This window comes from Candoia aspera, chromosome 2 (genome assembly GCF_035149785.1).
Source record: "Candoia aspera isolate rCanAsp1 chromosome 2, rCanAsp1.hap2, whole genome shotgun sequence".
NCBI classification, from domain to species: Eukaryota; Metazoa; Chordata; class Lepidosauria; order Squamata; family Boidae; genus Candoia; species Candoia aspera.
The window spans coordinates 58,850,028-58,906,079 of NC_086154.1; the positions used below are offsets into that span (position 1 = coordinate 58,850,028).

Genomic DNA, 56,052 nt, shown 5'->3' on the forward strand with positions numbered 1-56,052 from the left:
CAGGAACAGAGTGTTCACAGGACATACTCTGCTAATGGTGCTGGTACTTTCTCTGATATAAGACTGCAATGGCCCTGAGGGTGCAAGAACTGTTTTACCATCTTCCTGAATGTATTCTGCAAAGGCAGAAAGTATATTAAAATGAAACGGCCCTTGTCCTCCTCCCTCCAAATGCAAAATGAATTATTGAAAGTGGCTGGCTGCTTGAAAGGTATATAGTACTTACATACAGCAGCCTCTCCCCAACTTAGTGCCCCCCCGTTTTGGATTTGAATCACCATAATTCCCCACCAACATGTCTGGGACTTCATAAATCCAACCACACTGTGTGTGTGTGTGTGTGGGGGGTAGTAGTTTAGCAGTGTGGAGGAAATCAGGTTGAACTATGCATAGAGCCAAGAGATATATTGGCGGAGGGTTCTTGATCTGGATGGTTGAAAAATGCATAAATGCTAAAGGCAACATCATAAATCCATAACTCACACATTTAAAGGATTGAGTCCATCTTGCTTTAAAATAATCCGACTCACTTTTCTTGCTGGTAGAATTGCACGATGTGCACAACTCACCACAAAGACGCGGTAACCGCACAGCGATCCTACACCGGGGAACTAGCTTCAACTACCCACCACCACCACCATTGCAGAATACAAGCAAGCCGTCGTTTTGTTTTGACAGGCGGCAAGCAACCAAATCCACCTGCGTTTCGTGTAAACAAATCTAGGGAAAAGCAGCGAAAGAGGGAAGATCAATATTGCAAGCGCAAGGAGGGCCAGCCTTCCGCTACCTCCCGCCCTCGCTGGCTGGAAAGCAGGCTAGCGGTGCCCGCTCGCTCACCAGTTTCCAGGAAAAGAATGCAAACTACAACAGAGGAAGGGCGATCTGCATTGCAAGCGGGAGGGGGGAGGAAGGGGGGTGTAATGTCTCTGTCCTTGGCAGATGGTCTTACCCAGTGTGCATTGTTCCTTTAGTGTCTCCTTTATCCACTGTAATTGGATCCTGGAGGGAGCCAGCGAGCAAGGGAGGGACAGAGGGAGGCTGGGCGAGCCCGCTGGGGGCGGAGGGGAGGCAAAATAGTCCCGAGGCTTTGGCCTGCGCCTCCCTCGCCTGTGAAGCGCTTGATTTCATTGTTCCAGGCTGATGTCACTCCCAGTTGTTACAGACGCTTCTCCGGGTAACAATGTGGGACTAGGAGGCACAAAGGACCTTTCTGGAGATACCCCAAAGGTAAGAGGGAGAGAGAAGTCTCTGCGTCGGATCCATCCACCAACTTCGGGGGAGTTGGGGATGCTACGAGACCAGGGTGCCGAGGGGGAGCGAGCCCGGGGCAGCATGGGCACCCCGCCACCATCCCCTCCAAAGCAACTTTTGCAGCTGCAGGAGTCGCCGCATGTAAGGCGCCGCGGCTGGTGGGAAGGCGCGCGGCTCGGCCGGCGGGAATTCTAGGGAAGGGGAGAAAAAAAGTTTGGCCTCCCATTTGCCGGAGCCATGTGTTTCCGCGCCAGTTTGGAAAGGAGTTGGAAGCTTTTCTTCAGGGAGCAGTCAGGAGGGGGTACGGTGCTGCGGCAGCAGACCGCGCAGGGAGCAACGACACTGGGAGTGGGTGGACTAGTTGTTGATGCCCAGTTTCCCCACGCGCACGCACACCGCGACGCGCCATCCCACGCCGCGCTCTTAGCCCTTCTGTCCTTGCAGTGTTCAGATCCAGCGCGTCCCAAAATCTGGTGCCTGGGAAGATCGCTTTCCCCCGAACCCACTGATTAGTAAATCCAGCGGCATGATCTGGCGCAGCGTCTTTGCAGAACTTTGGCGCGTGTGACCGGTCGCGCGGACTTCCCACGTTCTCGGAGGCAAGAAAAAGTGTTGAGTTGTTTGGGCGGGTTGGAGTCCAAGTAAGAAAGGGGCTATGATCTCGCGCCGAAATTCCGCAACCCCTCCTTGATTTTCCTTAATTCCCAGCTCTGGACTGTGTAGACCTCGCTACCGCTCTGGGATCCTTCATCCTTCTCATGCCCCTCTGTTCTCAGCTGACGATCAGCACCTGCTCTTTCCATTTGTTTTCCTCCTGGATGAACCCCTCAAATGCAGGCTTTTCTAGTTTAGAACTTTCAGCCAGCGGGTTCTTCTGATTTTATTAGCTTCCTCTCCTGCTTTATCTGCGTGGTCCTCCTTTCTTTCACTGACCAACTTCTTAAATTGCCTCCTGGCAGAGATGTTAACACCTTTCAACTAACTTCACGGCTGTGCGGTTCTCCATAGCCTGTGGTTGCTTACACCTGCCACCCCCCCTTCCTATATTTGTACCCTGTTCATCTTCCTTCCTGTCCTGAGCTTGGAACTGGCATGGCCTATTTCTGTGCTCAGATTGCTATTGCGGTGAGGCCCTTGGGGACAGCTTGGGTGATGAATCTCTACCCAGCTCATTCCATTTGTCACACAGCCTCTGTTTCCAGCACCTGCCCCCCCCCCCCCACTTTGGCAGCAGACTGCATTTGTTCTGTACACATCCTTTTGTTCCACTCCACTACTGGATGCCAGCCCTCTCCCGGTCATTTCTCATCCTCTTTATTAAGAGAGATGGGGGGGCACCAAGTATGATAACCAAAAAGAAGGATGAAGATGGTACTGGCATGGTCAAGGCAGGGGAATGTTGTTTTAGCCAGCCTTGTGTTAGGATGATGTCAAGAAGTACTTCATTTTCTGGCTGTATAGAACTCTTTTCACTAGTATGTGACCTTTCTACCCAGTGCCCTCCAGGTACATTGAGAGTGCAACTTCCACAATTCTCCGCCACGTGGGAGAGGGCCACTGATGGCCCAACGTGCCACGTGGACCACAATACAAAATGACCCACTGTCTCACATGACCACTCTAGGGCATTCTGTGGAGATAAATTAGATTTGTTTCCCCAAAGCGGTCTGACCATTACAGTGGGGGAGGCTCTGGTATCAGGTCCTAAACACATTTACTTAAAAATAAGTTCCAGATAGTCTTAATTCCAAGCGAATGTGTCAGCTCTGCCCAAGGTGTAACCTCCAGATTTGTTAGAACTACCAACAGCCTGAATGTCTAGCCAGAGCAACAGATCTGGAGGGCAGAATCTTGGGAAAGGCTGGAAAAGCCAATTTCTTAAAGAAACCCAGAGTTAAAGTGAGCTTTTGCTTACTGTAATGTCATTTCCTCTTAAAAGGCAGAAGCACAAGAAGGGGCGGGAGGAATTCTTACATGTTTTGTTTCATGTTGGAAAAGCGAAAGCATACAGTTGTGATCCTGCCAGCTCCAAGTACAAAGGCCTGACCTTATTCCCATCCAGAATTTTTCTCCCCAGTCAGGGATGTGCAACTTCTGTCAGCTGAAGGGCCGCACCAGGCTTTTATGCAGCTTGTCAAGAGCCATACTCCAAAAAAGGCTGGGCCGGAGCCCATTTTGAGTGCAGGATCAGGAGTTTTAACACATGAAATGGGGTCCTTGAATATCCGCAAAGCTTAAGACACCCCTTAACCCTTCCCTTCGCCCTAAATACAAAAAAGGGTCACAGATCTTTGGCTCTGTCTGCTTGGGGGCGGGGGGGGGGGGGACGCTGATGGTTACAAAAAGATGCTGGAGGGCCACACACAGCTCCGGGCTGTACCTTTTACAGAATTGTCCAGCCGTTTTTTGTCTTTTTTTAAAACAATCATTGACCTCATTAAATAAGTAAATAAGAACCTTGTGTCCTAGGGATGCGTCCTCCTCCTCCCTCCACCCTTCTGATAGTAATCTGTTTCATGTGACCAACTAAATCATCCATAAAGGCTTCTGTTTGGGAATTCTGCAGGGCATCCTCTACAGTAAAAGCCCTGTTCTGGTGGATTTTTCATCCTCCTCTAGTGCTTTTCAAGCCTTGATTGAATTATCCCAATTCCCCTTTCTCCTCAAACATTTGCCTCTTTGTCCTGTTAAGATCCACACATCCTCCACCCTTCCCTGTCCATGCAGTTTGGGAACTGCACATCAATATTCAAAGCAGCAATGAGGTCATTTTTCCAAGGGCTTCTCCTCTCCTCCTCTTCACTATTCAGGAAACACACCAGGAATTGTTCTTGTGCTCCAGTCAGAGATCCCTCTCATGTGAAAGCTGGGGGTGAGTAGGGGAAGATTAATGAGAAAGCTGCACACATAAGCAAGCTTCCATTGGCAGCTTATTAAAACTATGTTATTCTTTGTGCTCTCCAGCTGCATTGGTAGGAAATGGAAAAAGAATTCTTTGAGTGGCTTTGTAAAAAGCTAAGATACAATCAGTGACATGGGCATTTCAAGGAAGTATTGGTGTTAAGGCATTAGGAAAATAAAGTGAAATCACCGAGTGATTAGGATTTATCATTTTTCATTGCTTTAGGGTGTGATTAGAATCAGGCCCAAAGATCCTTTCTCACCATTGCAACATATCCCAATATTGTCATCAGGTGATAAAAATAAGTTCTGCTAATAGCAATTTCAATCTGGTGAGGTACTGCTTTTCAAGAGTCCTCTTCTGAATTTTTTCCAGTGGATGTATTCATATTTGGTTCGTTCTACTGCATAGAAAGAATCAAAGGCACCCACTCTTTAAAATAAGAAACCAGTTGGGAATGATTGGATAGGGAAAATTATTAGTCTAGCTTCATCGTAACAAAATCAACATTAACTTTTAGCAAAGTTAATATTGGTTTTGTTACGATGAAGCTAGACTAACAATTTCATGGCCGTGTTTCAGTTCTATCCATTCCAAAGAAGGTTCTTACAATTAGTAAATTAAGGACGCTCTAAAGAAGTAGCAGGATAAGCTAAAGAAGGACAACATTGATGATGTCATGCAACTGGGAAGAATTGAGTTTTCTCCCGGGAACAGAATGAGACAATAAATCAAATTGCAGATAATCAAGGTCAGGAATAAGAAATGATGCAGAGCCCTCTTTACCACAAAGCAAAGTGAAACACTTGTCTCAGATATCAGATTGTTAAAGAAGCACCATTTTCTTTTTCCAGCATCCATTCCCATATATCAGGGAACTTTAGAGACTGTAGGCATTGTTTTGATTGGTACTTTTAGCTTTAAAAATGTCTAAAGCAAACATTCATAATTTGTCAATATACACTTTCAGAGGGAGCTTTTCAAAAAACAGCAATTTTATTTGAAAGCTTTTCTTACATGGTTGGTTATGGGTAATATTATATTTGACTACAGTATTTCAGACCAGATTGTATTAGGCCTTTGGAATAATGCTTGTGGGACTTACTAGGCCTGGGCCCAAGTTCCTTCAGTCCTGAATCCATTTTGTGGAGCCGGAATGTCCACTGGTGCCAGGAGAAGGGTTATAAATGCACCATGAGGGTGATTTTTCTAAGAAGCTGTTAAGGGAAATTTCCAAGTGGTACAGACATGGTGAGACTTCTTTGCACTTCTTTTTTTGCACATACTGAAAGAGATGATGCCTGAGGTCTAATTTTTTTGAGAACAAAAGGTGGCAGATCTATTCACCATGAAATTCTGTATGTGCAAATTATACACCCAGCACAAAAAGTAGAAACCAATCTTGTCACTCTTGGAAAAGGATGGGAATAGTGCCAGGAGCCTGCTACCGAATGCTACAAAAGCTTGTATGAACTTAAAAATGGCCCAGAAGTCCTGTGGGAATATAAGGATTAAATAATATATTTATTGTCTTATAAGCTGTCTTTAAGCTTTCACTTTCAAAAGGTGATAACCAAGTCAGGTGGCTTAATGATGTGTGCTAGATGGGGTTGGTATCAGGTTGCATGTACTTTTCCATCCCGGGGCTGTGATGCCATTCAGAATGGGATTTGGGGGTAGAACTGCAAGGTGCTACATGCAGCCAAAGGGCCCCCAAACATAGAAGTGTTAGATTATCCCAGTTTGAGGTAGGTAGGAGATAGATAGAGATAGAGATAGATAGAGACTGCGGTCTAAAGCCCAATGCCAAAATTACTCAGCTGCACCATTGTCTCCCTGTCACCCTGCAGCAGCCAGGAGCACTTCTTGGATTGGCAAAGTACATTACAAGCCAGTTGCTGGAAAATGGGCTAAGCTATAGAACATTTTCTTTGTAAAGTCATAAACTAGTAAGTTTAACTTAAAGCTATGTAGGTGGCAGCTCTATGGCTCTAGGAGAAGAGACTAGTATAAGATTTGTTGGCTCCTTGTTCCTTTTCTCTGAGGGAGACAATTTGGCATTGGACTCTCCCTCCTATCTGTCAAAGGTTGGCTTTTTCTAAGATCAGGAATCCCATCTTCAGCCACAGAAGAGAACATGGGGGGACAGGTAGGCTAAGGATCAGCTAAATCCAAAGTTTCTCTGTCATCTCATCCCAAAGACCCCCAAAATAAAAAGAAGTTCAAGATTTAATGAAAGGAAAAAACTTTTTTTCAGTGAATTCTCAGTTCCATCCTGTTGATTTGCAGTTGGAATGTTTTAACTCTCAGATATTCTAACAAGAGCTTAAGATTGATTTGCGTATGGGTGAAATAATTTCATTAAACAATGTTTTATTACTGAAGAAGTATGTATAATGAAAAAAAAAGTGTATTCACAAATTAGAATGTAGCCAGGGAAATATTGTAATCCTGGCTAATAGAACAAAAAACTTTTGTTTTTTAAAAGAAAGGGAGGTACAAAAAGTTGTCCTATTTTTGCAATAAATAAATGCAAGAGAACAAAATTAAGACAACTTTCTAACTTTCATTGTCAGTTTTTCCAGGCCTCCTGCATCCATTGACTAGGATATCACAAAACATGGTTTCTATGATTCTTATACATAGGTGTGGATTCTGATTAATCCATGGGCTAAGGTTAGTTTTATTCAGGATAAGTGGGTTAATAATAAGATATGTTGTCTGGATTATGAGAAAGATAAAACCCCAAATTTGTCTCCCCATAAATTAATTTGCCCAGACAAAATCCAAAGAATAAAACCTCCAAATTAAAAAAAAATCCCTTTGTCAAGTTGTATAACTGTTAGATTGTGATTCACTTTCTAGGACTTGAGCTCCTATTCATATTTTTCAGTGATCCATATTGATATTCATTTATAATTAATGATCCTGCACCGGTATTAAGTTTTCAGTAAATCTCCACTATATCTTGACCGTTGGGTAATGTTTGATTTTGATTCTTCATGTTGGGTTGCTCTGGATCTTTTTGTTGAGTTGACCTTATCCTACATAACTCCATGTTGCTAATCTCAGCAAGTCTCTAGGGTGCAATAGAAGAATAGTGATCTGAACCCTTGCATTTCTACAAAAGCCTAACATAAACATAATTAACCTGATGTGACAGGCAAGGCCTATCTTGAAAAAGTTAATATCCCATCTCTAAACTTGTCCAGTGACAGCCCCTGGCTGATTTTGTCTGAGTTCAAAAGCTAGGAAGGATTTGGCCTGATTAGAACTTGGTTGAGAGGCCCCCAGAAAATTCCAGAGCTGTAGGCCACCCTACATGTGGATGCAAACATTGGAACAGTCAGGCATATGGCACAAGACCAAATAGCATTTCATTTTGTTATACATAGGGTTGCCATGAGTCATAAATGACTCAAAGGCAACTAACAACAACAGGCCGCCCTGGGAAATTGAAAAATCACCCCGAAAGAAGGCAATACAGCCAAACACTTCTGGATTATTACCAGGAGAACTACATGGCTATCTCCATGAAGTCACCAGGAGTTGAGTTGAACTTGAAGGAACTGTACTTTAAGCTTGCCTAATATTAGATGTTTGTTTGTTAATGACCCACCCAGATATATATTAATGTGTTTTCTACATACTGTAGGTCACTAATGCACTGGTATCTGTCTTGCAAATTAAGACAATTTACTTGATTAGGCCTCCTAGAGAAACAAGAAAAGCCCATCATTTGAGACTTCTGGCCCAGTAATTCAGCAGGTTCCATAGCACTTTGGCAACCTACTGCATGAACTGTTCGTGGCTACAGCTGGATAAAATTCAGTTTTCTCCTCATGCTCCTTACCCTCTGATGGTGCTCTGAATGTTTTGAGAGCTGTGCTAAGACCTGGGAGCCAAAGTGCTGTCAATGGATCAGGCACTAATAAGATGCAAGGGCTGATGATCCCTTCCACTGGCAAATATTGCCACTATTACCATCTGCTGTCTTTTCAAGCTGCCGGTTGCTTATACGGTCTGTGGCATCTTTGTTTTCCCTGTCATCTGTGAAATCAACAATAGCCACAGTAGGAGATTTCCTATCAGATGGGCTTACTTTGCCCCAATTTCTAGAGGTGGGGGGTTGGCATTTCTTCCTACAACAAAATCCATCCAAAGTATGAGAATATGAAAATGTGCATTAAGGTCAATCGTTTTTGATATTTTCTAAGCATGTATGTTCAAAAACAAGTTCCACTGATTTAATGCTAAGTCAGTAGAACTATGTTTGGGACTAAAACCTTAAGGATACAGTAGTACTTTTGACAAAGTGATAAGATCATGGGTGCATTCAATTCAACATTTGACATTTCTGATACTTCTCTGGTTTCGAGTTGTTATGTATCCCTTTTACTTTCTTGTTTTTAGATGTCTTCTTGTTCGTTATCATTCCGCATAACTGACTAGCTGTTTACTTCTCACTTGTCCTTTATTTTTGACATTTTATTTGGCCAGCAACAGAGGTAAAGCAGCGTTTCTTAGTTTCCACTTTCTGTGATCAAGTCGCATATTTGCTCCTCAGAATTTCATTTGTGTAACTTTATGCCAGAAATGTAACAGTGACAGTAAAATGCCTATGTAATCCACTGAGCAGTCGTTTTTTTAATCACAAGATCCTTTGTCATGGTAAAAATAACTACTTGGATTGTGCGAACAACCGTCTAGGATCTAAATTGACCCTTATAGCATTGACGTTACTGCTGAAACTTCTAAACTAAGCCAGTCTCCATGGTCACCAACAAAGAATCAGGATATGAATGAGATTAAATGCTTAATGAGGTTGTGTTTCAATCACATGTATGGAGTTATATTGATTACCTGCTCAGGAAAAATGCTTAGAGTATTTTGCTATGTTGAACCATGCAAATGGCATGTCGGTGTGTGATCAGCCAATCTAAATGGTAGCTTCCCATGATTAAGAAATATGAAGCAAGTTGAAGTGTAACATTATGCTTTCGTAACGTATGGCAGTATGTTTATGAGAAAGCTCTATGTTCTTTAGTCAAAATAAACTCTGCTTATAAAGTTAAGCCCCTTCTATTATTTCTACTCTTACTTTCTTGTCAATGTATTTATGCCCTAATGTATAAACCTCTAGCTGCACATTAATAATAGTAAATGCTTGGTATGGGTCAAGAGCAGAAATCTATCTGCAGAGATAATGTTAAGTATTATCTTGGCAGCAGTTACATTTTTTATTGGATGACTTTGGAAAAATATGTGCCCACTGCCAACTGGCTTGTGAGTAAATAAAGCATAGAAGGCAACTTCTTTTACAATGAACATATAGTAGGTACAGAAATATAGAAGAACATCCTTAATGGAAAACTAACTATTATGAAGCATACAGACTAAGGGGAAATTACATTGATAAGTAACCTTAATAGCGGTATAAATTTGTTTCAACAGATTTCATTGAATTGTCTTCCATAGCATCTTTTTTAACTTACTGACTTAGAGAATAAATAATACCTTCATCTATATATACCTAAAGTTTATAATAAAATCTTGGGTTATTCCCAAGGTAGGGGAATGAGGTAGCAGTGTATCTCATTCTTAGTCATATGCTTTGATGAAGCTGTCAGTTCCCTGGATTCTTTTGATCCTCTTGAGAACTCAGGTGGAATCAGTGCTACTCTGGTCTTACTGTGCCATGGAGTAGGCCAAGAAAGGCTCAACCTAGTAAATCCACTTAAAATTACATTCCAGAGGTCCCCAAACTGCTGGAGTTGGTGGGTATGTTTGGAATTTGAGAATATGTTATGGGCACCAAATGGCTGCCGTTGAAGAATCTAATCATTTACAAAGCACTGATTTACAACAATGCTACCTGAAGCTAGTCCCCCTCCTGCATGATGCTCTCTACCACCCCTGCTTACCTTTGTCTTTTTTCTAGGCAGCTGTGCACACTTCTAAACAAAGTACTGTACTTCAGCCACTGATCATGCTTATGGTGAGGCCCAGAAGCATCTTGAAAATAAAGGTGATGTTAGATGTGTGTTTGGGGGTGGGGAGGGAGTACTTTGCAGCAAGCTGGCATTCTGTGTTATGTAAAAGAATGGGTGGGATAGGAAGACTGGTGGGTGGCAAGAAAAGTGTCTACAGGCACATTGGTGCTTCTAGATGTGACACTGGGGTCCTCTATTTTGTCCTAAGCAGTTAGGAGGCTTTTGCCAGCCTTACAGCTTTAGAGCCACTTGAATTTCATGTCATGTTAAAAGTCCACTCTGCTTTTTTCATAGCATATCAGTATTTGGAGTTTGTGAAATTAACATAAATAATCACAGAAGCAACTTTAGGAAACGATGTCCCATCCAACTAATCTATCGGTCTGAATAGATGTAGATATTTAGGAGAAATTAGTACAAAAGATTGACACCAGTGACACCAATGTAATTATAACTCTCTGCTACTCAATATTAAAACAGAATTCAAGTCATGGTAGAGTATCTGCATTTAAAATCACTATTCTTAAAATTCTATGTTTGTTTCAAACACTGAACCCACAGTTCTTTTGCCTTCTACCTGGTTTTGTATATGGTAAGCATGTAGAAACAAAAGCATATCAAATTAGGCATACCAAATTTGAAATATGTTGATATTTATCAATTAAACCAATTAAATTGTATCATTAGAAATACAAATAGCGTTCAGCTGGTAAAAATTGACTTAGCCTTTGGCTACCTACAGTACCATTTCTCTATGACATTAAGAAATTAACATCTACCATCTCGAAACCATTCTTAAAATTACGATAAATTTTTGGAACAGATAGAAACAATATTTAACTCCAGGTCTTCCTCTTTTTTCCCATCCCTAAATCATCCTCTTTTTAAGCATGAGGATAAATTTGTTCTATTCAAGGAATGGGATAGAAGATTTTATAGAATTAACGATTAAATTATTGATGGAAACTCTGGTACTGGTGAATATATTCTGCAAAAGATTTGTCACAAGTTCCAATGAGTCAAGTTCAATCCTTCTCTCATGAATTATTTATGTTTCATCAGTTCAGACTATTATCAGCAGTTGGAGGATGGTATACATCCACTTCATTGAAAAGCAAGGGATTTTTTTCAGTCTTGTACATAACTCTTATATTAATCATAAGTCTTTAAGAACTTTAGGAGGGCAATCTAGGATCACTACTTGATGAATCTGATTGGAACTTTTGGATAGAGAATTCAATGCAAGTTCTCAAGCACTGACCGTGAAGATAATTCACAGGTGGCATTCCACTCTGTTAAAATTACAATTATGTAAGCTTTTTAATTTTGTTGGTAGGGTTGCCATCTTTGTGACTATGGGCAATTAGCCAGTTGTTTCAAATGAATGTTGTTGATGAACTGTTGTTGAAATTAGGTGACCATTCAACTGTCGTTCACAGTTAATCCTGTTGTTGGTTTATTGTTCTTTTTTTTTCTAGCAGATAAGAATTCATGCAGCATGAGGAATTGATTCATTTCCTATTGCCAGTACTAGGCTTCTTAACGCGTAACAGTAGAAAACTACATTATGTCTGATGAGTGACATTTAAAAGTGTTGGAAACTGCTTTGGCTGAAAAATTCCAACACTTCAGTAACTATTAACAATAGTTTTCCTAGGGAGATCACTAGGAAATTCCAGGGGTGTAGGGGGAAAAAAACCATTGCAGTATGCTGCAAAGAATGTGCATCAAAGTGTATGAATGTGTCCATATAATCACTAGGAGATCAGCATCTCTCATCCAGCCAAGTGATGGCATAAAGTCATCTTTCAAGACAACGCTGGACCACAGTGATTTCACAGACACATCTATGTAGCTTTATTGTAAATAGTAGAGAAGTTATTTTCTTTCAACTTCCTGGTCTAGACTGTAGCCCTAGGATTTCCTGGCATCTCTCATCCGAAGTTACTGCCTTTAGCCATGCTTAATTTTTCAAGATTAATTGACTAGGTACTGCCACCTTGCTGGGCAATGGCATAATCTTCCACTGTTCCTACCATTTTTTGCAAAACTAGAGTCTTGATTTGGTAAGCAGGCATGCTTCTCTTTGATCCAGTCCAGGAGAGTTTTATCCCATAAGGCTGCAATCCGCATTTTTAGCAGCTGTCTCACTTGAATCAGTGTAAAATGTTTTTGAATAGAATTGCATAGTAGTGGATTGTAATCAAATTTAATCATGATATATATTATTACCATCATCTTTAGAAATCCAGATATCTGAAGATAAGAAAGGAAGCATATGTGCAAACATGCATAGCAGCACAATAACAATACATGTAAAAAATGCATAGTATTTTGATTATGATATTTGAAATAATAGTTCAAGGCAGTTTGGTTTGGCTCAAAACACGTCCATCTGATATAGAGGATTTCTCATCCTGTGTTAAAAAAACAAAATATGATAGGCTTTTCTTTGAAATGCAATCATCATGAAATTTAACAAAGATTTGATTTCTCCTGGGAAACAGAGAGTAGAGAAAAGGATCTTTTCTCTGCTTTCTTTTTTTCTACTTAACAGCCAGTTAAGTAGAAGAATACCTGAAAAAATTCATAAATACAAGGCTAGTTGTCAGTAATTCCTCTGACTGAGAGCTTAACCTCTAGCTATGTAAGAATTGACATTAAAAGAAAAGCGATTCTGTGTTGGTCAAAAGGCTTATCAGTAGGAGTATACTCAACTAACTATTGTCCTTGTTTTCTCAAAATTTCACAAATACTTATTTTACTGCAATTAAGGTGACAACTTATATATTATTTTATATATATTATTATTATGAGAGCCATTTGGTCTAGTGGTTAAGGCACCAGGCTAGAAACCAGGAGACTGAGAGTTCTAGTCCCGCCTTAGGCACGAAAGCCGGCTGGGTGACCTTGGGCCAGTCCCTCTCTCTCAGCCCAACCCACCTCACAGGGTTGTTGTGGGGAAAAGAGGAGGAGGAAGGAGTATTAGGTATGCCCGCTGCCTTGAGTTATTTATAAAAATAAAAAATAAATAATTATGTTGCCAAGTAAATTAATATTGGTCATAGGCATCTACTACAAACTGCAATGACAAAAAAAGTATGAAACCTGTATTGCAACATCACAACACAGATGCCACAATATCACAACCCTGGCCTTTCATACTTGCATCCCAACATCAGCCACAAGGGTGTAATCACAGGGCTGATGTCACAAAGCATTCTCATCCCTTGCCCCTTTTCCCTGCTGACTTCTGTGGAGTCTGGGGAAAATTGTACTGTGATGACTTTTGCTATTACGTGAGAACCAGCCTGATAGTGAGTCTGATAAAAGTGCAACAGCTTTGTTTTGTAATGATTCCCCTGAGGAACACCAGATATTCAAAAGATTTTAGGATCCTTTTTGAAGTATTAGTTTGCCCCATTTGGGATCTTCATTTTTAAAGTTAAAAGTAAACTTTGCAATTGTTAAAAAGAAATACAAAGAAAACAACATACAAAAACAAATTAAAAATAATATATGCACATCCAGTTAGTTAATAATTATAATACCAAAGCAAACAAAACAAAAATAACCTCCCACAAAGAAACATAACCCCAAAAACTAACTTGGTAAATTTATGTAAATCATGTAACTATATCTCAAATATGCATGCGTACGCACACACACACACAACATGTTATAAAATGAGAGTCAGCTTGGTGTTGTGGTTAAGGCACCAGCCTAGAAACTAGGAGACCGTGAGTTCCAGTCCTGCCTAAGGACAAAGCCAGCTGGGTCACTCTCTCTCAGCCCTGGGCAAGAAAACACACACACATACATGCTGTATATCAAATTGCATTAAAATGTGTTTGTTCTTGTAAAATATTATGGAATCTATAGCAAAGGGAGGAAAACAATGGTGCTACTTTTGGATTAGTAGACCCCAAATGGTGTCTTTCTCTCTGCTTGTGGGGGTCTTCCTGATTGCATTGCTGAAGGAGAAGCGAAGCAAGACTTGTGTTTCTAAGGCCAAACTTATACCTGGAAGCAACAGTACCTCTCTCCTTCTCTCCCATGGCCCTGTGCCCCACCTGTGATGTGCCTCCTTTTCTAATCCTTTTTCTAAAGTCTTACCACATAGGAGTGGAGTGCAGGGCTCCCTTCCTCAGAAGGCAGAAGAAGTCTGATGGCTTGGCTGTAGTTGTCCAGCCTGCCATAACTTGTTCTCCCAAGCAAAGCCCCAGGTTTTCCTGACACTTAGTTTCCCAGGCAAGAATAAAAGCAGTGGAGTCTAAATAAACCCCTTGAAACTCTTTGATAAGACAGTTGCCGCCTGGGACAGCTGAGAGATCAGAAGGGACATGGTGACCACGGCTGCATTTACACAGCTGTTGCCTTCTCGCCTCATCCCTGGGTTAACTAGCATTTTCATCCTGCTTTTCTTTTGGATTTTCAGGAGGGATTTCGTATCATTTATCTTAGGTAATCAAAGAGGAAATCATCATAATCACCAACCCAAAGCTCTTTGGAATCCCTTGTCCCCCACAGGAGCAGTAACTACGGACTCAGGTCAAGATGGGAAGTACATTGGCCAGCCATCCACAGAAGCCCCTGATGTGCCAGAGGAGTGAGATTCAGTGTGAGGAGGAGTAAGGGTAGAATTGAGTCAGCCTGGTAAATAAATCGTGATCTCCTGAGGAACCCCTAGTGACCTCTTGTGGAACCCTAGTTGAAAAACCCTGCTTTAGAGAAAAGGGTGGGCTAGAGTTTCACCTGCCAGCTTGCTCAGGGATGTGAGCTCCCATCTCTGATGATACTAGGCAGGCCCAGCACTAACAAGGAAAAGTCCATCCATCTCTAAGCTACTTTTCTTCCAGCTGGCAAGCGCCTCTCCCATCTACTAATGGTTGTGCCAACCTGAAATGGAAAGGAAATAAAGGCACAGAGAAAACGATGGGTTAGACTAATATTTAATGCTCCTTGTTTATACCATATGAATGGTGCATTCATGACTTCAAAAGCAAAACAATGGCAAAATATATTTCACAAGTTACAAGCCACTTTATCATAGAGTATTTCCAATACTCCCTCAGGCCTGCAGTCTAACTTGCTGTATATGTTGTATTGAGGTTAGCTATAAAAAGAGTTGGGGGAGGTGTAGCGCAAACGAAACAAATATATACTTACTGCATTTCTTAGCTATCTTTCAAGACCATTTAATTCTAAAGCAATAACTCCATCCACGGTTGTTTGGGAGTGAACTCCATGGAAGTTCCCTGAAGTCAGTAAAAATGCATGAGGTTATGTTAAACAGTAATTTACAGAAAGATCCGTTTTTTAAAAAGTAAAACTTCTAGGTTGCCTTTCCATGATTTATTTTGTCCCCTGCTTCCTCTCTGACAGAGTGGCAAAGCTTTTGTTTCTGCATAGAAATTATCAAAAGTCACATTTTCAACAGAAAAGAATAAGAATTACCTTAGTACAGTTTTAGTGCAAATGGTTCCAAGCACTGAAATGTGCTAGGACTGTGTGCATGGTGAGGCTTCGGTTTGCAACTTCTGAAGTCTCATTATTTTCTACAAATATGTGACCGCATCATTTGACACTTGATTTATTTCTATAAAAAATACTTGTGACTATAGAGCAGCTTAAACAAGACAGATGGGAATCCGATAAATTAGAGGGCAAGGTTAGGGTTAGAAGCTGCTGTAAAGTAACACATTCAACTTTACCAGTACTCTTAGTAATCATACAACATTTGTGTTTAGGAGGTAGGGAGCGAGCAGCCACAACATTTTCTTCCATCCACAAAGTTTATTCCAACCACTTTCTTCCAGTGATTTCTCTACAGCAAGAATTTGGAGGTAATGGGGATAATCGGAAGATGGGGGTGGGGAAATTCATCACCAATCCTGCATCTGGTCCAGCCATCAGATGACCCTTTCTACTTCCTTGGCTGAGCAACAGTCCAGTTGTTTTGTGTGGGGTTTTTTTGGGGGGGGTATTTTTCTTTCCTTCTGCCTCCAACAAGCGAGTGGGGAATTAAGGAAAGTGTTTGGAACAACAGGCTGAAGCACAACTTGGAAAGAGGGACACTCCCCAACCTCCTCTGTACAGTGACAGAAAATCTAAACCAACTTCCTGTATATATGCATATGTGATGACTATATTTTAAAAAGCACACTATTAGTTATCTTTTATGGCTGACCCTAAACAGCTTCCAAAGTCAAACAATACAATGAATGGCAAAATAATAATAAATTTGGTAACAAATCCATTACAAGCACAGCACCACTTCTCACCTGGGACAACATAATGTATTCCATGTTGTCTTCAGTCCTGGAGGCTTTTCAAATTTGCCAGGTCTTAGCAAGTTTCCAAACAGTGGAGGGGAAAGGGCCTGTGCTCGCTGTCAGGGTCATGCTGATCCCCAAGAGAAAGGCCCTCGGTAGGGAGTGCTCACGTCAGAGCCCATCCTGCCAGCTTTCTTGATAGATGGGATCTTCAGGAAGCATTCTCTGCAAAAATATGATGAGATGATTGCTCTTGTTTGTAGAGGACTTTTTGCAACTATTTATAACACCTGAAAAAAGAGAAGTGAAGAAGGAAGCAGGTAACTTAACGTGCCTGTTTTTGAATAAAGCTGCATTGTTAGACTGTTCCATTTCATTTCATTTCTTGACCATCCTTTGTATGTCACCACTCATACAACTACATGGCTTACAATATATAAAACAAAATCCATATAAATAATACAGTGTAAAAAACTGGCTGCCGATATGTAAAGCTTTCCAGACCAAATGCTGTCCAGAAGAAGACAGCCATTTTTCTAAAGAATATGAGGGTGGGGGCACACCTGGTTTCAGGGGACCTGTTGTACCTGGAGGAGGGGCTGCTGCTAAGAGTATCATTCTCCAGGTTCCAACCCTTGATACCCTCGATATGGGCACCTGGGGACTGTTTGATAGCAGACAGGTGAAAACAAAAGCAGGTACATTGGGGCCAGCTCTTCCATGTCATAAGAAGCAAATTTACATAGTCACCCTTCCCCATAATTATAAAGGCTGTTACGATTCTTTGAAATGCATAGTATTCCAGGCATGCAAGAACCCCAAAGAGCCAGTTTGGTCTAGTGGTTAAGGCTCCGGGCTAGGAACCAGGAGGCTGTGAGTTCTAGTCCTGCCTTAGGCATGAAAGCTGGCTGGGTGACCTTGGGCCAGTCACTCTCTCAGCTCAACTCACCTCACCGGGTTGCTGTTGTGGGGAAAATAGGAGGAGGAGGAGGAGGAGGGAGTATTAGGTATATTCACCGCCTTGAGTTATTTATAAAAATAAAGGTGGGATAGAAAATAAATAAATACAATCTTCACTAGTATCTTCCTGGGTAATGACCATTTGTGTGATCAGGGTGGTGAGGATGTATTTTAATTTATTTAGTTTTTAATAATGCAGAAAGGTTCCGTTCAGTACTTTCACTATTAAGTTTGACATCTCACTCAAGATCTGGTCTGCAAAAATCAGGGCACTCACTAGATGGTGGAAAAGAAATGATCATCTCATGGCCATCCAGATTTTTGCAGCTCTGATCTGGTAATCCACCTATTATTCTGCCTAGATGCAGAATCTTCACCACACACACACACACAGTTTGCTTCATTAATTTTTGTTCATTGAAAGTAATGGCCCAATAAACAGGAGTTTGGGGAAAAATCTGGTGTATGGAAAGAAGCCTTTTGATGTCCCAGTTCCTAATTTGTGTTCCACTTCTCCTCTTTCCTGATCAAAGAATTCATCTTTCTCTTACATTACAATAATTATGCACCACTACAAATAGTATACCTTCTTTAGTTGTATTTTTAGCATCTTTCAACAGAAACTGATTAACACTACCTAATTCACAATCCAAGAACCTATATCATTATTCATAAGTTTTCTTTCCCCCAAACACACATTCTTTCCTGCAAACTGTGAACTCTTATTGTATGCATGCACATAGGAGTGCAATTAAGTAAATTCCATGTTTATTAAGGAATATAATTAAAAACAATATCCTTTTCTTCCAATGCTCCTGTGGGAGAAAGCATGTATATTTTGAAAATAAAAACTAGGCTGAAGATATTAAAAGATACTATGGTTAGTAAATAGACTATTGGATCAGAAACAGGGAGAACAACTTGGATCAAATGAACTCTACTAAACCAGGACAGTCAGTTGATAATCTGGAGCACTTTTTAGCCTCATCTGTTTCACAGATTTGTTGTGAAGATCAAATGGAGGAAGGGCAGAATGTAAAATAAATATAAATTCACATCATGTTATCTCTTTAGCTGCAAACCTCTTTTAAATTTATGTCTAATACTATAATGTAAACTATGAATGTGACAAATATATATGCTCATTAGGGAGACTAGTAGAGGAAGACCAGGTTTGATTGGCAGGTAAGCTATAGTATCAGCCACTTTCATTAATATTGCTCACTTTACCTGATATTTGTCGGCATTAAAATTCCAAGCTGTTTTTATCTAGCCTGTGCCATGTCCCCAAAGGCCTGAGCTGGACCCTGTAAATGTTCTCTTTTCAACTCCTTATGTCAGTATTGTAGAGAAGACATGTAGTATGCAGGTTTTTAGTTACGTTCATTCCCAGAATGATTTATTAGGCTTACAGTAAATTATGGTAGCAAATTAATTAAAATAATTCTAAGAATGTTCACCAACAGAAGGCAAGTAGCAAAAGACATCCTATTCTGTCCTGATAGTTAAGGTATTAGTTTCTTCCTAAAAGTTTGCAAGTGGCCCAGCTAAATAGGCAGATAAATATATCTTCATTTTCTTCTGTAAATATTTGTTATAATTTCTAAAGCTCCCAAGCAGAATGAAGCATGTAAAACAAAACATGTAGAAAAATGCCAGCTTTAAAGGTCTGCAAAAAATGTATGTTATTACACATTTTATAAATCTATTCTTGGATTTACAAAAAGACTATAATGGAGGGATTAGTTTAAAAGTAGAGATTAACTGTAGAAAATACAGAGATACTATGATCTATACAAAGGCTATAATAGTACTATGTCATTAATTGTAACCTATTCCCTTTGCAGAGAAATACATGTAAAGGGTTTTTAAGGTGCTTAAAAAAAAAAGATAATGAGACCTTAGTCTTTCTGCGTTTGGCAGGAAGTATTTCTAAGAAAAGGGATATGTCTTTAAAAATAAAAGCTCTGCTTTAAAACAAGATGACAGCTCAGTACATTTAAATTCAAACAATTAATTTACTTTACAGCTTGATTCTCTGCATTGTACTCAGAGCAACTTCCTCCCAAGTAATTTCAATGCTTGACTGATTGTAACAACTCACTTTAAGATGATGTTATGTAATTTATGTATGTTACATAATTTAAGGAAGTTTCACATTATTATGACTTGTAGAATTTTCTGTGTACTATTTTATGAGTACGGGGAGCTCTAAAAGATGTTTTTTAAACCCAGAAATAAACAAACAAATGAGCAGATTTATTCTATTTATTTTAAATTACAGGATAGTTGGAGGTCTCAGCTGCAAAATTAGCAGCAAGCATCAAGATCCATCAGTGGCTTAGAAAAGAGATGATGGGGGTGGGCATGAGGGAGGCATATAAAATGCACTCAGTTCAGAAAATGAATAGAAAGGATTTTTTTTTTCTCCTTTCATTGTATTTGATGTGGGTCATTCATTTGAGCTGAATAATAGGAAATTCAGGGCAGATTAAAGGCAATGCTTCCTCATTATGGAATTTGCTACCTCTAGATCAGTGTTTCTTAAATTGTGGTCCTAGAATCGCTAGGGGTCCCCCAAGACCCTCTCAGGGATCCATGAAATCAAAATTATTTGCCAGCCTATATTGAAAAATAATACAATATTAAAATCCCATCAAACAATTGTGAGAAGTGATAGCGGCAGCAAATATGTCAATTTTAATTTTTAATCAGTCCGTATAACCTATACAAACAAAAGCTCTTTTGGGGTCCTCCATAATTTTTAAAAGAGGGAAGGGGTCCAGAGAGAAAGAAGTTCAAGAAACACTGCTCTAAATGTAGCATCATCCATCCACCCACCTTCCAAAGGGATTAAGAGGCAGATTCATAAAAGTTAAGAATCAACTGTTACTAGCAATGATAGCCTCACATGATGGCCCCAGCATAGCAGTTGATGTGATAGGGTAAGAGAAGGGCGTTATGGGACTCAGATGGTTTCACTTACAAGCTTCCCAAGGGCATCTCATTACCGGCTCTAGTGGCTTGACCTGATCCAGCATGGCTATTTCTTCTGATCCGAGGCCATCTGGAGTTAGCTCAGCAGTTAGCATAGTACCTGCTATTTGCCTGAGAGAGAGTTCAGTAATGTAGTTAAATTTATTGTTACTTATCATGACATACATATTTCTGGAGATCTGATGCATGGGACCAATTCCAGAGGGATTCATTCTGGCTGTCCTGAAACAATTCCTTGGAAAGGGTTTTGTCTGCATATTGTCATATGGAGTACCCTGTAATGTCAAACCAGATTGTCTCAGGGACCAGGAGTTTCAAAATAGCCCTTTATCATATACCCAGTCCTATTTTTAACCCCAGGTTTCTTTGTTGTGGTTGAGCGCACAGGCTGGGGAAAGGATTCCTAATGCTAAATCTTTTGTCCTTCTGCAGTGTCTCTCTCTCTTTCTCTCTCTTTCTCTCTCTCTCTCTCTCTGCCCTGATATTATAGGGTGTTTCAAAAAGAAAAAAAGCTTTTAAAATACTTTGTATACACACACATACCAAATTCAGGATAAGCATCACTACTTTGAGTAATTTGGTAATATTTTCCTATTTATATATTGATCGTGTGGAAGCAGACAGGCACCTAGACAGACAGACGGCATCAGTCTCTGAAGTAGCATCAGTTTTCCTAAAAGCAAGCACTACTACATGAAGACTGAGGCTCTTAAGGCCCTTTCTTTTAGTAAGCTGACAGTTCAGATCTTTCTTTCTCTTGCTAGCCATATTGCAGTCGACAAACTGTTTTCTCATCTCCTGTATGCATCTACTGCAGCACTCTGGTCTGCGCCCCACCCTTGTTGGTAGGCATACTTGGCTGGGGCCACTGGAAAAAAAACCCAGTAAGCATTAGCAAGCAATCAAATATATGAAAGACGACCACTTAGCAGCTCTTGCGATGCCTTCCATTAAGCTGTAAAGAAATAGTGGAGAAAAAAAAGTACCATTTTTCTTGATTCCCTGCCAAAACCTGCATCAATCTCTGCAAGTGTTTTTCTCTCTCCTAACAGCCTTTCCCCACCATTTACTTGCATTCAATTTATCCTGTAAACTGAATTCAAGGATGCACATATCTAGATAAACATGCACACATGCACAAACCCATCCTCAAAGAGGGAGAGAAATATTTGTGGGGGAGGGAATCTGCTCCCTTAGAAAGACAAAACAAGATAAGCGTTTTGGGAAAGAGAATAAGTACCGCCCCTACTATTCCTTTTTAACCTTGTTGCCCTTGCATTTCCTTGCATCTAACTGAATGGTGGTCGTATGTTCTAATGAAGGCAGTGAAATGCTGTGCTTTGTAATAGAAGTGGGAGCAATCTGTGACATAGGGGTAGAGTTAGCCATGCCTCTGTACACAACTCCAATTGGGTGCATAAAAGTCTTAGGACAAAGACGGGCTGAGACAACCACCAGGAGTCTTTGTAATATATAAACTCTCTTTATCATAATGACAATCATTTTGGTAAAGATAAAACTGTATGCATAGAACTATTCCTTTATCTATCTGTGCATTTATATTAATCTTCCCCAACCTGGCGCCTCTCATAATTCCCCAGATAGCATGGTCAGCAGGGGGATTATGGAAGTTGAACTGCAGCACATCTGGAGGGCCTCAAAGTGTGTATGGCTGATATATCTATAGACAGGTCACCTGGTTTTCTCATTGGGTTATGATAGATACTGGTGCCAGGTGCCTTCCTATCTAAGTGGAGACCCATGCATATAGGAAACACACTTGGGATCATAAATTGGAGATCTTTCTTTGGGCTCTCACTGTTAACTAGAATCATCAGTCTCTTACTTCTGCTTTGGCTTTTATACATGGATGGTAGCTGGGAAAGGAAGGATCTCAAGGAGGAAATGTATCTTCTTCTCATCTATTATCCACAGTGTAACTTCATAAAGCTTGCAGTGTCAGCTATGGAAAATTAGACTTCCTTTTTCATCAGGGAGGCATAAATAGATCAATGTCATTTTGGGAGCAAGGGGCAGAGGAAGGTATAGTTGAGCTGCATGTAAGAATGGGACTGTCCTCATAAACAGCCTTCCCTGATCCTCCTGATTGCTTTCTACCATGCAGATACAAACAATGCCATAAACTGCTCCTCTTCAAGATACAGTTGGAATAAAAACTTGTCCTCAGTGTATGAATGGCTGGATTCATATATCATGCTATGCGATGGCTATTCTAGACATAGTGTGTAGAACAAACTGCAGTGACCTGATTCATACATGATGCCAAGTCATAAAGCATGCTTTACAAATCACCATAGCTGGATTCATACACCATGTTGAGTCAAAAGCAAACAACCATATTGTTACTGTAGGTATTGTCTGGCTGCAACTTACATACCTGGCAGGGAGGTAAATAAGTGTTTGTGGATGAATATAATTCCATATGTGTGTACTTGAATAAATATGGCCTTCATGACAATCTGTTAGCCCTGCAGTTGGCTTTACCACTCTTTACATTTTAAAATACATGGATGAGAATATTTCACCCTTTTCTTAGCCGGATCAGATATAGGTGTGTGTTGCCTTTTGCTTTCTCCTTCCTACAGAGGTTTTTTTGGGGTGAGTTATATCTGGAAAGGCAGCCATGTTTGCTTATGTGATGTTTCCCTTCATCACCATGATCATTATTCTCCAGGTGCTCTGACTCTGAGACAGGAAGTATCAAGGGATGTTGCATGAAAGCCAACCGCTTCTTACTAACCGCCATTACTCCTCCAACTCATGGGGCTGATTTACAAGCAAGATACCATGTGAGATTTTTTTATTCTTCTCTGTGTGTCTGCAGATTTGCCGACTTCAACGCCTTCTAGACCCAGGGTGTTGATTTTCCTTAGAAGTAGATCCATGCATTCCTACACTGTGGCATCACCAGATAGGATGAGTGGCTCAGATAACGGACTGGACGAAACAGAACTCAGCATTACGCTCACTCTCCGGATGCTTATGCATGGAAAGGTAAGTACATTAGGGCTGCCATATTAGGCTATAGTCTTGATTGCTGTCCAGTAGCAAATCTTACCCTGGGGCAGGACTGCCATTTGAACTGCAGGGAAATGTTATTTTGCAAATCCCAGTGTTAAAGCCTAGTGTGCTACAGTGCTGTTCCCACATTTGCGTGGGAGTTTGAAATATTCTCTCCAATTTACGGTATGTTTTTCTGCTCTCTGCAGAGGCTCTTGAGGTGCAGTTGTGAACTAATCAATTAAAGCAAAATAGTGGGTTAAATTGCCAAGATGATCAGATTAACACACAGAAAACATTAACATAGGAAACATGTTTTTTTTAAAAAATTCCAATAATGAAGGAGAAGAATGGTCATGAAAAGGAATAATAATCCTTTCATTTAAGTTGTCAAATCATGAATGACCTTCACTTTCTTTTTTGAGAAGGTGGGAGCTTGCTTCCTCATTTTCTGGCCAAAAGTATACGTTCAGGCATTGCTAGACTCTTACTGATTCAGGTATCTCCTCTAACTCCATTTCTCTTGTCTCTGTAGGAAGTTGGCAGTATCATAGGCAAGGTAAGATTGATGCAGGTCACTCTGTATGCTTCCAAAATTTCTTTGCTGTCCTTCCATCTAAAACTAATTGCGTTTGTTGCCTTTAATCCTATAGAAAGGAGAGACTGTGAAGAAGATACGGGAACAGGTAAGTATCAGGGGGGGAAATTGTCCAAATATGGGGTGGGTGATCTATTCCAATGTTTCTCAACCTCAGTAATTTTAAGATGTGTGGACTCAACTCTCAGGTTTCCCCAGCTAACAGAGCCTGCTGAGGTTGAGAAACACCTATCTATTTCATAGTTCTAGCTGGATGGATTTTTAACAAATGTAAAAACCTGCTGTAGAGGAAGTGGGGAGGCAGAATGAGGATCAAGAGGAATGTGATGGAAAATGTAGAAAGACAGAAAGCAGGAGCAGCCTATACAAATCTCATTAGTCACTATTTTTCTGAATGTAACTGGTAATTATCCTAAAGTACAGATTCTGAAATAATACACTTCCCCCTAGCTCCTCATTGTCATAGAACAGAGTTAAACACTGTAGTGGATGAGATCAATATTTTTATCCTCAGAGACGCTTTAATACTGTACTGCGTGAACCTGCTAGTGATCTTTCCTTTCAAAATTTCTGTGCCATTTTTTGAAGCAGTGCATCGTTTCTGTATTGATGGTTAACTGCTGCTGCTGGATTTGCCAGTTTTATTTCAGTATTAATCTAGGCTGAGCTCACAGTACAAAAGACTTCATGAGAATAGGACTGGAAAATAGAAATTTAATTTAATTTATTTAATTTAATTTTTATCCCGCCTTTATTATTATTTTTATAAATCACTCAAGGCAGAGAACATACCTAATACTCCTTCCTCCTCCTATTTTCCCCACAACAACAACCCTGTGAGGTGAGTTGGCTGAGAGAGAGTGACTGGTCCGAGGTCACCCAGCTGGCTTTCGTGCCTAAGGTGGGACTAGAACTCACAGGCTCCTGGTTTCTAGTGCAGCTCCTTAACCACTAGACCAAACTGGCTCTATGATGATGACCAGAAACAGAAGTTATTATTTGTTTAAATATGTTACTGCATTCTGCTGATGGAGTCATAGTAAGAGGATGCTAAGTAAGTAAGTAAGTAAGTGAGTAAGTGGACACTAAAGATATGCATACCATTGACTTTTGAATTTCTCCTGCCTTTTAATGAGAGGATTTGATTCTTATGTAGCAGACACATCTCTCAAACAAATGCAGTGGTTGAGAAAAAGAGATGTCCTTGCTTCTAATTTAAATTCAGACAAGAACTCCCCGAACAGACGGGCCTACCTCTTCTGTTTCTCAGCCACATCTGCAATACGCCGATAGCGGCAGGCTACTTCACAGACTATTGAGATGATTACTGATAACGTGTTTACAAAACATTTTGTCCACTTGGTAAAAGTGTTCTATAAACGTTTATAAAACTTAAAACATTACATTGTTACTCCTGGTTTACTGTGTCTTTAGAGTACTGCCCGGATTACCATTTCAGAAGGATCCTGCCCTGAGCGGATCACCACTATTACAGGTTCAACTGATGCCGTTTTCAGAGCTGTTTCCATGATTGCCTTCAAGCTGGAAGAGGTGAGGAAGCCCCATCTCCATCCGGCGCATGTTCCTCCCAGAGCATGACTTACTTGTTCAGATTAAGCATATTGTGCTACAGAATATGTGCTAAAGAAATCTGTCATTTTGGCATTAAAGGTAAATGTTTTCCAGGGAAATCTGGCATTGGCCATATAAATGATGTCTAGTTATTTAGAACTTACACAATCTACTGCTTCTATGATCAAATTGTAGGGTTTCATACAGAGCCTGCCAAAAAAGGAAGATGTTTAGGCAATTTATTTTTGAGAAGATAGGTTTTGTGGTAGGGTTTTGAAACAACAAAGTTCTTGGTCATTCTCTGTCACATACCCCATTAAAGCATTAAGGTTAAATATTCATTTGCCGTAATATACTTCTCTTGGTATATAAGATTAAGTTTCCCTAGGAATTAAAAATGACTATATTAAAGCCAGTGGTGGTGATGTAACCATGATTATATCATACCTTATTATTCTTGGCAACTGCCTGGACAAGTTCCTGCAGTTTTCTTGGCAAGGTTTTTCAGAAGTGGTTTGCCACTGCCTCCTTCTTAGGGCTGAGAGAAAGGGTCTGGCCCAAGGTCACCCAGCTGGCTTTGTGCCCAAAGCAGGTCTAGAATTCCCGGTCTCCCGGTTTGTAGCCTGGTGCCTTAACCTCCACACCAAACTGGCTCTCAACCTAATTATATCTGATTTAAAAAATCAATACAGAATATTATTGGGATGACAACATGTGCAAAAAAACTGGGTATCATCAAATAGTAGATCTTCGAAATTTGGAGAGAAGAACCAGATTCTTAGGCTTAATTTTTTTTTTCTTATGCCTGGAATGGGGCCTCTAATACAGAATGCTGCATACTAATAATAGCTAAATGTGATTTTGAAGGGATCCATTAGCACTTGAACTTAATGCAAATTCTTTTAATTCAGGACCTGGGAACTGGAGCAACCAATGGAGGAACCATCTCCAAACCACCAGTAACCCTGAGGCTGGTCATCCCAGCTAGCCAGTGTGGCTCGCTCATTGGCAAAGCTGGAGCCAAAATAAAGGAGATCCGAGAGGTAGGGAATTCAGTCATCCTATCTTGTTCACTTGAGCAGGAATGCCCCTTTCCTCATTTTTATTTTCTGTATCTTAACAGTTTTTCCTTCCTATTTTTCATTGCTACTGATCTTACGTTCCCAAAGTGAATGTTTTAAATCTCAGAAGCTGCAATTCAGCCAGCTTGCACACTTCTTTCTTGTTCATTAAAAATTAGAACTAAATTTACAACTTTTTTCCCTTGGATTTCTTTGTGAAAGTCAAATTAAATATTTTGTTTATATGAGAAATCATATCTATGTAGGGAAGGAGGTATCCCAGGAAACATTTAGATTCCCGGAATAAATTAGCCTCTTAAAGCTATAGTGATCTCCCAGGATTTCAAAGTGTTCCTGACCCAACTCCATGTAAGTAGAGGCTGCTCAGAAAGGCAGAGCCTTTGTTTCTGATCCTTGCTCTCATTCCAGACAACGGGTGCCCAGGTCCAGGTGGCTGGAGACCTTCTGCCCAATTCCACTGAAAGGGCTGTGACAGTCTCTGGAGTACCCGATGCCATCATCCAGTGTGTGCGACAGATCTGCGCAGTTATCCTGGAGGTACAGCTTCTGTTCACTCTCATGTGTCAGAGGAGGATAACACTCAACAATGTCTGCTCCTTCTTATCGAAGTGGAGAAGTGATACTTCGTGGCGTGGTATTTGGGTTTAGATGCACTCCTTGGGTACTTCAAAACTTGTATCCACTTTGAGTGCCACTGCAATTTTTTTTGTTTGGCCACTGTGTGGATACTAAAAAACCTCAGCCCCAATGCACATGTAATTTTAAATTTAAACAGCAGCACTGCATGTGTATGCATGCACACCTGTTTATGTATATGCACTTCTTTATTTGCAAACATTTTTTGCCATTAACAACCTGCTGTCTTGCTGCTTTTCTACTCTTAAGGAGAAAAGATGGAGGTTCCTGAACCTTTCCTTTACATCGGGGTAGAGATTTTGATCAGTCAGATGATCAGTCAGGTCTATAAAGAAAGACTTAAGCATATTTCTACCACATTACTATTAATTCAGGCTTGCAGCTCCCTGGCTTTTTTAGGAAAGCAAGCAAGCAAAGGAGGCATTTAGGTAATTGCTGAGTCAGACAGTTAAATGAGTTAAGTATCTAGTACCCTATTCTAGATACTGTGCTTTAGGATTTCAGGCAGGAATCTTTCTCAGCACTCCCTGGCCTTCTGAACACATATCTGGTGCTCCGTTGCTGAGTTGTGGTCCTTTGCCTGGAAGACTTTTCTCATACCTTGATTGCACAGAGGAAGATAAATTCCAGAGCAGGTATCTTGGGATAGTTTTGATTCATGAAAATCTGCAGTCTGCTGGACAGCCATGTCAAAAACACATTTCCTTCCAAATACTAGGATCTAGAATAAGTAGCATGCCTTCTTACTCTCTAGTTCTCTGTTCCTTTAATTGTCTAATGGTGGCAAGAGACTAGGCATGATCAAAGGTGATTTGTTACTTTTCATACCGTGCCCATATCTGAAATTACTCAGCATAAACTAACGGGAGTTAGCTAAAAATATCCCCTCTTCCTTGATATAATGCCAGAGTGCCTGTTGTATGACACAAGGCAGTGCCTGTTGGCATTAGAATGCAGCTTGGGGTACATAAAGACATAACTGTACAGTGATATTTCCTTTGGATTTCCTTCAGTCACCACCAAAAGGCGCCACCATTCCCTACCATCCCAGCTTGTCCTTGGGACCGGTTCTTCTGTCAGCCAATCAGGTAAGTAACGCCTAAATAAACTATCAGTAGAGAGAGAGCCTGTTGGCTTTGAGTTTCTCTGTTAACCCCTTAACATTTCACATAAAGTATATAGCTGGTTTGAAAAGTATCTGAATGAGTTTATGGGTATTTGTCATTTATCTGCCTGATTTTCATGCTTCATATTGGTGATGTGAGCAATTCTTAGATCACTCAGTGGCCATGTGCATTAAGACATGGCCTTAAGATTCACAGATGATATCTAACCAGTTTGGTCCAGTTTGCTGGAACCGGTTGTCACATTTTTGTCTAAGTTACATCTCATATTTTGCCATTCCATAATCAACTGAATAAAGCATATGAGTTTTATGTTGTAAAAACATACACTTGAAGATTTGGGGCTGGGGGCGCTGGCAGGAAGGTTAGCAGCACTAGTAGGAAGATGTTTGAAAGATGGGAGTTGGGTGGGCCAGCAGGAAGACACTGGGAATGAAGGGGCAGGTTGGTGAGAAAGTACTAAGAAGAGGTTGAGCAGGCCAGCAGGAATAAGCTGGGAACATGGGGGCAGACCAGTAGGAACATCAGCAGCAGATGCTAGAAAGGAGAATGAAGTATCCAAACCAGTTGCTGCCTGATGTAGATAAAACTCCCAGCACAACTGGAATTTTGATTGCCATTTATTGAGAGCAGTTGTGTTATACTGCTGGGTGGGGGGAGCTTTCTTATTTACAATATGTGTGCAGTAGTGGATGTGGCCAGCTATAAAACATGGCCCAGAAGTCAAACTGGCAAGATTGCTATGTACCACTACTGCTAACCCCAAGACTGCTCTACCACTCTAGATTGTTCCTTTTTCTGCATTGGTGGGAATGCTTCCAAACAAACCATCAGGTACATTTTTATCTTCTGGGGCCGAGATATTTTCTTGTAAATGAAGAAGATACTAGAAACTGGTGCTTTGTTTGCCGCATACCAACTTCCCATGCATTCCTTTATCATTAAAAGAATCTAACCAAAAAGAGTCCAGAGTTATAGTGAAGGTGTCTATGACCATACTGATGTCTGATGATAACACGCTGCCTGCCTTGGAGACCACAAAAGGATTCTCTTTAATTTGAGCATCCTGATGACCCTGAAAGGAACCCCAGTGACTCTCAGCAGTCACTGAAGCAAGGGAGCTGACCATACACTGAACAATCATTTCTTGCTTCTCTATACATCAGGAAAAGCTATTCTTAGTAAGGGATTCTGACTAGAAGAGTGAGGTTTTAGGGGTGGTTTCAGGATCTTCCAGAGAGAGAGAAAGAGAGGGAGGGAGGGAGGACCATCTGCTCACACAATCAGTTTAGCAGCTTTCCTGTCTACATCAACCCCAGGTATAAAAAAAGAAAGTGGCTGAATGGCACCTTTATTTCTAAACTGTAGGCACTCTCCCAATAGCAAATTCATACTAGGTGGGTGTTCCTTTGTGAAAAGTCTGAATTGCATTGTTTGTATCATTTCTTTGTTATATTAGCTTGGAAATCTAAGTACAATCTAACTGCTAAAGTAAGCCAAATAAAAGCAGAATGAGCCATGAGAGAGGAAAAAAAAGTGTTCTTTACCAAAGCTGCACAGTAACAACTGACATTACAATGCTGTGCATACAGAGTCTGAAGTAAGTCTCATAGTTTCAGCTTCTCCCAGACAGGAACGTATAGGATTGCTGTCTGAACCTGTAAGTGCTTATGGAGAGAAAACTGGAAATATCGTAAGTCAGTTTACAGGGATTTGAGTGCTCAGTATAGAGACTTCCCTGTAATTTTGGCCAAAACCCATTATTGTTCTGTTGGTTTTCTTACAGTGTTCTACACTGATGACCATATACGCTCAGTATTAACTTCAGTCACTCTCCATACTCTAGTACAACCAAGAAGCATTAACTACTGTTTAAAAATTAAAGCATATTTACTAGATGGCCAAAGATGCATGAGTCGATGCACAAAAATGCTGAATGACTAAATAAATCAAATCACAGCCACATATAAATGCTCTTAATAAAATGAATGTGGATGACTTAGTCTCACCCAGTGACAAAGGACTGATATATATTCAACATTTCTTGGTAACAGCCAGCAGTTTGAGTTAATTGTAAAGGTGTAATGGGGTGGGTGGCCCATTTTAAAATAATATGTAGTGGTACTTCACTGTTCTGAATTTTAAACTAGAAGCATCTCATTTACATTTCAGTTCAGATGAAATAAATCATAAGCAGAGAATGTTGTGTGAATTGATCAAACAAAAGGCTTAACACATTAGAGATGGAAACGGCCATTTTTTTTAAATAAAAGAAAATGCTTGCTCCATTAGTCAGACCATTCATATTTGGTTGGAAAAGAACATTTGTTTTGGCTACTCTTTACAATAATGTATTGTTTGTATTTAGTTGATACGTTGAGTCTTATGTGTTCAAGAGACAAAATCACACAGACGTCCCTGCATGATGATAAAACTTCTGGTAGAATTCCTACAGTTCATGAATCCTTTGTTTTTATAACCCTTACAGCTGAGAGATCATTGAGCATATTAGTTTCTAGGGCGGTGAACTGCTTTGCATTCAGTTCCAGAAAGGTGCTTCAGAGTGCATAGTGGTTCACACACAGCACCGGCCTGCACCTGTTTAAAGCAGCTGTCTTTTTCCAGCAGCCAAAAAAGCTGAGTCTGTACCTAGCATCAGAGGGCAGCTCTGTGATCCTGAGAAGAGACACAGCTGCTTTAAAGAACTGCAGGCAGGTGCTATGCTTGCATCCCATGGAACTTTTTAAAATCATATAGGAGTATTGTCCAGTCCTCTTAAGTTTCCAGGACATCCACTTTACTTCCACTGCTGTTGTTTTTTTCTGCTGCAACTGCACCTGCTGCTTTCCCCCCTGTTCTTCTGTGTTTTTTTCTTTCTTTATTCTTAAACCATTTCAATAAACAAAGCTTAATATATTTTTAAAATACCTTTCTTCTTTTTCATTCTTTCCCCTTTTTGTAGGGATTTTCCATGCAAGGACAATATAGTGGAATATCTCAAGCTGAGGTGAGTCCAGCTTTGCAATCTATATTTACATTTTAAACCCCAAGCCTTCACCTTCTGTGGTTCTCATTTCATTTTCGTTTTTGGTTTCTGGGCTTGACCCATCCCATATTTCCTCTTTTCTTGAAAAGATTATAGCAGAATCTTTCCAACCAGGTGCTTCAAGCATATTAGACTCCCCCTGTAGTGTCTGGAGATCATGGACTTTGAAATCCAACCAATCTTGAGGGCGCTGTATTGAGGCCAGCTATTAAAGGCTGAGGCAGAATTTACAAAAGCAGGCAAAAGCACTGGAGAATTGCCCACATTTTATTTAGCATGACTGAATTGTAACCAATCGGTGAATCTTGGCCATCAGGAAAACCAGTCTCTGTGTCCTTATCGGTAACTGTTTAAGTGGACTGAGACGACCTGATTCCACAGCTGTAGCCGAAATCTGAATTAAAATCACCATGAAGCATTAAAAAAAAAAACTGTTGTTATGAGATGGACAGCTTAAGATTGCTGCTTAAAAGATACCTTCAAAAAGCTTATTGTCCCAGATTTATTTGAAACAGTGATGCGAACACAGTGGTATGTATGCATGGTTTCATTGGTTCCTTTTCATACACAGGTGAAATGCAACCCTGTTTTCGAGCCAGGGGAAAATCTTGAGCTTTGGGAGAACCTCCAAGATACTGTTGAGGACCGCTGATGTAGAATTGACAATAATGTATATTTAAGGATGATTTTTTTTTTCTTCCTATGGTGCAGGTGACAAAGTTGCAGCAGCTTTCCGGGCATCCTGTCTCATTTTCATCCTTGGCGCAAACTCCATCTATAGTTGCAGGTAAGGGAGTTTGTGTGAGAGCTCGGTAAGATGACCAGTGAAGGTCCCAGAATCCTCTGCATCAGTATCTGCCCTGGGATCGGATAAGGCTGTAACTTCTGATAATCTCAGACTCCTCAGTACAAAGGTTCCTGCAAGCATATTTTTTGTTTGCAGAGAGAGGTAGACACACACATACTTATAAATAACCCTAGTCAGTAGTGATTTTTCTCCAAGAAATGTCACTTGGAACACTATAATTGAATGAATAAATGAAACATTAAAGCATTACATTCTGAAGAGAAATATGTGACTTTTTTTGAAATGTAATGTTACCTAAATTAGGTTACAGACAAACCTGTGTAGTCACTCTTTCGTATGATACCTTTGCACTGCATAACATACGCATAAAATGAATCTGCATAAAAATGACTTTTAGAGATCAGGCAAAAGATTAGTAGCAGATACACATTGGTTACTCATATGAAATCTAGTGATTGCTTGAAGATTTATTTGGGACATAAATGTTAAGAGAAGTAAGCAAGAGAATTGTGGAGAATGTTTTGAAAGCCTTGACTAGACACTTGCGTTTGTAGCCTGCAATGTTATAGCGGCATGCCCCAAACCTGGCAGGCTCTAAGTGTGAGCATGGCTCCCATTCTCCCAAGTTAGCCAGGGCAGTGTGTGGCTGGATGAGAATAATGGAAGTTGTGGTCCAGCTTACGTGGAGGGTACCAGGTTCAGGAAGACTATCTTTTAAGGAAAAAGAAAGCAACCTAAACAATAATTAAGAATAATTATTAAGGAAAACTTGGTAATGAGTCAGAGACATAAATAGGAAACATGTCTGTGAAATTAGGGTGAGGTGCCTCTATTGGGGTAATGATACTTAATTGATTCTTTAATGTACACCATGACTTTTATATATAATCCCCAGGACAGTCACCCACATGTCAAGATGCTTACAGAGTCCAGCTGTACTCACTTGGGTCGTCCGCAGTCTGCTTGAAAAACTGTAATTGATTGTGCCAAACACAGACATCTAGATTACATCATCTATACCAGGACAGGAAAGAAATATGGTCAGAGAGGGAGGGAGAAAGCTGTTATGTCCAATTTCCAAAGTGGCTCTCAGCTTCCAGAACAATCGGTGGCTATTTCCTAAACAGTGACTAGAATCCTGATTCATAATAAGTCATGGTTTATTGAATAAATTGCAGTAGGCTGGGTTCATACATAACTAAAGCAGAACCTGTCATTTACAAACAACAATGATTGCACTCACAGCACAGGCTAAGCTAAAACCATAGAAGCCACATTACAGCGTAGCATTATGTTTAAACCCAGATGTTAAAGACAGTTATTGAGAGCCGTCAGTCAGTCCTCCTGTCAAAGAAGAATATTTTGCAAGTTCACCTTGCTCGCCAACAATATTTCTGGTTCCATTAACTCTTTCTTTTCAATATATCCATCATTAGATTAAAATAAGAGTAGCAGAACAAAAGAAATCAGCTCAAGAGGCCAAGCATAGTCTTTCTCAGTGTCTCTCATTTTCTTTCTCTAAATACACACATAGAGAGAGAGGGAGAGAGGGGGGAGAAAGTGATTTTGACCTGCTTAGGCCTTTCTATGTCATGGGCACGACTTGAAACTTTGCCTGGAAATAGATCAGTAACCTTTATAGTCGTGAAGATGAGATCTCTTGCTCTCTATAGCAAATCCTGAAAAGCAGCTTGGTGGCAGCATTCAGAACCAGCAGACGATTTCGAGCAGTCTTCAAAGGCAGCCCCACACTGAGCACCTTGCAGGAATCCAAGTGCGGCGTAACTAAGACGGGTATCATTCTGGCTGGATCTGACGTTGCTGGAAATAGTTTCAGCATCTTCCTTTTTATCACGGAAAAGCCATTAAGGGAGGAACAAAGCAACAGCTTACACAGTATCCTTTGACTTTGTCCTCATGCACAGGAAGGGAAGCCACCATTTGCATAAAACATAGCAAAACACATTGGCTCCAGAGCTGCAAAGGAGTGAGACAAGGCTGTATACTCGCCCCTTATTTATTCAACCTACATGCTGAATATATATTGAGGAAAACTAGATTGGAAGAAGATGAGTGTGGTTTTAAAACTGGAGGAAGAAACATCCATAACCTTAGCTATGCTGATGTCACCACTCTGAAGGCTGAAAATGCAGATGACTTCCTCATGAAGTGTTTTTTCCTGTGACACTATGGAAGTGAAAGTTGGACTTTGAAGAAGCAGGATAAAAAAAGTATTGATACTTTTGGGCATTGATGTTGGAGAAGACCCCTGAGAGTACCTTGGATATCCAAAAACAAACAAACAAACAAGGGCCATGGAACAAATAAAGATACAGTTCTCACTCGGGGCACAAATGCTCAGGCTCACATCATATTTTAGATAATCATGTCTGGAGCTCTCTTGAGAAATCTGTAATGCTGGAAAGGTGAAAAGAAACAAGAGGACAACCAGGTGTATAGACACAATTACAAAAGCAACGGATGCAGGCACTGTTAGAAGATTTGTCTAGGCTGGGGACAGATCAACAGATCACCCTGGAGAAGGTCTATATGTGTGGTCTCTAAGAGTCAACATTGAATTGATGGCATATAATCAGTCCTGTGGCTTGGAATCATAGGAGCTGTCCATCTGGATGAAGCTACAAGTCCGAAGATGGAATCTCTACTAATAGAAGGAGCTCAGATAAACAATACATAACAATGAGAAGACTTTCTTTTGGCTTTTGTTTACTCATTCATCGAACTTGGATTAGCCCCTGTAAAAATACAGCCAATCCATGCAATTGAACTAAAACCCTATTGTCTGAATAAAGACAAGGATTGTTTCCTGTTTTGTTAAAAGAGTATCTGTAGCCATTGGGGTCTGCATCAAGCAGGAAAAGGCAGGGATAGGCTGGAATTCCACTGGGACTGTCTAAAATTAGTCCACTGTAATGTGACCCAAGTGAAATGGCATAAAACAAAAGCCTCTTCTTGGAGCTGCTGATTGCTTTGCAAGAGCTGGGAAGCCATCCAATCTTTTCTGTGCCCTCCCTGCTTTTTGTAATGATGGTGCCTAGAAAGGACCTTTAAGATGCTAATGTTTCAGTTCTAGCTTGTTCTGGGGGAGGCAGGAATATGAAACACCAGTTCAGGGAGTAGCCAGGAGGTAAGAGAAGGGCCCAGTAATTCTGTGTCGTCTTTTTCTTTTCTCTGTAGGCCTGGACGCAAACTCTCAGAATAGCTCTCAGGAGTTTCTGGTTCCCAATGATGTAAGTCAGGCTTTGATCTGAGCTGCTTGCTCTGCTGGGTTAATGCTGTGGTTGGTTTAGTCTTTTGTTCACACTGTTGTAATTGTACCCACTTCAGTTCGGTTCCTCCCATTTCACATCAGTGTAAAAGCTCATTGGGCATAAATCCAGGCCCTCTTTCCTTTCGTTCCTCTGCTCCTGTTCACAAATGTCTGTAAAGAGGGACTCCACTCCGATAAAAGCAGAAATCCACTCCCCAGCCAAATCTCCTCCAATAAAGGGCCAAGTTTTGCCAAGCAACTCTGTCAGAATCAAAAGTCCAAATTCTTTTGTTGTTGGAAATTAGAAAGCTGCCTTATGCTGGGTCCAGCTATTTTTTTCAGCTGGACTAATCTTGTTTACTCAGATGGATACCAGGGTCTTGGATAGAAAAAGGGCTTTAACTTCATCTGTTATCCAATTCCTTTGAACTGGAGTGGCCAGTTAATTAATTAGGAATCTTCTTCATGAGAACCTTGTGTTCTGCCACAAAACTATGGTCTGGGAAATACAGTTAGGTAGCAAACAGCCTTTACAAATAGAGTTAATACGCTAGCCGTCTACAACAAGCATGGACAATTTTTTTTATTCCAGACAATGCGGTTTTTAATTACAATTATTTTTAGCCTTCATGGGTTGCAAAAGGTGTGGCTGGATACAGAAATTTCATTAGAATGGGCAGACCTGAAAATTCCAGACATTTTTTAAAAATTGGCAGGGTGTGGCTTGTTTGTTTTAAGATGAAATAGGTTTGTCAACCCCCTTAAACATTTAATATACCTATTTTAAGAAATTAGTTTTGTCCAGAGTTGTTGGGAGCCAATGCAGGGCCCAGAATACAGAGGTAATATGCTCTCAACATACGGACTACTGCAATTTTTATGAATTGGAGCTTCTGGGTGGTCTTCAAAGACAGACCCATGTAGGGTGCATTACAGTAGTCCTGATGAGCAGTGACAAGAGTATTAGTTCTTGTGGCAAAGTCCTGCTTCAGGTAGGGTTGCAAATAGCACGTCAGCCAAAGCTGGGCAACCCCCCCCCCCCCCCCGGTCACAGCCTCAACCAGCTCAGCTACCATATGATGTGAATCAGAAGGACCCCCAGGTTACAGACCCGTTCCTTCAGGAGTAGTACTTCCTGTCAAGAGACAACATTTGGGCTGACAGAGAGCCTTACAAACCACAGTTATTGCTTGGATTCAGCTCTATCCTGCTTTGTCCCATCCAGACCCTGAAAGCCTTCAGTTTTGAGGATAAGACTTCAACAGCATCTCCAGCATAGCCCAGGGTAGTAATGTACAGAGGACTTTTGTGTAGATGTCAGAAAATGGGGTTGGGGTGGGGGAGGGGAAGAAAAATAAGCCCTATGGTATCCCACAAGGGAGCAGCCACTGGGCTGACTCTCCTCAACTATAACCACCAAACCACTGTGAAACGGTGCTCCTGAACCTCAACCCTCACAAACAGTCTAGAAGGATAACCTGATCAATGATCTCAAAGGCCACTGAGAGGTCTAATAGGATTAGACAGGGTGCAGTCCCCCATCTGGGACCTGCCAAAGATCATTGACTTGAGTGACCAATGCTGTCTCTGTCCCAGGCCTAAACATAAAGAACACAGTGTTGTTGACAACTCTGCTAAGAAAAAGAAGCAGGTGGAAAAACCAGTTCATAAGCTTGTAATGCTTAAAAGTCCAAGCTTGATCACCATCCCTAAGGCAAATGTTTTAAAGAATAATGCAGTCTCTCTATACTGGCAATCCCTGGGAGGAGAGTTCACAACCACAATTTGAGTTTTATACTGGCACTGCTGCTGTGTCTTTAATGGCAAGCTGACATGGAAACATGTAACGTAATAGTTGTAAAGGAATTACCTGGGAATTGAATCTTCAGACATTAAAGGAAAGAAAGACTGTTTTGCATCAACAGTTATATGAGTTTGATAAGCCATTGATTTTCTCCTCTTGTCACAAGGTTCAGCTGTCATTGCAGTTGTACAGGAATGTAGAGATGACTTTGGAAGGGAGGAACTGTTAAGAGAAGTGAAACAGCAACTCAGTCCTGAGAAAGTGGAAAGCATGAGAAAGAATCTCAAAATAGTTCCACCTTGATTCTGTTCAGTATAAGAGGGGGCAGAGAGAAACTCTGACAGGCTTTCATGATTCTGTTATTAGACCCTACAACAGTCAAGAATCCTTTCAGGGCCTCTTTCCTGACCTGGCTTACCTCAAAGGACTACCAGTAGTGGACAGAGCACAGTAATCATACAGGAAAGTCTTCTAAGAAAGAGGAACAACAGTGGAGGAAACGATGTATTTCAGACTCCACAACTTCAGAAGCTTCATGCTCACTCCATCTCTGGGAGCAAAGGCCAGAATATCACGCTAAAAGAGGAATGTTCCAGTTGCTCACCCACACAGCCAACCCAGCTGCAGGCCTGCTCTGCAGATGTCAGCATATACTGCTGGGGAAACTGAAGACTTGTTTGGTCATTTTTGAAGGCAGGAAGCACGTGGGTAGTAAGCAACATTGACCTTTACATAGCTCCCCAATTTTACATGCAAAAGAGTGAGAATAATAGAAGATTTTGTTTAAAGAAAAAGCCTTACAAAACAAGCTGGACTGTTTTATTATTGTAGGTCAGTTCCTGCCACAGTCTGGTAGAAACCTGAACTACATGACTTAGTTATTTTTTCCCTTCCCATTCAGTCTCTAGCTTGTCTGACAGAATGTGGTTTGGTACAAAAAATATTTGCAGCTAAATAGCTTAAACAGCACACCCCTGGGGACCCACCCAGCTGCAAACAGGATTGATCCTGGCCTTTTAATAACATCTGAGTCTGAACTTGTGACTCCCAGAAAAGACAGGGTCCTTGGACTGATGAACCTGGCCACTTCTGTATTAGATCCATGCCCCTCTTAGCTGGTGAAGGCCACCCAGTAATCTGCTGTTGGTCAGTGTGGTGGCATCTGTTTCTTTGAGGGAATGGTGGTGCCTCCTGCCTTGAACATACGCCCTCTTCTCAAAAAGCCTTCTCTGGACCCAACTGTCCTAAGCAGTTTTCATCCAGTCTCCAACCTCGCCTGTCTAGAGAAGGTTGTTGAGTAGGTCAGGTTGCAGCTTCATAGGCCCCTGGAAGATTCAGTTGTCTTGACCCCTTTCAGTCTGGGTTCAGACCAGAGCATAGTGTTAAGATGGTATTGGCACTTCTTGATAACTTTGGTGGAGCCAGGACAAAGGTGCTGTAATCATCCTGGTTCTACTTAGTCTCTTGGCAGCTTTTGATACCATCAATCATGGTATCCTTCTGGACTGCCTGCAGGGATTAGGAGGTGGGGGTCCTGTGGTGCTTTTCCTTTCTCTGTGGCTGGGTTCAGTCAGTGTTGACAGGGAGAGAAAGATTTAGCCAGAATCCCCTCTTAAGTAGGGTGGCTTAAGGTTTGATGTTCTCATCCCTCCTGTTTAACATCCACATGAGGCCACTAGGTGAGGTGATCTGTCAATTTGGGGTCCAGGATCATCAGTGTTCTGATGATACCCAGTTATGCACCTTGGCCTGGGGCTGGCCAGGTGATACTGTCAATGTCTAGTCCCAATGTCTGGAAGTTGTATAGTCCTGGATGGGGAAGGACAGGCTTAGGCTCAACTCTGACAAGACTGAGTGGCTGTGGATATTTGCACCTCCTGAGTCTGGAGTGGTTCCATATTTGCTCTTGAATAGGACTGTACTTCCCTCTGCAGGACTGGTACACAATTTGGGGTCTTCTTGGACCCATAGCTCTTGCAGCAGCTGGCAGTTTTAGCCAGAAAGATCTTTGCACAAATTCATCTAGTGTGCCACTTGTGCCCATACTTAGAGTGGGAGGCCTTAAGAGAGTCATTCATATTTTGGTCACCTTTCATTTGGACTCTTGTGATGCATTGTACATGGAGCTGTTCTTGAAAGCCACTTGGAAGCTACAGCTGGTCCAGAATGCAGCACCATGGGCAGTTTGAGGTGTCATGGCATGGCATGCCCCTATAACATCCTTCTCCATGAGATGCACTGATTGCTAGTAGGCTTCCAGGTGCAGTTTGGGGTGCTGGTTATCATCTATGAAGCCTAGGACCTGGTTATTTGAGAGTCCACCTATCTCCAGTAGCTTTTGCCCATACTTTGGTCCCCATCAATTAAATAATGTCACCTGGTTGGACCCAGAAGCAGGCCTTCTCTGTCATGCAACTGGAACACAATTTCCTCCAAGACTTATATGGCTCCATCCTGGCCTTATTTAAACAAGCCTGTAAAACCCAGGCCCTAGGTTAGAGTGGATGATAGACCCTTTTCTGGTGTTTTGGTCTATTGAATGTCTGTTTTCTGGATGTTTTCTTTTTGGCAATGCATTTTTTTGGTTTTATTGCTGTATTTTGTAGGTCACCCAGAGTTGAGACAGATTGGGATGGCCTATCAATTCCATAAGTAAATAACGCATTTCTGCATTTATTTGAATCTTGGTGGTTTCTGGCCCAAATGCTACTGTAGGTCAGGCACTGACAGTCCCCTGTTTCTTACTGCAAGAAATGGATCACTTAATGATTCACTATTTTCCATGCACCTTAGTACAGCTGTTTTCTTAGGGAGTGAAGTTCCTCAAACCCTTCCCTTCCCAAGGATGATCCTTCTTTGTCCTCCTTAGCTCATTGGCTGCATCATTGGCCGCCAGGGGAGCAAAATCAGTGAGATTCGGCAAATGTCCGGAGCACACATCAAGATCGGGAACCAGACAGAGGGCTCTGCCGAACGTCATGTGACCATCACAGGCACGCCGGTCAGCATCACTTTGGCGCAGTACCTCATCACAGCCTGGTAAGAGCCAGTACAGCCACTGGGGGAGATGAGGCAGGGAGGAACCCTAATTTTTACATATCTATGCAGGTATTGGTGTGGCTCCTTCCTGCTGTGTCCAGGCCTAGGGCTTTTACATGGATAGCTTTGTGGGAATCAAATGGGGACCTTTTGCTATGATGGGTGAATTGTTAGTTTGCAGCCATTCTGCCTTTTATTTAGTAAACAGGAATGTTAAAAGGTAACATCATGCAGCACTCCCACCACCGTCACTAGTTTTGCATACTGTCTCTCCAGCTTAGGTGACAGCATCCAGTCTTTCTCATGAGTCAACATGAGACTGTTACCATTAACTACAGTATTTTGGGCAGCTCTGCCTCTGCTTTCCCACTGAATTCGCCTTGCAGCTGCAAGCTGCAGGCACAGATGTAGCCCTCAGTTCTGCTCAGGAAGGACTCTTGTTTTCAGTGTGGAATAACTGCCTTTTATCCACGAGATGATGATACTTGAGTGAAATATATGAAAGGGTATTTGTCATGGGGTATTACAATCTGGCACTTGAGGTGCTTTAAGATTTGGAGCAGGAAATGACCATTACTCTCTTTTTGTGCATTATGGCCACCAGGGGCACAGGTTGAGAAAACATGGCCTGCTTATTGAAGGATGCACTTTCCTGTTTACACAGTCAATTTTCCTGTGGAAATCACTCTGGAACTCATTTTATATTCTAATGCATTTACATACTCAAAAAGCTAAACTAGACTGAATTTTATCACCACTGCCCCTTCCCGCCTTCATCCTGGACAGACAAAATGGCTTCAGGGTGTGAAATTCAGATACTGACTCAAGCCATTGGTCATGGGCCCAAGACACATAAGTGCCTGAAATACCTTGGAATGCTTTGATTATGTAAGCAAGAGCTGCTGAAAGATACAGGATAACTTCCTTGACATGACCAGCTCTGAACATTGATTGCGGGAGAAAGCCCTTCTTGTCATAGTAAAGGTTCCTTACAACAAATGTATGATCATAGTCCTAGTGGGATGCTGGAGAAAAAGATCTTATATGGATGCTGAAATGCTTCAGAGCACCTTGTTCACTATTTCCGGTCTGTGTGTGTACCTGTTCTGTTGCACATGTCATTATGCATGCCAGTAAAAACACGTCTTTCCGTGAATGCATATCCATATCCATAACCATACTGTTATATATGTATTAAGCAAACTATACATATTAACCCATACCTATGCATATTATGCTGTGTGCAAGCTTGTTCCAGCACACACTGGTACATATACGTCCAAGTATATGTCCACAGATGTCTGCATTTGTATATGTAAATGGGCATGCATGCACAGGTCTCATTCTTTCTCCCTTCTTGTTCTTCAGTTTAGAGACGGCCAAATCTACCTCCCAGACGCCCCCCGTTGACCTCGGCATGACTTTCTCCCAGCCCCTCACCCCTTCGCCAGCCCCAGCGCTGACAGCAGTGGCCGCACCTCCCCCAGCCTTGCTTGGTCCCCCCTATGCCATCTCCCTCTCCAACTTCATCGGCTTGAAACCCATTCCCTTCTTGACACTGCCCCCTTCCTCAGCCGCGGGGCACAATGGCAACCTTGCCTCCTACACGACCAAGATCTCCACAGCCAATGCAAGCAAGAAGGGTGAGAGGCAGAAGTTCTCCCCATACTGAAGCAGGAAGGTGGGCTGCGGGGCGGGGAGGGGAAAATTGGGGGGACCCTCACATGCTTCGTGAGATGGCATCAGCATCAGGCCACTCCAAAGTGAGATTACATGGGGGAAGACTATCATGTGAGAGGCAAACCAATTGTATAGGAAAGTAAGGAAATGAGAGGGAATATAGCCTCAGCAGCTATTGAGAGCAGTGCTGACCAAGAGTCAAGACAGAGAACTGGGTTTTCTCCATAGTTCCTACTTGATCCTAGCTGAGAAGTCTGTAGTGAATAAGACCATCTAAACTTACAGTTTCACCTCTGTTGAACAATTACTGCTCCACACTCAAAGTGTTACTATTTTTTACCTTCCGTTTGATCTCCTTCAGGAAACAGCTTCTCTCCCCATCTGATTTCCTGTTGTGTTGTTAGGAAACCAGTTTACTTAGGGAAAATTGAATCATGCACAAATTCTGTATCCCATACTGAAGGCACTGGAGGTCTTGGGAGAGGTCTTATCTCAACTGTGGGAGTAGATGAAGCTTATTAGACCAATGGGAATGATAGAGAATATGCTCTGCCACTGCTGTATCTCACGGATGGTTGTTTTCAAGGAAAAAAATCTGACCAATAAAGAAATAGAAAGCATATAGGATTTCAATATGATGGAACATACCAAGAAGCAAACTTTTGGTTCTCTGTCCTAAACATTTCTCTCTTTATATGAAGCTGCTCATGTGTCTCATTCTAACTATATAAGAATCTGGATTTTTTTAAAAAAAATCATGGCTGTTTGTGAGAAACTCGCAGGGTTCTGAATTTTTGCTTCCCCCAGAAGATGGCTAGAATAAAAAGAGATTGAAAGGAAACTTTTACCAGAGGCCCTCTCTTGTTGACAGGGAGTTCCATAGCAACCATTGGCATATATTTGGCTTCCCTGCTGACAACCTGGGCAAAGGCTAATCAGATAGTGTAGTAATTACTAAATTTGAATTTCCAGCACTGGCTGCCAATTCTACTTAGTCTCAGTGGATGACACCCACCCCATGTCTTTTTTTATGGCGGATACCTCAGGAAATCTTTTCTTAGCAGGTCATATATCTATCATGCCATGAATGCATCTTTGAATTTATCTTACTCTCATGGGATGTTGTCTCCAATGAACGCTTACTAATACTGTTCCGCTCCCTTCTAGTGCAGCTCTAAGCATGCTTACTCAGAAATAAAACCCACTATTGAGTGAGGTTTACTCCCTGTAAACATAGGAAACTGCCACCTAATAGCAAGTCAAACCAGCAGCCATCTCTGGTTCAGTGTTATCTCCTGTGCTAGCTGATCGTGGCTCTCCAGGGTATCAGACAGGTTCCCAGCCCTACCTGGAGATGACAGGGATTACATCTGGGATCTTTTTCATGCAGCCTTAAAGAATGAGTACATGCTCCAAAAAGAGTCCCCATTATCCACACTTCGCTTATCTATTGTTATTGTGAGGGCCCTTGTCAGTGCAAATAAAGTCATGTGAGTAAAGAGTCAGTAATTGTGATTGATCCTGACCCTTTTATCTGAGACAAACTCTCATCCCAGAGGCATCCAACTCACATTGCTACATTTGGTAATTAGCTCAATAAATTGAGGTCCTGTCCAGCAGGAATTCAGTGTAGCTTGCTCCTGAGTAAATAACTACAGGTTTGCAATGTAAAGGTACCTTACAGCCAAGTTCTGAACTGGTTATAGACAGTATAGCTTCTCCAAAGTGAGTCAGATTGTTGACTCAAGTTGGCATGTTGTATTTCTTTATTCAAATACTACAATGTTAATAGCAAACTTATCTTCATAAGGTATTGAATGGAATGTGCTTGTTCAGTGAATCAGAGGAAAACTGGCTGAAAAAGAAACTGAACTTGCCTTTTGCTCTGCCTCTCCTGTTGAACCAACCGGCTCATCATAAGTAAAGGTTTAGCCTAGGGCTGTGTGTAGTGTCAGCATTCAAATAAAACAAAATGTTAAAATTTTGCATGCACTCAACCACATCCTGTGCCATAAAGAGTTCATATCTGATCTGTATAGATTATGCAACTATGCATACATATCTCCTTTATGCATGGTAATTTTGGAAGTGGACTATAAACAGGGTGTGCTGTTTAAGCTATTTAAGGAATATTTTTGTTTGCATTGTACCAGATTTACAATTCAAGGGAGAAGCAAGAAAATCAACCTGGCTTTTTCTAAATAAATGCTAGTTTGTTTCCAAGCAGCACATCCTGTGCTTTTTGCTGGATTCCTTCAGGAATTACAGGTTTCACACAGCCCTGGTTATGTTGAGCTCACGCAGTTGGGTACGATGCCAAAGGTGCCTGGGAAAAATGTTAAATGTTTCAGGATAATTGGGTTTAGGGATATCTGCAGATGTGGAGCTTTGCAAGGCAGTGCATCTGTTTGCTGACAGATTGTTTCATTCCCCGAGCATTGCAAATATATTCAGTGGCTGGCATAGAGAGGCCACCATGCTTGTGTAGTCTGTGACTGCATGGTGATTAAAGGGTTGCAATCAAAGAATGAAGAAATGCTATAGGTTCATTGAGCTAATGAGATAAAATTCTCAGATGGTGTAAACCAACATAAATCCCAGTATTTTGATTTCACAAGAAAGGGAGGAGTTGGAGCAAAAAAAAAAAAGTGGGGGGCGCTATTCTTATAAATCAATCCAACCAGTTGTCCATTTGGCATTGTACCCTGGCTGGTACAAATCTCTCTAATTTCCCTCTATCACTTGCTGGCAAAAAGCTCTCATCTTTTCTTGCGGCTCTGAGGAATTTCCCTCCTACCCCATAATCCCCTTTGGCTTATCTTTGAAAATGCTGTACATATAATTCTATATTTTTCCTCCTTTGTAACTTATCATTGATTTAATAAAACTATAAACTTTGTCAACTCAGAATTAATGTTGTACATTTGAGTCAGGCAAAGCCCAGAAAGTATTAGCCGGCCATTGGAATGATTAATAAAAGGGAAAAAAGAGGAGATTTTGTAATGTTTTATCTAAGAACACAGTGAAGGCTAGCATTGTTCGCTTTTTTTTTCCCCTGGCAGCTGGACTCCTGCCCTTTGACAGCCAGAAAATCAGCAGGTGAAACTTTTCTTGTTGCCTTGAATGCCGGAGAAACCATTGTTGATTAAATTTCTGCTTGTCGTCAGTACTGTGTTCACAGAAGACCTGCAAAGGGGGAAAGAGGCATCTCTAGAACATGTTGCAATTAATCCAGAATAACCAGCACATATTAGTTATGTTTTGACTCCTCATAAAATAAATCAAGAGTCTCAAGTTCATCAATCATAGAAGTTATCTATGAGACCAAGTATTTCTAGATAGGCTTTAAAGACCAAGTCTAACCTCCTGTTGCGTAACAGGGATTTCCACAAATCTGGACTCTACGACCTGGTGCACATAGCATGCTACACCATGATTATGATACGTTAAATAAATCATTAAAGTGTTTTGTAAACCCCTCAATAAGCCATAAACCAGGAACTGCAACCTACAGTGGATGGGTCTATCCTGTTATCATGGACCTTGACTGGTGAACATGAAGATGTTCCTGTTTTATTTTTGCAGCAACCCAGAGGGGCAATCCGCAGTTCTTTGTCTGCTTAGCACCAGGATGGGCAGCTTTTAAGCAATAGGTTGGCACAAACTGTGGTTGTGGGGTTAACATATTAGGCAGCAAAAATCCAGATGACCATTAGCTGGTATGAAAAAGATACAGGACATTCTAATTCTTTGCTGCTATCCAGTGATCATTCAGATGTTTGCAGCCCAATATATAGTAACCCTAATGGTTACCCAGTTCACAGCAAATGCAGATATGCTTTCAGACCATGCAACGTGCCAGAATGCATAAGCAGAGATTGTACACCTGGTTGCAGATCCAACCTTTGTACCAGTCCGGTAGCCCCAGTAATGTCAAAACACTTCTCTGTCTCAGTAAAGGCTAGAATGGATACCCTACAGCCCTTGGTAGCCACCTGGGCAGACTGTCATTGGTCCCAAGTCCCCTCTTCTGTGTTCTCAGGCAATTTAGCTTCCCCTTTTCCTCCAGCAAAAGAATTCATGATTTTCACCCTCGACAGCAGCAAAAAAGCAGCAATAGTGACTTCTCTTTAGTGGATGGAAAGGGGAGCATTATTATGCATACATATCCAACATTCTGTTCTCTCTCGGGGTTAGCCACATTATGTGGTGTACAAAAAAGTTTCAGGAAACAACCACTTCATGTATTGTATTTTGTTTTTTAAACTTCTCATCTCTCTTTTTTTCAGGAACTCTACAACTCTGTATAACCACAACTTTTTCCATCTTCCCTTTCCTCTTAACCTAGTCATTCTTCCTTCATGTATTTATTTTAATGTTAATAATTTATTAAACTTGTATGCTGCCCAACTCTCAACAATTCTGGGCAGCTCACAACAATCTAACAAAAAAAATTATCAAATCAATAAAAGAAAAAAGATAACTATAAAAGATGGCAAGTGCAATGAAGTGAAGGTCTCACTCTCCCTCACCAAAGGCTTGGGTGAAGAGCCAGGTCTTCACAGCTCTAGAACAACAGCAGTCTGGGGGCCGCCTGGATTTCAGGGGGAATCTTGTTCCAGAGGGCAGGCGCTGCCACAGAGAAGGTGTATTTCTGGGGTCCTGGCAAATGATGTTCAATTAGAGCACCCCAACCCTGCAGGATAGAATCAGCCAGGCAGATGTTATGGGAGACAGGCCAAGTAACCAGGCTGTATGCCTTGTGAGCTTTATAGGTAAGAACCAGCATCTGGAATTGCACCCAGAAACAAACTGGCAATCAGTGCAGCTTGTGGAACAGAGGTGTTACGTGGGCATATCAAGACATGCCAATTACTGCTCATACCACATTCTGGACCACTTGAAGCTTCCAAGTGGTCTTCAAGGGCAGCCCCATGTAAAGCGCATTGCAGTTTTCAAGCTGTGAGGTGACAACTATGAAGGCATGAGTGACTGTCTGAAGCCTGCCCCCCCCCCAAATTTAGGAAAGGGTGCAACTGATGCACCAGATGGAGTTGTGCAAAGGCCTTCCTGGCCACAGCTGATACCAGCTGCAAGCCCAGGAAGACCCCCAGGTTGCATACCAACCTTGAAGAGGGAAGTGCTACCCCATCCAAGGCCAAAGATGGAATATTCCCAGAGTTGGGTGGCCCAAACACCCATAGCCACTCGGTTTTGGTAGGATTGAATCAGAGACGGTTCCTCCCCATCTAAGTCTGCACAGCCTCCAGGCACCGGGACAGAACCTGGACAGCCTCCCTTGGCTGGCCCAGGGTCAAAAGATATAATTGGGTATCATCAGCATACTGATGATACTGATTCCCAAACCAGCTGATGACCTTGCCCAGTGGTTTCTTGTAGATGTTGAAAAGGAGAGGGGAGAGAGTAGAACCCTGCAGCACCCTACACAGAAGGGGCCTAGGGAGTGATCTCTCCCCTCAACCAGTGACTGGAACCAGCTGTGGAGAAAAGAGAACTACCATAAAACAGTACCCCAATCCCCAACCACCCAGAGCCAGCTCAGAAAGATACTGTGGTTGACAGTACTGAAAGCCGCTGAAAGATCCAGGAGCAAGGTTCTAACCCCTTAACAAGATTCACGCAAGACAGGGTATACATACTACATAGACCCATCCATTCTAGTTTGGAAGCTATGGTTTATGTCAGGAAAAATGGACTGTGTTCTGGAGGGAAGTTCTCTATATTATTGTTTCTGAAGTGCAGTCCCCTCTGGGAGCTTCTAGAATCAGTTAACCATGGATTGATCCAGCTTTAAATATTTCTCACTCCATAAGCTTGTATGACCATTGTATTGTCAGAAATGAGCTATGCTCAGAACAATATACACAAGAAATCCTAATTCCTGATGGGGAATAGAGTACAGTATTGGCAGAACTGGGATTTTAACTGCTATAACAACAGCTAACAGAAATACCGTCTAGTGACAATCTCATCTTTTGGAGACCGCTTTCATTGTACTTCCTCTTTTTAGCACCTATGTCTGAAAATCCAGAGGCATTCCCAGTGTCAACACATAATTCTTGTTCTGTACAACAGAAACAAACCACAACTATTCCAAATAGATGTATGTACTATTTATTCAATAAAGCAAATGAGCAAGAAAACAAAATTATCGTAGAGAAAACTAAGCAAAGCTTATAATAGAAGTAAACCTTAAAGAACATACAAGATCTTTACCCAGTTGATGTTGGCTCCTTTAGTTAAGAAGACCAGTCCAACCAGACAACAGACAGTTACAACACTAAATAAGTACAGTGAAAGGAAGGCAGCCCAAAACAGCAGTCAAAATTCTTCAAAGGCCTGACTGACTGCTGGGTTGTTGCTTTTATACTTTTTCAGGCTCTGGTGGTCCTGCCTTCTCACTTCTGATTGGCCCAGAGCTCAAAGTGTGCTGGCACTTCTGATTGGTCAAGACTCTCAGTCTGCACTGTCCATTATGCTAACCCTGGCTGGTGGTTGGCTGGTCTCTCTCAGGCATCCCAAACCCAGGTCTCATTTATCCCAGCAGTAACATTCAGCAGGGGAGTGGAGAATGGAGATGGGGGTTAGACTGGCATCAGCAGCAATGTTACGATTCAAGCCCTACCTCTTCTATATGCAATATGATGTTGCACACACTCCCAAAAGGGCCAGTACTTCTGTCATGACATCACAACTGCTGCCGTCATTCTGACAAAAGCAGCCAAGTCCTGCGGACACCACTGCATCCTCAGAAGGTTATTTGATCCACCTCTCCAGTTTGACCATTGCTGATGGGAGTGTCCTGAGTTCTACCTGGTCTCTATTGATTCAATCCATTACTGTCTCCTCTGTTGATAAACAATATCATCTTTCCTCCTAAATGAGCGTCTCTCTTAAGATCTTGCTTATTGAACAAGTAAACAGGTTATACAGTTGAGGCCTGTAAACTTTTATGCACCTACGGAAGCCTAAACCAATATTCAAGTCTCCATCTTGGTTCCAAATTCTCCATTTTTAATCCTGCTTATAAAAGCAAGACCAAGCAGTAATCAATTCATAGTGCTCATATACACCTCTAAACTACGTAGTACAAATGTGTAATTGCTTTGTGCATAAAGGTATAAGATCGAAAACAAGTTTAAAGCAAAGAAATACACCCATCTCATCTCCCAAATCTTAAAAATCCTCTGAAAATCATATTGTCATCTATGCATGTGGTGCAATTCCGTCCACCTTGCATCCTTATCCCCCAGGGCTTTTTTCCCCCCTCCATCAATTAAGTATGCTCTCCAGCCATCAAAAGGCTGCCCAATGTTTGTTTTTAGCTTAGCATTATATGTCAATTCAACCACTGTGGCTTATTAAGCAAATCATGGTTAAAGCTAATTGCAGCTCAGCATAATGAATGAGCCCTCTTAAGCCAGGGGAGTGGGGAAAGAACCCTGTATGTATGTGTATCCGTTTCTATTACAAAAATGTGTATCTCATGTGGATTTGCTTTAAATGCAATAATACGGGATTTAGCCCTGAGGAAGCATTATGGAATAACCTCTATGAGTAGAGCTTCCTTCCCTGCATCTTTCCCACATGAGAAAACAGAAGAGCTCTGTGTTGCCATTGGGGCAGCATAGAAATCCTGTAAAATAAATAAATGCATATATTATTAACTCAGGAGCTTTCGGTAGTGTTTGTCTTGGGAAATGTTCCCCAGACAGGCTTTTATCTGATACCTTTGCTTTTCTGCTTAAATAAACTAGCACAATGGAAGCCAGGCACACCTTTCATCAAACCACTTTTGTTGGTCGAAGCCTTCAGAGCAGCAGGAAGACAGAATGTGGTATCACATATTGGTTGTCCAAACGGGAAAAGGAGGAACAGAGTTTCTTGCCTCCAAATGGCTCCTTACCTTTGGAAAGGGTAAGAGAGTTTGATGCATCACTCCATTGTGCTGGGGGTGTGAAAGAAAAGATCTATAACATGGTATAAATATTAGTAATAATAGCGGATTGAGACATAGAAGTAAAACAAGCCTTTGGTCTTGAACCTGGTCCTGACCAGCCCCATGTGGTGAGAATATATAGCATGCCTGACCTAGTCACCTGTATCTGCAAAAAAATGGAAAATGTCCACTCACCATCCACTCACCCAAGCACATGGCCTATTTCTACACTTTGGAACAGGGCTTGGGAAATGCCTGGGACTTGATCTGATGCGTTACTGTCTGAATTGTCTACCATTCAATCAGTATCTGACCTAAAGCTGAAATTAATAAGATTTATTTTCATATAATTTGTAAAGGATGGAATCATCATTCCTGCTACACAGAAATCTTGCTGGAAAACATGCACAGTCAGGAGAGAACAGAGCTTCATGATCTGTAGTATTTAGAGGGCAATTAAATGTGTGAATCAGTATAAATCAGGGGGATACAATCTATGCAGCTCCCAGGAACAGCAGGAGCAGGGTGAACCTTTCTCTCCAAGATGCCACCAAATTATAATTTTAAGGTCACAAAGCAGGAAAGTTCTAACTACATCAGGAATAATGTTATTTACTGTGTGTTAATTCATTTTAATTACATGTAAATCTGAATCACATTTATTCTTCATTTTAAGTCCAGTTGGGGTGTTTTGGAAGGTGGTTCTGACAGGCCACTTAACACTTCTCCTGGACTTACGCTTCCAAGTGAAATGGTCAAGATCAGTTTGCCATGCACAAGTGTGAGCATGGTAACAGCAGATAAACAGACCATTTCTTTCTCACTCAGGGTGGCAAAGCAGGACTACAATTACAATCGTGAGAGTTACTGATGCCACTGTGAAGGGTGTAATGTAAGTCATTTGCAATCCAAATGGTACATTCGTAATGTGAGAACCAGTTCCTGATTAAAACATGATAAATGAGGAAAATACTATTAAAATATAGATACCATGCAGTAAACGACATTGGCAAAGTGCCTGTTACTCTGACCAAAGTGCTGAGATGGCAAAAACCATGGTGGCAGGGAATTCTGGGAGTTGCAGTTCCAACAGATATAGAGGGCATCGTGTTGCAGAAGGCTGCCTTACTTTCCTTTTGCTGGAGATCTGCCTGACCACACATATGAGATCTTGCATGCTGCAATATTGGGACTCCTGCAGTTCATCTTCTGTTATCGGTCATTGACTCATTCATGCCCCTGCATGTGCCTCTGTCTAGCTGTGGAATTCTCAGTAAAAAAAATTGAAAGGAAGAAAGCCTTTCTTTCTGTATTCCACAAAAACCTATGCTATAATAAATCACTTTAAAAAGTACCAGACTCTTGGTCGTTTTTATTGTCATGTAGCCTTTTTCCTTTAATTTCTTCTGCCTACCCAAATCTGACGGATTCTTCCGGAATCGAGAGAGAGTGTACTGTTCTTAGTTCATTAATAAAGGTAGCTACAGAGCTCTCACAATTTGCCAACACTTCCTTATGTCACATAAAGGAGACTAGTGAGCAATAATAAATTGAAACAACGTTTTGAGCTTTATTTGTTTTAAAACACCTGGGAGAAAGACAGTGTATTTCAAATAAAAATACCTTCTATTAGCATTCCACTCTGTGCTTCTCAAGGCTTGAATTACAACAGGGAAGAAGAGGGATGTCAGCCATTTTGTGTTGTAAATAAGGCTTAAGGGAGAGAAAGAGGAAACGGGGTTTGTGGATGTCATCAAGGGACCTGCTACCCTGCCCCTTATAAATCCAGGGTGCTATTTCCATACAGAGAATACCCTTCCAGATAATTCAACATCAAAGGGCAGAATGGCCCACATGCTTTTTGGAGTTACCCTTCAAAAGGCATATAAAAGATTTTCTCACTGAACATTCTACTATGATGGCTGGATCTAACTAAGAAAAGAAAAAAAAACCTCTTGCAGAATTAAAAAAATGCCCTCAGCATCCCATTCTCATATCCTTTGGTAGATTTTCTTTGTGGGTGCCCCCCTCCCACAAAACAATGCTGCTTTGAAATGAGATAAAGCAGAATCAGTCCATTCTTGAATGGCTTTGGAGAAGGAAGAGACAACTTTTTTTCCTGTGCTTTCCAGTGCTAAGAGCCCATGTGGAGGACTTTTCACCGCTCATACTACTGTTGTTACAATCACTCTTTTTATTTTGATGGCAGCTGCCAGAGCTCCTTTTTCAGATTCTTGGACTCCTCCAACTACAATTGTTTTGCAACCACCATTGAAATTGCAGCAAGATCAAAGAAGGTACAGGACTACTGGTTATGACAGAGCACCCACTGTGTATGAAGACAGGCCCAAATTCAATCCCCACCCTCTCCAGATTAAAAGGATCTGCTGAAAGATATTCACTTTCTATTTATATTTTAATGGTAAATTAGGTGGATATGTTTTTAGTATCATTTTATTGTAAATTTAATTAAATAAAAATAATAAAATAAAATAAAATATCTTAGAGAAGTTGCTGCCAATGAAAACTCTAAGAAAGGGAGATAGTCTGACCCAGTGTAGACAGAATCTTAGGCCTAGGACTGAGCCAATTTCTGTAAAAAATGGAGTATCCAAGTGTATCCTCCACAGCTCTTGGTATCCATTATGCTTTTCTATGTCCAAGGAAGCAAGGTATTTGGGTCACAAAGCAGGAGAAGAGGCACCCCTATGGCCCTTGGCTCATAGATGGGCCATCAAGCCAGGTATAAAGGAGGCAAGCACAGAGGAGATTGCAGAAGGGGTAGTAAGATGAACCCTAGTCCTGATCTGAGGCCCTTCCTTATTCTTCATCCTGCTTCTGGGCAGCACCAGCTCTTCTGATTTGCTCTTTCAAATCTAATTCTTATGATGATGCTAGTCTCAATGAGTACTGGGAGATCTATATAGGTCAGCACAGTTTGAATGAATATCAACTACTGTATGTGGCTGGAGGGTCCCATTACAATCACAGTTCTACATTCACATAAACTTGATGCTCAAAAGTCTGCTTCTGCACACCACTCACCCTTGCTAAATCAGAGGGGCTGAGCTTCTTCAGAGACAGAGAAACCAAAAAGAATCTGCTCAGAAATCTCTCCAAGCGTTGCTTGTATTAACAGAATTGTTAAGACACACATCATAATTGTTAGTAATGATGAGATTCTCAGTGACAAATATTATATCCTGTGCAGGCGTTTGTTTAGGTAAACTTGTTAACATGTTATCATAGTAGTCTGCCTACAGCTGTATCTTCTGCAGGTTTCTAAATAAGCATGTCCTGTTAAATTCAGTGGGCCTTACCTCCAAACAGGAAGTATCCATAAGATTGCAACCTTAGTCTTTTACTTAGGCAGGTAAGCAGAAAATCAGTATGACTCATTTGTTACTTCTATTAAGTAGCACCTTTGTTTTTCTCAGGCTCCTAAGCACGCACGCCTGAAGCAAAGGAAACTCAGTATATATGAGCAAGGACCAAACCATGCCCTGATCTAACAACTCTTCATCTTGATCTGACCACTTGCATTTCTCACATCAAGCCAATCAAGTGGGTGTTTTCCAGTGCCAGCTCAAGGGTATATGATGCCCCTAGGTTATATTAACTGATGGCGCCACCTCCTGCTGATGCAAAGATTTGCATTTTTGGAATGATTCAGAATGAAGGGTGGTGTTTGCACCCCCTTAGCCTAAAGCTGGCCCTAGTGCTTTCATTTCAGATTAAAGCCAACTCATCTGGAATGCCTTTGGCTACAAAGGGAGTGTACCATCTTAACCTGCTCCTATGAGCCATTTCATCAGTCCCAACTTTGTGTCCATTGCAACTGTACTTTCTCAGATTCACTAAGAAACTCAGAATTAGTACCTCTTGGCTCTCTTTGGAGTCTCACTGAGGGACCAAGATCTACAATATGATTCCTTCCTTCCTGACCATGGAAAGTGGCAGTTACTACCTGTCACCCACACAAACCTAAGTATACTAATAGTTGCCTATGTGAAATAACCAACATGATAACTGAAGGGATCCAGTCTTCCTCTGCCCTGTGAGGATTGCTGCCTCCCCACTTCATGCAAGGGATCTAAATTAACCTGAGATTTGGAGAAGTGGAAAATTTAGGATATAGGATGACAGTTTGGATTTGTGACACAGTTTCTCAAGAGAAATGGAATTAATTCTCAAGAGATGCTTTTTTCAAGGTTGTCTTATTTTACTTTTTTTCAGGGTTAGTCCTGAATGGGAAAAAAAAATAGAACTGACACAGAATTTTTGTGCACTTTGAAACGTTCAAAGACCATCACAAATGTAATGGATTCTGCCTTTTTATTATAAGCCTCTATATTAGGACTTTCCCCAAGTTATTCTTGCACAGGGAACAGACAGTAGTTCTTATTTGCTGAATGTGATTCAGAAAACATTATCTTACTCTTCGTCCGAATTCCCTCCAAGTTCAGAATCTTCCCTGCACAGTACTGAATTACAGGAAATTACAATTTTGCCTTTCTTCTTAAACTATGGGGGTAAGAATAGTTGCTTTATCTAGTGTGATTGACCATAATAATTTCCACAAGCCTGTCTTCTCCCCTTTGTCATAGTGAAGAAGTCAAAGCAGACTACCACTGGCCTATATTTTTGGAGACTGGGCAATTCTGTTCTACAGCACTAGGGCACATATTATTTTCTTAAGGAAAAAGCATCTTTGTGTTAAGTACAAACTAAGCAAGCTGCCTGCTACAAAACTAAATCTGCCCATTCCACTATATGAATAGGAAAGACGACCATGCCTGGTGTTGACTTGGGGTTAACTGTATTTTAAGAAAGCACTTTGGACGGTTTTCTGACACTCCCTACCACCAAACACACAATATTTTCCTGGAGTCTCTGTAGGTATTGTTAAGGTGTCAGGTGTCTGCACAGAACTATCCGAGTGAGTTCGGTACAACTGCGTATTAGTACAACTGCTTACACTTACATGCCTACTAGTTACTGGAAAAAGAGGAGATGCTGAGAATTCATGTAGTCACATTTCCACTTACACTTAAGAGAAAGCTATTGCTCAGCTGACAATCCTTCTCAAAAGAAAGCTCATTCAGTATTTTCAGTGCAGAAGAAGATAAATGCAAAGCCAGAAGGAAAGAAACATGGAACGTACAAAAACACAACACAGTATTCTTTCCTCAGTTGGTTTCTTCTGGGATTTGTCCTGGGATTCTGAATCCCATAGCAGTCTGGTCCAAAGTGTTCCTGGGGCTGGAATTCACATAGCTGAAATGGGTCTCTATTGTGCCACTAGTCCTCTGGAGGAACTGGAGGAAATTCTCATGGATAGAGCCTTCTGGGCTGGAGACACAAAAGTCCTGGTTCAGAGGCTTGCTGAGGCAGTGTCGTCCCATCTTGGCTAGCTCTTCTCTGATCTGGCGGTTTAGCAACCCGTAGAAGAAAGGGTTGATCGCAAAGGAAGAATAAGCCAGCCAGGTCACAACTATTTCAATAGAATCGGGGACTGAAGGGGCAGAGTTGAAGGAGCAGTGGAGGTGGAAGGAGAAAAAAGGAAGCCAGCAGCAGAGAAACTGGCCTACAATCAGCACCAAGGTGAGGGCTGCTTTATTCCCACCAAAAAAACGCTCAGGAGACAGTCTAGGAGGCACATTCCTGGTAGTGATGATGGTGACTTGGCTGTGAATGGACTCTGACCTTTGTCTGGGGGCAGCTGTCCAGGATGGGACAGGAATATGCTGCAAGGAGGCAATGCGGGCCACTTTGTAGATGCTGCCATATACTGCAAAGATAATTAAAGTGGGCAGTATGAAGCAGAGAATGCTGAAGATTATCACAAAAATCTTCTTGTGAGCTCCAGGGCTCCAGTTGACAGTACATTTACTGGCACTGCTAGCACCATTGTCTTGGGGCCAGCCTACTAGTGCCAGAGCAGCAACCAGCATAGACTTAATCCAGATGAAAGCCACCACAGTAATGGCCAGCCCAGTAGTCATCTTAACTTCATATCTCATGGGGTGGACA

General features: G+C 41.4%; 2 protein-coding genes across 6 annotated transcripts in view; one reads left to right on the top strand and one right to left on the bottom strand.

Annotated features, from left to right (window-relative positions):
• The first annotated feature begins 986 nt into the window (after window positions 1-986).
• On the top strand, window positions 987-46,550 carry PCBP4 (poly(rC) binding protein 4). 5 transcript variants are annotated; one of them, XM_063291929.1, is made up of 14 exons: window positions 987-1,227; window positions 10,095-10,181; window positions 23,224-23,393; window positions 23,935-23,958; window positions 24,053-24,085; window positions 25,432-25,548; window positions 26,481-26,612; window positions 27,060-27,188; window positions 28,301-28,375; window positions 31,374-31,418; window positions 32,169-32,244; window positions 35,464-35,516; window positions 40,210-40,379; window positions 41,748-44,962. In XM_063291929.1, exons 3-14 carry the CDS (start codon window positions 23,283-23,285, stop codon window positions 42,049-42,051), a joined length of 1,269 nt encoding a protein of 422 aa, XP_063147999.1. In that variant the 5' UTR covers window positions 987-1,227; window positions 10,095-10,181; window positions 23,224-23,282; the 3' UTR covers window positions 42,052-44,962. The 5 variants fall into 5 exon arrangements, with proteins under 5 accessions (XP_063147999.1, XP_063148000.1, XP_063147998.1 ...); XM_063291930.1 differs by having other exon boundaries at window positions 10,095-10,151; XM_063291933.1 differs by lacking the exons at window positions 10,095-10,181; window positions 41,748-44,962 and adding exons at window positions 45,122-45,158; window positions 46,349-46,550 and having other exon boundaries at window positions 990-1,227.
• An 8,658-nt stretch (window positions 46,551-55,208) lies between these two features.
• Window positions 55,209-56,052, bottom strand: part of GPR62 (G protein-coupled receptor 62) — a 1,218-nt gene continuing 374 nt past the window's right edge. The window contains exon 1 of the mRNA XM_063296441.1: window positions 55,209-56,052. This exon is cut by the window's right edge and continues 374 nt beyond it. Within this exon, the coding sequence (XP_063152511.1) occupies window positions 55,209-56,052 (844 nt within the window).

What these genes read in the sequence shown, in the direction of transcription:
- PCBP4 (XM_063291929.1), top strand. Translation starts at nt 23,283, where the DNA reads ATGCATTCCTACACTGTGGCATCACCAGATAGGATGAGTGGCTCAGAT. An exon ending in TTGCCTTCAAGCTGGAAGAG is followed by an intron (nt 25,549 to 26,480) that starts GTGAGGAAGCCC and finishes CTTTTAATTCAG; the next exon opens with GACCTGGGAACTGGAGCAAC. An exon ending in AGTTTCTGGTTCCCAATGAT is followed by an intron (nt 35,517 to 40,209) that starts GTAAGTCAGGCT and finishes TGTCCTCCTTAG; the next exon opens with CTCATTGGCTGCATCATTGG.